This window comes from Lissotriton vulgaris, chromosome 2_1 (genome assembly GCF_964263255.1).
Source record: "Lissotriton vulgaris chromosome 2_1, aLisVul1.2, whole genome shotgun sequence".
Lineage (NCBI taxonomy): Eukaryota > Metazoa > Chordata > Amphibia > Caudata > Salamandridae > Lissotriton > Lissotriton vulgaris.
The window spans coordinates 2,111,242,426-2,111,314,514 of record NC_141687.1 but is presented as its reverse complement, the minus strand read 5'-3'; the positions used below and the strand labels follow the sequence as shown (position 1 = coordinate 2,111,314,514).

General features: G+C 43.8%; 1 protein-coding gene across 1 annotated transcript; it reads right to left on the bottom strand.

Annotated features, from left to right (window-relative positions):
* Positions 1-20,256: 20,256 nt before the first annotated feature.
* Positions 20,257-66,966, bottom strand: POLR2M (RNA polymerase II subunit M). The gene is made up of 4 exons (XM_086958379.1): positions 66,717-66,966; positions 50,302-50,970; positions 23,126-23,345; positions 20,257-21,318 (listed from the first exon to the last, which is right to left on the bottom strand). Exons 1-4 carry the CDS (start codon positions 66,830-66,832, stop codon positions 21,178-21,180), a joined length of 1,146 nt encoding a protein of 381 aa, XP_086814505.1. The 5' UTR covers positions 66,833-66,966; the 3' UTR covers positions 20,257-21,177.
* Positions 66,967-72,089: the final 5,123 nt, after the last annotated feature.

Here is a 72,089-nt window from a genome sequence, read left to right as displayed (position 1 = left end):
CCTAAAAGGGACAAGGGCATCAACAATCTTTTTTTTTTTTATTTGGGGGTGGAGGGGTAGGAGATGGCTGCAAGGGTTCGGAAGCCCATCACCACAATGAGAAAAAAAAAGTGAAGTATCCTGGGTTATTGACACCAGGAGAACTTACCATCTTTTTTAAAGTACTTCCCAAGCTGGAGCTTTTTTCTCTACAGCTGAGAGAGTAGCGCCCGCTCAGGGTTGGTACTATTGCTGCATTTTATGGGACCTAAAGATGTATGATAAAAATGCAAGAACCTATAAGGTTTTTTATGATGGCAATTTAGGGTCTCAAAATTGTGAAAAGAAAGATTCAGAGACTTATTTTTTTATATAAAAAAATACATTTCTCTGACAATTTATTTTCACATATTTCACCCATAAAATAGTAAAAAATATGTAAAAGGAAAGAATCACAGATGTGTTTTAATCAAATGTTGTTAAATATTGTTTAAATAAACAGTATTAATAAACATTGCACAGTGTGAAATGCATATTGAAATATACATTTGATTAAAATTATTGGTGAGTTTTGAAGCAAGATGGTAGATCTGATTTATAAATACTGGGGGGTAGGGTGGGCTTGGCCACGGACCTGGCCACAGACCAAGGTCAAATTCATGCAGCAACGGCCGAAAGCCATTCACTGGGGGTAACTTCCCGGGGAGTGCGGGGGTGGGGAGGGCAGGGGAGCAGGCCCTGCGGCCAAAGGCTGTGCGAGGCAGGGGGTTACAGTTAGGTGAAAATGTCAGTGAAAACAAAGATTTAAACAAATAAAATCAAGTGAAATGTAATAGTTCTAGTTATCTCAAGAGCTCAGCCCTATAGAAACTAGAACTCGCTCGCCCGCCAACCACTGCTAATTACCTATTATATCACTCATGATCTACAACATCACAGATAACAAAACTGCAACATCTGAAATTACAGCATTGATGAAAACAATGTGAATGGCGGGCACGAGTTATAGTTATTTAAATGAGATTCCCTGCATCCCTCACTGCCATTCAAACTAGCATCAAGAATGTGGTTAGAACAAGACCTTTATCCTCATAGGTTGTGGATTTAGTGCTACAATGTACCTACTTCAGAAATAAATGTCAGACTACCTGGCACACATTTACTCTTCAATATGTACATGGCCGATGGAAATGCACTGGATGAGGAGTTGCCAGAAAGTTTTTCAGAACTCTGAAAAGCTGGAAATTTGTAGAACTCATAAACCATTTAGTGGCAGTTGCCCACATCAGAATGAGCATCAACAAAGTGCGGATTTAGGGGTGTTTCCAAGATGGCACAGGTGAACATCGTCACGTCCATAGTTTATGAGACGTGGAAATAAGAGACTGCTCTTCAAAGATTCTATAACCTATAACTGGCAGTGGGTGAACTTTTTGTGAATATAGTAAAATTGCAAATCCAAGACAAGAGTAAAATATTTCTGTTCATTTAGGTTAACACTTTTTTAAAAGAATTTGCTCCATAAGAACAATAGTTACTTACCTGTAATCTGTGGTTCTCCAGTATTGGTGTCTTTCATAGATTCACATGCCTGAATCATTCCCCGTCGTCCGAGTGGGAGTCCCACGGTATATAAAAAAGCAATAATATGCCTGTAATAACCAAAAAACCTTGGTAATAACCAACCAGGAAGTAAAGTAGCCCTCCGCTACAAGAGCAAAATCTCCAACACTCAAGACTATCCTAGTCATTTTGTATAGACCAAACTGCAGCCAATCAGGCGACAGCACCCACCAGAATGTTCTCCCCAGAGGCTCAGGCTCTCAGATTTTCTCGCACAGGAGTGAAACTAACATAATTGCCTGACGGAGCCTCTTAGGGGAGGTGGGCGGCTGCATGTGAATCTATGAAAGACACCAATACTGGAGAACCACAGATTACAGGTAAGTAACTATTGTTCTTCTCCAGTATGGGGGTGTCTTTCATAGATTCAAATGCCTGAATCAGAGTAGATAGCAGTACAAGAAAAAACATTATGCTCGTAAGACGCTTACAGTATACAGCAGATATGCATGAACGGTAATACCAATAACATGTTAGAAGCGTCTAAACAAGAGCATATAGGAAGAGGGAGAACAGAGGCTCACCTTATTTGAAAATATTGCGTAGAACTGCTCTTTCCACTGAAGTATCTGCATCACTTGCTGAATCCACGCAGTAGTGTCTTGTAAAAGTGTGCCTGCTGCACCACGTTGCAGCTCTGCAGATTTGTAGCAGGGGCACACCAGCGAATAGAGCGGTGGAAGAGGACACCGCTCTTGTAGAATGCGCTCTTGGTACAGTCTGCAAGGGTCTTCCTGCCTGTTGATGACATAACCCAATTGCTGACGAAACCCATCTGGCTATAGTCTGCTTGGAAACCAAGCAGCCTTGGCGCAATCTTCCATATGCCACAAACAATTGGTCTGTCTTGCAAACAGTTGCCGTTCTTTGTAGATAGAACCTGAGACATATCCTGATGTCTAATGAGTGTAAAGCTCTTTCAGCCGGTGATTGTGGATTTGGAAAAAATGTCTTGAGGATCACTGGCTCATTTAAGTGAAAGTCCGATGGTACCTTGGGCATGTACCTAGGATTGGTACATAGCACCACAGAGTCTGATGTAAATTGTAAGAAAGGTGATTTTGAAGTGAATGCTTGGATGTCACTGACCCTTCTAGCTCATGTTAAAGCCAATAGCAAAGAGACCTTCCAAGTAAGGAACTTGAGATGAACCTTATGAATGGGTTCAAAGGGGTGACGCATGAGTTGAGCTAGCACCACGTTCAAATGCCACGATGGAGGTGGTTGTCTAATTGGAGGAAACATCCGAAATAATCCTTTAAAAAATTGCTGGATTATTCTTGAAGAAAACAGAGTTTTTGTTCCGTCCTGACGGAATCTGGAAATGGCTGCCAGGACTACCTTTAGGGTCGAATGTGCCAAACCCGATCTAGCCAAATGCAGGAAGAATGGCAACATTTGTTCTGGTCTAGCATGAATGGGATGCAGATTGGCAGCTTGACACCAGGCACAAAAACGCTTCCACTTGAGATTGTAGGTTTTAATCGTTGACGGTGCTCTGGCATTAGCGAGCACTTCCTGACAATCTTGAGAAATGTCTATGTTGGCAAACTCATTGTGCTGAGGAGCCAGGCTGATTATTTCAACGAAACTGGGTCCGGATGGTACACTTGGCCTTCTTGGATTGTCAGGAGATTCGGTATTCGAGGCAGCTGTATCGGTCTGCACTCCGAGAGGAGGAGCAGCTCGGAGAACCAATATTGTCGGGGCCACCTTGGAGCAATCAGGATTAGACGACATGGCTGTCTCCTCATCTTCCTGATGACCTTGGGAATTAGAGGAATCGGCGGAAAAGCGTACGCAAATATCCGACACCAGTTCATCGAAAGGGCATCCCCGCATGAGTTCTTGTGGGGAATCCAGCTTGCAAAGCGTGGGCATTTCCGGTTCTGATTCGTCGCAAACAAATCCAGGTCGGGATGACCCCATTCTTGGAATATGTGATCCAGGGTTGGTTGATGTAGCTCCCATTCGTGATTGCCTGCAGCAGACCTGCTGAGGGAATCCGCCAGTACATTGGCAACCCCTGGGACATGGACCGCCGACAGATTGATGTTGTGATCCAGGGCCCAAATCCAAATCTCCTGTGCCTGATGGGATAATCGATGATTCAGAAAAGGGGGTGGTGATGAACAGAGTGTCTGAATTAAGCAGACCACTCTTACCCAGTCCAAAGATCAGGGCTTGATCCATCACAGTTTTTGAGCTCACTGCACCATCCCAGCTCAGAACCTGGCTGCATGCAAATTAGTCTGTTCCTGTCCCAGTGCATGATGGGGACAGGGCAAACCAAACTACCAAGCCAATTCTTATACTGGGAAGGAAACAAGCTACCGGGGACCGTTTTCTGGCATTTCAGCCGTCGTCGGCCGGCTTGCTTGAATCCTGATGGTTCAATGAGCAAGGGACTCACATCTGAGTATACCCTTCCACGCTTATGGTGGACAAAATGATTCAGAAAAGGGGGTGGTGATGAACAGAGTGTCTGAATTAAGCAGACCACTCTTACCCAGTCCAAAGATCAGGGCTTGATCCATCACCATTTTTTAGCTCACTGCACCATCCCAGCTCAGAACCTGGCTACTTGCAAATTAGTCTGTTCCTGTCCCAGTGCATGATGGGAACAGGGCAAACCAAACTACCAAGCCAATTCTTATACTGGGAAGGAAACAAGCTACCGGGGACCGGTTTCTGGCATTTCAGCCGTCGTCAGCCCGGCTTGCTTGAATCCTGATGGTTCAATGAGCAAGGGACTCACATCTGAGTATACCCTTCCACGCTTATGGTGGACAAAATGATTCGGAAAAGGGGGTGGTGATGAACAGAGTGTCTGAATTAAGCAGACCACTCTTACCCAGTCCAAAGATCAGGGCTTGATCCATCACCATTTTTTAGCTCACTGCACCACCCCAGCTCAGAACCTGGCTACATGCAAATTAGTCTGTTCCTGTCCCAGTGCATGATGGGAACAGGGCAAACCAAACTACCAAGCCAATTCTTATACTGGGAAGGAAACAAGCTACCGGGGACCGGTTTCTGGCATTTCAGCCGTCGTCGGCCCGGCTTGCTTGAATCCTGATGGTTCAATGAGCAAGGGACTCACATCTGAGTATACCCTTCCACGCTTATGGTGGACAAAATGATTCAGAAAAGGGGGTGGTGATGAACAGAGTGACTGAATTAAGCAGACCACTCTTACCCAGTCCAAAGATCAGGGCTTGATCCATCACCATTTTTTAGCTCACTGCACCATCCCAGCTCAGAACCTGGCTACATGCAAATTAGTCTGTTCCTGTCCCAGTGCATGATGGGAACAGGGCAAACCAAACTACCAAGCCAATTCTTATACTGGGAAGGAAACAAGCTACCGGGGACCGGTTTCTGGCATTTCAGCCGTCGTCGGCCCGGCTTGCTTGAATCCTGATGGTTCAATGAGCAAGGGACTCACATCTGAGTATACCCTTCCACGCTTATGGTGGACAAAATGATTCAGAAAAGGGGGTGGTGATGAACAGAGTGTCTGAATTAAGCAGACCACTCTTACCCAGTCCAAAGATCAGGGCTTGATCCATCACCATTTTTTAGCTCACTGCACCATCCCAGCTCAGAATCTGGCTACATGCAAATTAGTCTGTTCCTGTCCCAGTGCATGATGGGAACAGGGCAAACCAAATTACCAAGCCAATTCTTATACTGGGAAGGAAACAAGCAACCGGGGACCAGTTTCTGGCATTTCAGCCGTCGTCCGCCCGGCTTGCTTGAATCCTGATGGTTCAATGAGCAAGGGACTCACATCTGAGTATACCCTTCCACGCTTATGGTGGACAAAATGATTCAGAAAAGGGGGTGGTGATGAACAGAGTGTCTGAATTAAGCAGACCACTCTTACCAAGTCCAAAGATCAGGGCTTGATCCATGGGATAATCGGGCCGACCTTGTGCCTTCCTGTTTGTTCAGGTAGTGCATGCTGGTTGTGTTGTCCGTTCGAATTAGAACCGTAGAGTCCTCTAATTTTGCTTGAAAGGATTTCAGGGCGAGAAAAATGGCTCGCAACTCTAAGAGGTTTATGTGCCATTTTCTTTGCTGTATGTCCCATTTGCCACTGATTGTCATTCCTTGAAGGTGGACGCCCCAGCCTTCCAGAGAAGCATCTGTGGTCACGATGAATCTGGGTACTTCTGTTAGGAATGCACATCCCGTCTGCAGGTTGCACTTCTGCATCAACCTTTAAAAGGAGTTCCTCATTCGAGGAGTTATGTTGACCACGTCCTCGAATGATCCTGTTTCCTGTATCCACTGAAGACTGAGTTCCTCCTGTAAGGGCCTCATTCTTAGGCGGCAGTTGGGGGTGAGAATACAGGATGAGATCATCCCCAGGAAAGACTTGAATTTGCGAACAGAAACGTACCTTCTTTTTAGCAATGCAGATGGCATCTTGTGAATCTTCAACTGCCTTTCTTTTGATATTAAGACCTGGGTGAGCTTTGTGTCCAGCGTCGCTCCCAAGAAAGATTTTCTCTGTGATGGAATTAGATGAGACTTTTCGAAATTTACTGTGAAACCTAGATTCTGAAGTAGCGACAGACATCTCTGAACGTGAGTTTTTGCTGTGAGGAAAGAACTGGCCTTGATAAGGCAGTTGTCCAAAAATGGATAAATCTTAATTCCTTCCAATCTCAAGTGAGCTGCCACCGGAGCTAGCATATTTGTAAAGACTCTGGGGACTGATCGTAGTCAAAGGTGAGGACTTTGAACTGAAAGTCCCTGCCAGCCACTCTGAACCGCAAGAACTTCCGGTGTCTGGGAAAAATTGGCACATGGAAGTATGCGTCCTGAAGGTCGAGTGTTGCCATGTGATCTCCTTCTGAAAGAAACTTGAGGATTTCTTGAAGCGTCAACATTCTAAAGACAATTTTTGAGGTATTTGTTGAGGGCACGCAGGTCGAGGATGGGATGCCATTCCCCCGACTTCTTGCGAATTAGGAAAAATCTAGAATAAAATCCTTTTCCTCTTTGATGTTGAGGTACCGTCTCGATTGCTCCTTTTCAATTCATAGAATATATTTGGGAAAATAGCTCCTTGAGATGAGCTGGTGGTGGTCCCCTTGGGAGGGGAATTTGGAGGGGTTTTGACGAATTCCAGAATGTGACCTCTGGATACCACATCCAGGACCCATCTGTCCGTGGTAATCTTGGACCAATTTGAGTAATGTAGGGATATTCTTCCTCCAATTTGCTTCAGGTTGGGTGAAAGTGGTGGCAGGATGTTTGTCTCACTTGCTTTTGTTGTTGTTGTCTCTTTCTCAATAAGAGGTTTTTCCTCTTGATTGAGAGTAGTTGTTCCTCCTTTGACCATACGTTTGTTGTCAGTATGGTTGGTATCTTTGGTTACTCTGTGAGTTGTTATAGGAACGTGTTATATCCCTTGTTTTAGTTTTCTTTAGTTTACTTGCCTTAATGTTAACCTTGTTTTATGTATTGTGTTTTCTTTTAAGAAGTACTGCTTTTAGGCCATCCTTACCTATGTCATCGTTGCTTAGTAATATTGGAATGTTGGGGCTCTTGCTGCTCAATTGAGACTGGAGTTTGACAGAGTGGCACTCTGGCAGTTTGAGAGCTGTACTTGTTCTTAAGAATAAATCTTCTTTAACCTACAAGACTGGATCTGTCTTCACTGGATGTAACATAAATTTGGCGACGAGGTGGTCAAGTCAGCCCTCTTTGGACCCACATCCAACTAAAGACTTTCAACTTTATCAAGATTTATCTACAACTGCCAGACTACAGTGTCCTCTCTCCAACTACTACTCTTCAAAATCTCTTCATTTGATCCAAATTAAAGAATCAACTAAGATAAATGAAATTGAAGACTCAACTAAGATAAGTCATTAAGATAAGTTATTTTCCACTTTCCATTGGGAGCTTAGCTGTATTTATGCATTTCTCTTCAAATCCCCTCTCATAACTCTTTTGATTTCGATGCAGGCTCAAAGATTTGTCTTTGAACTCTCGTTCAAATTTTGACTTATCCATCCTTTTTACTTTTATTTTATTTTCCAATTTCGTGCCCGCACGACTTTACCCTCATTTTAAAACTGCTATTTTATTTTTACTGTATGCCCTCCAAATAGATATCACTCATATTGTTCGATTTTGCTTAAGTGCTATGCTGATTTTACTTTCTTTGCTTACACTCCCTTTCAGACCTCAGAGCGACATTTGAAACTTTCCTTCAACGCTTACCGGCTCATTTCAGAACTCCCTGACGTCCTCCCTTGCCAGCGCTTTCAGAATCTTCTCAACGAAGCCATTCTCTCCACAGCCCTCCTTCGTCTTCACGCTTCCACATCATCACGCCACTACGTTCTTCACGTTAGTACGTTGCTTTTCACGTAACGTCACCGCCATCTTAACTGCTGCCTAGCAACCGCTGTCAACTTAACATCGCGCAACTTCTTCAAAGCGCAATTTGCTGTTTTTCACAGTTCCTCTGTGCATTCGCTGATGTGCACAGCTACGATTTTTTCAACATTTATCACAATTACCCTGCCTTCACGCTGACAGGCACAGCAACTCTATAGTGCATTCGCTGATGTGCACAGCTACAATATCGTTGAACATTACTTCACTGCCTTCACGCTGACAGGCACAGCAACTCTATTGTGCATTCGCTGTTGTGCACAGCTACACATTTCTTCACTGCCTTCACGCTGACAGGCACAGCTAAGTCAAACTTCACATTAATATTTTTATCTTTATTGCCCTTTGAATTTTACATTCCTCATTCTTTCTTATTCACATTTATTTCTTTTAGCTTACTCATATTTACTTGCTTTTAATTCTTGCCTTTTTATTTCTTCATTATGGCAATGCAAACTGCTATTCTTCCTGCTCCTTTTCTTCCAGAACCAGGTTGTCCCAAAATAAAATGTACTCAATGGTATAAGTCTTTCAACAGCTATATTATAGCTATTGATGGCATCAAGTTTCCTCCAGTGCGAAAAAATGCTATGCTGTATAATGCTTTAGGTGCAGAGGGTCAGAGGATTTTTGACCATCAACCCAAAATTATCCGCCCGCCCTCTGATGATTGGAATGAATACACAGAAGCAGTTCTCAGATTAGAAAAACATTTTATTGATGAACCAAACATTATTGTTGAAAGACACAAATTTTATACTCGGAAACAAAGGGAACATGAGAATATTGATACCTTTTTGGCCGAATTAAGAGTTTTAGCAGCTTCTTGTGAATTTGAAGGTCCTATAGACCAATATTTGAGAGATCAACTAGTTGTTAATTGTCATTCTAATGAAGTTCAAAAGAGAATCCTCTGTTGTAGAAATCCTTCACTCACTGAGACTTTAGAAATTGCAAGAGGTATTGAAAGATCAGTTTCAGCTTCTAAAGAACTTGGCAATAATAAACCTATTTCAGAAACAGTCAACAAGGTTTCTCAACAAACTTCACAATCTACTTCACAACGAGAAAAAGATAAAAATGTTAACAAAAGTGAATGGAAAAAGTCTGACAAATCTCTTCAATGTTTTAGATGTGGTTCAAAATCTCATCTTGCTAATTCTCCAACTTGTCCAGCTTTAAAGAAACAATGCACCAATTGTAAGAAAATTGGACATTTTACTTCAGTTTGTAAATTTACAGCTAAAACTATGTGTGTTGTAACTGAGAGTCCCACTGAAGTAAATGTAATAACTAGGGAGAAATCTGTAAACAAAATATTACTATCTGTGGACATGATTAGTTCACAACAAGATTCAGATAGTGGTGATCCGGTATGTGATGTTATAATAGGAAATGTTCCTGTCAACGTTACAGTTGATTCTGGATCTCCAGTTACCATTATTCCAGATGTATTTTTCTTTAAAGAATGGGCTGGGATTGATTTATTACCACCTGACATACATACAGTGGCTTTCAATGGTCATGACATTGAAATGATGGGATATTTTATTGATAATATCACATTTGAAGATAAAACTATTGACGCTAAGATTTATGTTTCTAACAAAGGTTATAAAATCCTAGGTTGGAAGGATCAGGGAAATTTAAAATGATAGAGACCAGGTACTGATAATCCCATTTCTTTGGATCGCTTTGAAAATGTTAATTCTGTTACTATTGATCCCTCTTCGTTAGATACCATTATTAATAAACATCAGGGTGTCTTTTCTAATAAGTTGGGTTCAGTCAAAGGTTTTGAACACAGAATAATACTAAAACCAAATGCCATTCCCGTAATTCATAAGGTTAGACATGTTCCTCTAAGTACTAGGGATATACTCAAAACCCATCTTGATCAATTATGCAGCGAAGGTGTGATTGAACAGATCAATTCGTCATTATGGATTTCGCCAATTGTCGTTGCTCTTAAAAAGAATTGTGACTAAATTTGGCTCTGCATTGATCTCAGGCCTTTAAATAAGAACATTCAGATTGACTGTTTTCCTTTGCCTCAAATTCAGGACATGCTTGCTCAACTTAAGGGTACAAAAGTTTTTTCTACGATAGATTTAAGAGCGGCATACCATCAAATTGAGCTGAATGATGAGTCTAGGGATCTCACCGCTTTTAATACTCCATTTGGTCCTTTTAGATTCTTAAGATTACCCTTTGGCCTAGCGTCAGCGGCTTCAGTCTTTCAAAAATTAATGTCCCAACTTTTTGGTAATGTTAAGGATGTATTGGCTTACCAAGATGACATATTAATCTCCACTAATACTGTTCAAGAACATCTTGCTAAGGTGGATCAAGTTTTAGGTATTTTGAACAAACATGGCATGACTGTAAATAAACAAAAGTGCACATTTCTACTTGATAAAGTGGAGTATTTAGGTCATGTTATTTCTCAAGAAGGCATTAGTCCTAAACAAGACCTGCTTAAGGCTATCCGAGAGTGTGCTCAACCATCTAATAAGGATCAATTGAGGTCATTTTTAGGGTTGAGTGAATTTTATTCAAGGTTTGTACAGAACTTTGCTCTGGTCAGTGAACCTTTAAGACTTTTAACTAGGAATAAAGTCAAATTTGTGTGGGACAATGATCAAAATTCAGCCTTTGAAAAATTAAAAGATTTGATTATTTCTGCTCCTGCACTTAAACCTTTAAATGAAGCCCTTACTTCTTACATTACTGTTGATGCCAGCAACACTGGTCTGGGTGCAATACTTAGTCAGTTAGATAATGGGAATGAAAATATTGTTGCTTTTGCTTCTAGACAGCTTTCTTCTTCAGAAAAAAACTACAGTACTATAGAAAAGGAGGCCCTAGCTTGTGTCTGGGGTGTCAAATACTTTTCTACTTATGTATGGGGCAGAGAGTTTGTACTTATTTCTGATCACAAACCTCTCATTTTCATTTGGAATGACAAAGGTTTAAGAAATGCAAGTCCTAGATTGCTTCGCCTATTCTCTAAATTATATGATTTCAATTTTGTAATGAGACATATTCCTGGAGGAAAAAACTTTAAGGCAGATTTTTTATCAAGATGTCCTTTAAATACCTCATAGGATGATTCCATTCTTGATGATAAGGAAGTGGTAATATGTTTGGTTGATGGCCTAAAGTTAACGGATGGGGTCATCTCTAAATCTGACTGGTTACGAGCTTCAGAATGTGATAATTCCCAAATTCTTTTGAAGAAATTGATATCTGATGGTTGGCCAAGAGAAAGTCAAATTGACAAGGACAATGATTCCTTTCTCTAAAATTAAGGATGAATTAAGTCTTGAAGAAAACCTTGTCATGAGAGGATCTTTACTTGTTCCCCCTATGTCTATTAGAGATAAATTGGTTGCTTTGGCTCACAAGGGGCATGTAGGAATTACTAGTACAAAGAAAAGACTAAGACTGCATTACTGGTGGCCGGGCATGGATGTTTCCGTTGAAACATTGTTGAACAACTGTGTTGAATGTTCTCATGCTGAAAAATCTTTACGCACAGTCAATTCTCCTTTGTCTCCAGTTAAGTTTCCTGAAAACCCCTGGGTGAAACTGGGCATAGATGTTTTGGGACCAATTGGTGGTTTAAACCAAGGTTTTAGGTTTATCTTAACTGTTGTGGATTATCACTCAAAATGGATGTCTTTCAAATTCATGAAGGATCCCAATACTGAAAATGTGATCCATTTTTTGACCAAACTATTTAGGTCAGAGGGAATCCCTGGTTTTCTTATTTCGGACAATGGTGTGCAATTTGTTTCACACAACATGAGGGATTTTTTAAACAATCTTGGAATAAAACATCTAACTACTGCTTTATACAGTCCACAAGGTAATGGTTTAGTGGAAAGGGTGAACCGCATTTTAAAAGATTCTGTCCAACTTGCCATTTCTTCTGGCCAAACTGTACAGGATGTTGTGAGTGATAGAGTGTGGTCATATAATAATACTCCACACTCCACTACGGGTATCACTCCATTTGCCATGTTGCGTGGGAGAGAATCTTTTAATGAATTGTCTCCTGAATGGGTGGTCAGCAAAACCAGGTGTGAAGGGAGTTCTCTCAATTTGGATATAGTTAGAGACAGGGTCGAAAATTCTCAAATTCAGTCCAAAATCAGATACGATGACAGTAAACATGTTAAGAATGAATGTTTTTCTGTTGGAGATAAAGTTAGAATAAGGAGACCATGTAAAATAAAAGGCTCTAGATTTTATCCTGAGACTACCATTGTCAAAGTTGGTAAACATTCAGTCATGGTTTCAGGTGGGAAATGGTGGAGCAACAGACGTGTTGCTAGAGTTGTCTGTGGCAAGTCTGGAGCTTCTTCTGATTCTGGTTTGTTATTGCACTCTGATGAGGGTTTTTATAATACAGTTTCAAATGTTCCTTTCTGTTCTTCTGGTGCTGCACTATCTGTAAATAATGACTTAACAGTTCCTGATGATATTTTGGATGGTCCTGAGCTTGTCTCGAATGACTCTTTTATTAGAGTCAGTTCCAGGCTGAGAGCTACTCCAAAGTATCTTGATGACTATGTGACTTAATTTTGGTTTTTTGTTTTTACAGGAGAGGAGGTGTTATATCCCTTGTTTTAGTTTTCTTTAGTTTACTTGCCTTAATGTTAATCTTGTTTTATGTATTGTGTTTTCTTTTAAAAAGTACTGCTTTCAGGCCATTCTTATCTATGTCATCGTTGCTTAGTAATATTGGAATGTTGGGGCTCTTGCTGCTCAATTGAGACTGGAGCTTGACAGAGTGGCACTCTGGCAGTTTGAGAGCTGTACTTGTTCTTAAGAATAAATCTTTAACCTACAAGACTGGATCTGTCTTCACTGGATGTAACAGAACGCTGCTGTGAGTAACCTCCTCTGCTAGAGAAATTGCCTCTTCCTCTTGCTCCACTAAAGGAAGATTTACGAAACTGAAGAGACCCCAGAGACCGTGCAGTCTCGGTATCCTCCTTTATGGCTTGTAAAGCCTCATCCACATGTTGTCCAAAAAGGAACTCCCCATCGTAAGCCATGTCCATTATCTTAGACTGGACTTCCAGGTGAAAGGATGTAGATTTCAACCATCCCTGTCTTCTCAAAACAGCTGCACCCGCTAGCTGTCTGAATCCTGTGGCAGCATCAATAATTTCTGATGAAACACATTCTCCCTCTTGCAAAATCTTCTTGGCTTCAGACCTATCCGGCTCTGAAAGCTTTTATATGTACGGTGATATGTCAGACCACATTTGTCTGTCATACCTCCCAAGTATTGCAAGGGAGTTCGCGACACGGACAGTAGCTGCTGCAATAGTGGAGACCTTTTTTCCTATTGTGTCGAGACGCCTTCCTTCCCTATCCGGGGGAGCAGTGACTTGTGTAGACGGATTTATGGCTCTCCTCTGAGCCGCCTGGGCGACCACAGAATCCGTTTTTGCTTGTCCAATAAGGCATGCTGGTGAACTGTTAGGCGCCCTATACTTTTTATCTACCCGAGGTAGAACTGCAGGTAGAGAATTTGGCATAGCCATTACCTTAAGGCCTTCGTTCCAGATAAAATCAATTATAGGAATGGACCAACTTTGTTTTTGCGATAAGTCTTTAAAATCATACAAAAAACACTCATCCTGCTTAGCTTCCATCGTGATGAGGAACCTCTTTGTTGCATCTTCCCATGATTTGATGGAAGGTTGCGATGTCCACCAGCGGAGATTCCGCCGTAGGTTGGCTAACTGGAGATGGAGTTTGTGCCGGATACTCATCCCACTCAGACGATACCGACTTGTCTACCTCGCCTTCTTCTCGTTCCTCCTCTTCCGAAGAGTCATCATCCTGCACCTGATGAGATGGCCCTGGTGAAGAGGCTACTGCAGGCCGTATCTCCGTAGTTTGTTGCGGAGAAGCTGGTCTTTGAGACCCTAGCGTTGCCGTAGATGTTCTTGGTACCGGCATAGAGAGGCGAGAATCACCTGATTCTGATGGTGGAAAACGACGATAATAATCGCTTAGCATATATTGAAGATTATGCAACAGGTCTAAAGGCATTTGCGTGGTAGGCGCAGACACAGGAGCCCGACCAGAGGGCTCAAGGAATTGGTGGTCCTCATCTTGTTCTTCATCCTGAAATTTGATTAGCAGCTCAGATGGGCTTCTGGCTGCACGGAAAGTATCATCCTCAAAAGATTCCTTTTCCTCGGAATCTAGCAATTTTTCTGGTAGTTTCAATGGAGACCTAGTTGTCAGAGATGATTGACGCTTTTCCAAGAGTGAAGCTGTGGTCGACGGTGAAGGCAGAAGTATTGGCTTGGATGATCAAACTTGCAGTTCAGTATAGGTTGACAGTGGGGGCGTTGACGGTACCACCGTCGACGGTGAAAAACCTGTATCTGATTGAGAAACCAGAATCTTCGTCGACGGTATGGCCGTCGACGGTAACATTGTCGTCGACGAGGATGTCGTCGACGGAGGTGTCTTTTTCTTCGACGACGATGACGTCGTCGACGGATGCGTCTACTTCGTCGACGGGAGTATCTTCTTCGTCGACGTGGATGTCGTCGACGGTACCTTCGTCGACGAGGTCGTCGGCGGTGTCTTCGATGACGAGATCGTCCGCGGTGTCTTCGTCGGCGAGGTTGTCGGCGGTAACTTAGTCGACGGGGATGTCGTCGACGGTAGGGCTAACTTCATCGACGGCAAGATGTTCGTCGACGATTGAGTTGACGACGTAGCACCCGTCGACGGTACCTTCAAGATTCTCGTCGACGGTGGGACGTCGACGGTAGATGGCACTATCTTCGACGACGAGATAGGTCGAACTTGGACGTTGACCAGCATTGACGTTGAGGAGGCTGTAAATGTAAATGTAAATGTAAAGCTCATTTATACCGCACTAACAATCGCTCCAAGGAGCATCTCGGCGCCAATGAAGGACAACCAGATGTAAAAGTTGCCTTACTGCTTAGAGAGACCAGGACCGGAGTCACACTAGTGCTCTGGCGGTTGAGTCTGGGAGATTGTAAATCCAGGTTTTCAGTTGTTTGCGGAAATCAGATTCCTTGTCCAGTGCTCTTAAAGGTGGGGGGAGGGCATTCCATGCTTTAGCACCCAATACCGCTAGGGATTTACCCCCACGGGTTTTAAGTCTGAACCCTGGAATGGTCAGAAGATTGGCATTTAAGGACCGTAGTGCTCGAGTTGGGCAGTATTTTACAAATTTTTTCCTTAGGTACAGAGGGCCTGAGTTGTGCACAGCACGAAAGGTGATTGTCAGTATTTTGTGCAGGACCCTTTTTGTTATAGGCAGCCAGTGTAGTACATTGAGGGCTTTTGTTGCTGAGGATTTTCTTGGCCATTTCAAAACCAGCCTTGCCGCCGCATGCTGTACCATCTGGAGTTTATAGGTGACCGCCTTATTAGTACCAGCATACAGGCTGTTGCAATAGTCAATGCGAGAAGTAACTAATGCAATCGTGACTGTTTTCCTTGCTTCGAGGGGCAGCAAGTCAAAGAACTTCCTCAGCAGTTTTATCACCCCAAAGCAAGTGCCTGCCACTTTTGACGCCTGATGTTTAAAAGATAAATCGGCGTCAAACTGTACTCCAAGGTTACGGGCCGAGGAGGTAGTATGGGGTGGTATCTCTGCCTTCTCGGGCCACCACAGTCTGGGGATAAATTCGTTTTTTGGGCCTATAGGCATGATCTCGGTCTTGCCTGTGTTGCATTTTAGGTGGTTTTTCCGCATCCACTCAAAGGTGGCCGTTAAGCAGCACTTAAGTTTTTCCTCCCAGACCTGGTTGTCTTTGTCCATGACCAGGATCAGTTGAGTATCGTCGGCATATGCTATTACATCTATGCCGTAGGACGATATCAGCTGTATCAGGGGTGCGGTATAGACATTGAATAATGTCGGACTCAGGCTGGAGCCTTGAGGTACTCCCGTTGACAGTGACTTCTCACTGGATCGGAATTCCCCCAAGGTCATCACTTGTCGCCTGTCACTAAGAAAGTTTTTTATCCACTCCAAGGCAATGCCTTTAATGCCAGATGTTATTAGCCGGTCAATTAAGATAGCATGCGAGACCGTGTCGAAGGCCGCCGACAGGTCTAATAAAATCAGGACGGCCTTCTTGCCTTGATCTAGAGCTGAGCGGATAGTTTCAGTAGTGAACAGGAGAGCCGATTCGGTGGAGTGTTGAGTCCTGAAGCCAGCTTGGTTGGGGTGCCATGCCTCATTCTCTTCCAAGAAGCGTGTCAGCTGTTTATTTACTGTCGACTCAGTGATTTTACACAGTGCCGGGAGTAATGAAATCGAACGTAGATTTGAGAGTGTGGTGGGGTCGGGAAGTTTTTTGTAGAGGTTTTACTGCTGCCAGTTTCCACTCTGGGGGGACGTAGGCAGTAGACAGTGAGTTGTTAACGATGGCATTTATGTCTGGGTTAACAATATCAGCAATAAGATGCAGGAGTCCTATAGGACATGGATCAAATGGTGATCCTGACTTGGTTGCCAGAATGGCACATTTTGTCTCCTCCAGGCTGATTGTACGAAAAGCTGTAAGCTGGGTGGCTTCCTGCCTTGTGTTTTCGTCCTCAAATCTTGGACCGAAAATAGGAGCCTCAAAGTCTTTCGTCAGACCCCTAACCTTTCCTTCAAAAAAGTCTGCGATAGAATCACAAAGCATTTGTGAGGGTGGGATGTCCTGCATTAAACATTTGGGTTTGCTAAAATCCTTCACGATTTTAAAAATCGCTTTCTGTTTGCTATTGGCTGTTACTATGGCTGACATGAAGTACTTTGTTTTAGCTTGTTTAATTTGAGCGCGATACGCTTTTTTGATCGTTTTATATTTGCTACGTTCTGTGCTGAGGTAGTTTTTCCACCAGCTACGTTCAGCCCGTCTTAGCTCCCCCTGTTTGTTTTTGAGCTCTAGATCGAACCAAGTGGCAGATCTCTTCTTTTTCCCAAGTTTAGACTTGCGTCTTCCCTGTCCGGTCATACTTTTTAGTTCAGTCATCCACTCCCTAAAAGTGTTTAGGTTTGGGGATCCTTCTAACTTAGGTCTACATTCTCTAGCTATTGAAGTTAATTCTGGATGTTTCATAGTAGCTTTCCAGTCATCTTGTCTGACCTGGTTGCTTTCGCTAATGTGCTTGTTGTTGGCATTAGTCTCCAGTGTGATCGCAAAAGGTATTAGTACATGATCTGTCCATATTTGGGGTTTCAGCTGGTCTGTTATTAATATATCTAAGTTGGTAGCAATGCAATCAATCGTGTGTCCCGCCTCGTGGGTGGCTAGGGTATCACATATTTCGAGACCCAGTACATCCATGGTTTCTCTGAAGGAGGCAGTGGATGCTTCAGTAGTAGACTCGAGATAGATGTTCATATCCCCCAGCATGGTAAAGTTAGAATATCTAAGAATCAATGGGCTTAGCGCGTCTCCAATACTTCCTAGAAAACCAGTACTTGTGCCGGGAGGGCGATAGATCAGTGCCCCGGAAAAGGAGAAGTTGTCATGGATTTTAAGACTAAAGCCCATCCTTTCCGCATCCTTTAACTCATGGAGTTCTGTCATTGAGCAACCAAAAGTATCTCTATGTATAATGGCCACTCCCCACCCCCCGTTGGTCATTACCTCTGTCAACCCTTTGGATGCCATACCCTAGAGGTAGGGCATGTACCAGATCCGGAGTGCACCAGGGTTTGAGCCAAGTCTCTGTAATGAAGAGACAATCTAGGTTGTCGTCAATTAAGAGGTCATGTATGTGCTGGGCATGTTTTGGCAGAGATCTAGCGTTGATTAAGCCAGCCTTTAGAGTATGGGTAGGGGCGGTAAGGGCGGATACCTGAGACCATGAGAATGTACTGTGGCATTTATGGCAACTCACCGGACCTGTCCAGTTCGAAGGGTCTAAGTTGTGCAGCTCACATTCATAGTCCGGTTTTATGGCTAGTAGTTCCTGCCTACTGTAATTTCTTTTAGTGGTCCCAGCAGAGTCCTTAGCCCTATGCCCGGCCCGTGCGCGGACGGGCGCAGACGGGCTGGACTCTGGCTTGACTCCGGCGCGTCAGCTGACCGCGTCCGCTGCGCGGAGTCATGGCTGTCTATTTTTATACCGGTGACTCTCGCCCCTAAGGAAGGATAGCCCTACCCAAGATGACCGCCGCAATAGTTCTGCCCTTGCCACCAGGTCGAACAGCCATGAAATCGGCTGGACCCTCTGGGGGAGGCAGCGCTATGCAGGAGGAGTGCAACCAATATTTAGAATGGTGAGTGATTTAAAATAATGTCTTCTACCCAAAATCGGCAGAGACACCACAGCGTCGCGCTAAATCCGCACGCTGGTGCAGGGGGGATAGGACACAAAGGGCAAGTGCAAACAATAAGAAAATTTTAAAAATTGCAGCAAGAGAAAAGAATGACCGCCCGGCTCAAGCCTCAGGCGAAAATAGCAGTGATCTTACGCTATAGTCCTTTTACTCTTTTTATACCGGTGACTCTCGCCCCTAAGGAAGGATAGCCCTACCCAAGATGGCCGCCGCAATAGTTCCACCCTTGCCACCAGGTCGAACAGCCCTGAAATCGGCTGGACCCTCTGGGGGAGGCAGCGCTATGCAGGAGGAGTGCAACCAATATTTAGAATGGTGAGTGATTTAAAATAATGTCTTCTAACTAAAATCGGCAGAGACACCACAGCGTCGCGCTAAATCCGCGCGCTGGTGCAGGGGGGATAGGACACAAAGGGCAAGTGCAAACAATAAGAACATTTTAAAAATTGCAGCAAGAGAAAAGAATGACCGCCCGGCTCAAGCCTCAGGCGAAAATAGCAGTGATGCTAGTAACTGTAGACATCACCATAGCTGGTTTTGGTGAGGAGAAAGTCACCGTAGATGTTGAAAAGGTGGCCACATGAGGAGATGACGACGGTGAAGCTGTATTTGACTCTGAAGTGGTCAAAGGAACAGCATGAGGGGAAATCTTTTGAGAAGCTGTTGTAGATTTCCCAGCTTTCCTTGAGGGCGTACAAGGATCAGTTTTTACAGGTGGAGAAACCTTCTTTGAAGTGGAAGGAACGCCAGAATCCTGGGAGGATTGGGCTCTCTTTAACACCTTCGCCCCAGGAGAAGCTACCTCAACCTCAGCTTTCCTCTTCCTAGAGGATACAGAAGACCCCGAGGCGATGCTCCCTACCTCAGAAACGGGGTTATCCTTGTCCTTTATCCTCTGGAGCCACAGGAGAAGACGATCCCCTCTGTCCCTGAGGATTTTCTGAGGAAAAGTTCTGCAGATTTTACATTCCTTTGCCTCATGATCAGGATACAAACAATATATACATTTTTTGTGAGGATCCTCCTTGAACAGCCTTAGCTTTCCACAGGAATCACAAGCCCTAAAAAGGGATTTTGAAGTAGACATCTTTAGAAGGTAAAAAACCAACCAAAGTAAGAAGAAACTGAGCAGAGCTCAGACAGACTCCCTTCACACGACGTGCGGTAGAAAATCTGAAAGCCTGAGCCTCTGAGGAGAACATTCTGGTGGGTGCTGTCGCCTGATTAGCTGTAGTTTGGTCTATACAAAATTACTAGGATAGTCATGAGTGTGGGAGCTTTTGCTCCTGCAGCTGAGGGCTACTTTACTTCCTGGTTGGTTATTACCAAGGTTTTTTGGTTATTACAGGCAATTATTGCTTTTTTATATACCGTGGGACTCCCACTCCGATGACGGGGAATGATTCAGGCATGTGAATCTATGAAAGACACCCCAATACTGGAGAATTATTATGAATGTCATTTGGTGATACAGTATAGCCCATGGTCTGCAATCAAACTACGCACAGGTGTTTCCAGGACTCTACTGTAAGCAGCCAGTGATTTTTCCATGGAGTGAATGTTTGTGTCGAGTTAAGAACCTCACTGGATCACTTACAAGTCACTGTAACCCACTTATTTGGTATATAGAGAACCACAAATCTATCAGATTTGCAGTGTGCTAAAGATGCACAGAAAATGTAAATGGATGCATGATTTAATACTTTGTATCACAGACCTTCATACGAATGCTATGCAATTTTTTTCTCATCTGCACAATATGATTTTTACTGAATTTGCATCCCAATTCTACATTCAATTATATGATTTTCGTTTGCACAGCAGATCAAACATTTTACATAGCTATTGTAAATTCTTCAAATAATAAATAGAATGAAAATATAAAGTTGTCTTTATTAAAATATGGAAGAAGAATTATCTTTAAGAGAAACAAGTTCAAACAAGTATAAAGTAGCATCTTTATAAACACAATTCATTTAAAGCTCCTAGGCATGGTTGAGGCAAGTGCTTAAAAGATAAGTTCCAACAGTACTCTTGAATAACTCAGGTCATTCCTGAATGTTAAGGATATTGATTCTGATATTATTAAATTTCTGTGGAATGGAATCGCTGCTTATCCTAATTAAATTCTATAACAATGGCATATGCAGCAATGTTAAAATGGGCACACATGATCAATAAAATTCTGCTATTGTCACATTAGCATTCTAATGAAAAGGAAGTGAATACTGACTGGGGTATAACGGTTTGTAAAGAGCACTTAGACAATCTGTTTTGCAAACAAAATTATTAAACTATTTACATCTGAAAAAAATAGAAAAAACCCTTTCCAAACAGACTGAAGGATAGCTGTATTGTGCTCTGCAAAGCTTGGAATTGTATTACACTTGGTTAAGATTTTGGACCACTGACAGTGGTGCGAACACCAAATTCAACGAGTCAAAACATCATAAGAACAAATGATCTACCTTCAGGCCATCCATGATTTCTTCAATGTGGTATAGGTTTAGTGTTTCTTCCTTTAAATGTCCTGGTTAAGTCTATGCATGTCTGCCCATGCATTTATGGTTTTATAAATACATTTTAAAGCAGCATTAGTTCAAAATGAAAAAGTACTCTGCATCAATAACTGCTCATTTCCACACAGATTTTCTAAACACCACAGGATTTGTGCTTCCAAGATCAGTTGTCTGTGACTATTCCAAAGCTGCAAGTCATCAAATCCATCTATTTTGATCATATAGGATCGGATATACAAACAAGACAAATGTTTATTAGCAATATCTTATACATGTTCAGGTTTCATCTTCAGAGTAATAGTCTTCATCACGAACTTCTCTGTATTTCATGGCGGACCCTTCATCAGGATTGAATTTAACCATTTTTATATTCAGTCTTTCAGCAAGCTTCTGTGCTGCCAATTTAGCGTGCATTTCCTAAACAAACAAACAAATCACAAAACATGTTATTCTATGCATAATTCACAAAGTAGTGCACTTGTGAAGTTTTCACCAAAGGGTAACAATGCAAGCAATGTTACTCTAGCACAGGGTCCTCCAAAGACAGTCCAGGACGGCCGGATCTATTCTGATTTTTTAGCGTATCCCCATTTAGATAAACATAGGTATCTTAAAATGTGGCATGGATTTGGCTGTCCAGGACTGACTTTGGAGAACTCTGCTCTAGCCTAGCACACTTGCTAATCCCCAATATCCACTCTCATACCTATGCTCACCAACTGAGCCCTTGAACCACAGTCTCATTTGAGTTAAGGCTCTTGTTCAGTATGCAAATGCGCTACATTTGAAACTGAGCTGTGAATATGTATAGTATAGTGTGGCGGATGTAGAATACCGAGTGCTGCACAAATGCTGCTCTCACATTTACCTTGTAACAACAGCAAGGACATACACAAATAGACTCACAAAGGAATGTGGAAATATTTATCTCCCACACTGAGTAGAAGGCATTTTTATTTTTTTGCAGTTGCTGGTGCAAGCAGACCTTGCTTTATGGACCACAATTGTGCATTTAATTCTGTAAGAATTTTAACATTAAAACCGTGCTGTGTTTTACATAATTGTGTTGAAAATCTGAAAATCTTTATACATGGACATATTCCTGAAATACAGCGTCTCTCATCATAAGTAAAGTACTGGAATTTTCAAGGTAAAACAAACTAGGATGCTTGCTACATATGGTCTAGTAGAACAGTGCTGAACTGAAAATTCGGATTTTTTTTCTCAAGGGTTTTGCATTTGTTATAACTGCAAACTTTACAATGTAGTCACTAGCAAGATGCTATATAATCTGGGAAAAACTTAGAAAAAGTTGGATGACTCAACATTCTTTCCTAATCACATGAAACCATAAAACAGGCTCCGATAACGAAGCAGAATACAACACAGTATTGGATGGTTATAGAGCTGCCCTACCAAAGATAATCCTACACTGCAAGACAGTAAATAAGGATATTCAATCACAACAGCAACAAAGTGGAAAATCCAGGAAACAGTAGTGCACATATGGCAAATAGCGGAATATCAAAGTTACAGTGAGACTAGTAAAGTGCATGTGAATAAATGAATGTGCATTATAAACCTGTTTTGGGTCCTGGTGAAGGCCCAGTTACTAGAAGGGCAGATGACAGCTGTAACAAATGTAGTGACGCTGGTGCACTCAATTACCTCTGAGAATTTAATTGTACTCAAGGTACATGTTCAGGCTAGGGGACTCTAGAACAAAACATTGTAAACAGGGCATCCTACTAGGCCACTGTAGCATTTTGTTTCACGGGGTCCTGTAGATCAAGAGCTCCCTTGCGTGAAGGGAAGTCGATCCAAAGATACCATCTCTCCTGGAAGTGGACTTAATGATGAAGGATACCACAGACCTTCTGTGGGTGAGAGTCATTTTTTCCAATGCTGTGAAAACTTGTGAATAGGGTAGGAAAGGGACAACAAAACGGTAATCAAGGTATGAGTTTTCAGTTCTCAAAATTAAGGGATGGGGTATTTTCTTTATTGTTTTCCATGTATCTTGGGAAGAGGGTCTGGCCTTCGAAAACTCCTATATCTCCCCTGCATTCATATGAATGTGCGTTATACCATAGTTATAGATTTCATTACACTGTTCACTAAACAGTAATAGGAATATTACTGAGAAAACAGCATGAGCTTTTATTTGGCAAAATGCCCTCTCTCTCTCACTTACGGTCAGAAATGGTAATATTTCCAACTCTACCTCATAAGTCTGTTTCTGGACCATCTGAAGCATAACAGACTCTTCAATAGGTAGTATCTGCGCAGGCATATAATTAAGAGGTGGAACACAGGCTGAAGTATAGTCGCTGTGATGTTGGTCTCTTATAGGTTTTGCTTCAGCAGACACTCTTGATTCAATTCTCCTTGGTGTGTGGCCGGGTGATGAACTGTGAGAAGACTCATTTGATCCAGAAAGCAATCTGAAAAGTAACATGTTTAAAGAATGACTTACAATAAATTATAGTAGAAAAACAATTTAAAGAAAGACAGCTCAAGGATATTTACTTGCATCACAAATCACAAAACATGTCTAATATATCTTCGGATAGACACGGGTATCAAATGTTTCAGTGCAGAAACGTATGCTTTCACAACAGTGAACTAAGATTTCCCAGTAGATCATCGGTATGTAATCAGAGACGTGCCAAAATTGAACAAACTTGAGTTTTTCCAACTTACTTTAAATTACCTCACCCTAAATGTACTAAACTAAAAGAATGCGCTGTGGTCAGCAAAGTAATTGCAGCCTCATGAAAGGCAACCTTTAAGCTGAGTTGAAGGTGGAAAAGACAGGTTCACATTTACAGAATGCAGATGATTCTGAGCATAAGTGTATGGTCTTTACAAATCAGGTGTTATAAGATAGCCTTACTGAAGTGATAAACTAGCTAGGAGTAAAATAGATTTGCATTACTTAGAACAGAAGTTTCCAACCTTTTCTGTGGTAAGAGCTACTTCTGGATATTGGAAACAATCCTGAGCTACCTTCTAATATAAGGGTGTTTTATAAGGGTACATAAAGTAAGAGAAATAAAGGTGAAAGAGAGGTTGAGAAAGAGAAGGAGAAAGGAGAAGCGAGAGCAAAAGAGAAAAGGGTAGAAATAAAGATGTGGCTAATCAAAACAAACAACAAGAAGAGAGTAAGTGAAAAAGACAGGAGAGTGGGCAGAATAACGAATACAAACAATAAGATTGAAAAAGAAAGGAAGAAAAAAGAAACTAAACTAAGGAGAAAGAAAAAGTAAAGGCTAAGATTAAAAAAGAAGCTAACAAAGAAACACAAAAGTGAAAGTAGAGGGGGAAAGATAAATAAATAGGTAAGAACCAGTCTCGAGCAAGTAAGAAACAAACGAGAAGGAAAAAGAAAAAGAGAACAAGTTGAGTAGACTCTCAGATTAGCGCTGTGGTATCATCCTGTTTCCTCAAGCTCCGCGTCATACGCAAGATTTCTCACTTCTTCTCCACTGCAGCTCTGAAAATTATCCTACTAGCTATGATTGTATCGCGCCTGGACTATGGCAACGCGCTATACGCCAGGGCTCCAGCACACAAGTTGCGACATCTTCAATTGATTCAGAATCAAGCCGCTCGTCTAATCTTTAAACTGCCCAAGCATCATCATGTGACTCCTCTGCTAAAATCCTTACACTGGCTTCCTCTATCGGAACGCTCTTTGTTCAAAACGGGATGCTTTATCTTCCAGGCGTTAGCAGGCAGCGGGCCATCATTTCTAGCTTCTAAAATCACAGCTTATGTTCCTAATAGGGACCTGCGGTCCTCCTCCAAGCTCCTCTTGTGTGTTCCCCGATTTAGGAGGAAAAAATCATGGCGGCATGAGGTTCTCTACCGTGGCCCCAGCCTTTTGGAATGCTCTTCCCTTTAGTATTAGGACAGCTGCTTCCTACTCGATCTTTCGCAGGGCTCTCAAGACCCAGCTCTTTTCACGTGTATTCTCTTAATAGGCGGCCCCCCTTCCTGCTTTTCCGGTAAGTCCATCCTCAGCGCCAAGAAACCGTTCGGTATACGAGCGCTTTATAAATGTTTCAACTTCAACAATAAGAAGGAAAGAGAGGAAGAAAAAGTAAGAAAGAAACAGTCAAATACAGGAAAGGAAGAAAGGTAGAAGATAGAAAAAATAGAAAGATCAGAAAAGAAAAAACAAAGAGTTAAAGAGTGAAAGAAAGAAAAACTGGAAAGGAGAAAAAGAATTGAAGAATACAAGAGGGGAAGAAAAAAGTAACAAAGAAACAGAAATGAGATTCAAGGGAGTTAAGTACGGGAAGGATCTCCGACCCACGGTACGCATAGTAGGCTGGACCGCGTACTCGCGGCTAACTTCACCACCTCCATTGCCTTGTCCGTCACTCACCAGGCTCGGTATCTATCGGATCATGCCCCGGTTACGTGTGTGGCGCAGTGGCCTGATCGAGCCGCGCGTCCGCGGACGTGGAGATTGCCGGCTGACCTGCTGCAGGATCAGGTGGCCAGGGAACATGTGGCGGAGTCACTGACAGGTTATCTGGAGCTCAATTGGGAGGGGGAGGACTTGCCTTACTCCACTAAGTAGGAAGCGTTAAAGGCAGTGGTGCGAGGCGCGTGTATGGGCCTCTCCTATGGGGTCCGGAAACAATTGTTGTCTGACTTGCGAGATGCGGAGCTGGTGCTCCAGCGAGCCCAGACTCGTGCGTATCCGGGAGCACTGGACCTTCGGGCTGCAAGCGAGGCCTTAGTATCGATCCATGACATACTCACACGGCTTGATAAATTCACGCTGGGTCAGTATAGGCAACATCTTCACCATGAGGGGGATAAGTCCGGCCGCTTATTGGCCTGGATTCTGAAGCGGGAGTTCGCGCCCGAAAGGATAGTAGCCCTACGAAACCCTACTGGAACTATGGTCCACTCTGAAATTGACGTTCTTGAGGTTCTTCGGGGCCATCTGCAGACTGTCTATAAAGCTGACCCATTACTCTCGGAGGATGGCAGCCAATCGTATCTCAATGATGTCCAACTCCAGACCCTGCCGGAAGCTGCGATGAAAGAACTGGACGCCCACCTGACGCTGGGTGAGATTACGGCAGCGATGGCTGCCCTCCCTCGCGCTAAGGCCCCTTGTGGTGATGGGTATCCGGTCGAGTTTTACCACACGTTCGGGGATGTCCTGGCCCCCCTCCTTTTGCAGGTCTACAATGAAGCCCTGCGTGTTGGCACTCTTCCGCCTACTATGAATCAAGAAGAGGTATGCATGATTTTGAAGCCTGGCGGTGACAACACTGATCCCGCGGCGTATCGTCCTATCACGCTGCTGAATACTAATGCGAAAATCCTTACTAAATTATTGTCCATGCGCCTCGCCCCACTCATGACTCGACTAATCCACCCTGACCAATGCGGCTTTATTCCGGGTCGTAACACGGCAATGAATTTACGTCGCCTGAATCACATACTGCATGAAGTGAAGGGGCGAGAGGGTCCTCACGTGTTGGTCTCGGTTGACTTGGCCAAGGCCTTTGATACAGTGCATTGGGGCTATCTGCTGCAGGTGCTTCAGAAAATAGGGTTTGGACCTCGATTTCGAGACAGGATCCGCGTGCTCTACAAGGAGCCCCGAGCCCGGGTGCGCCTGGGATCAGCCCGATCGGCGGAGTGGTCGCTTGGGAGGGGCACCCGACGGGGCTGCCCTCTCTCCCCTCTCCTATTTGCTCTTGCAATTGAGCCCCTCGCCGTTTCCGCCCGTACTGAACTACAGACTTGGGACCAACGCGGTCTCCCTTTATGCGGATGATGCGCTTTTCTATCTGACCTCCCCAGCTGAGGCCCCCCCCGCTTTGATGCGAGTCCTTGACAAATTTGGCGCTGCCTCTGGGTTGCGCATAAATGTCGCTAAATCTCTAGTTTTTCCACTGACCGACACTGTCCCGGACCCAGACATGGAGCTTCAACGATTGGGCCTCCGTTATGAACGAACGGCATTCCGATATTTGGGTATCCAGGTGGCCGCATCCACAGAGACTTTGATGACCTATAATATTGACAGGATACTCACGGCCCTCCGCAAATCTATTACCTTTTGGAACACACTCCCCCTCGCTCTCATGGGGCGTTTGGCAGTGACCAAAATGGTGATGCTCCCTAGGGTCCTACATGTTTTGCAGAACTCTCGGTGTCCGTTACCTCCCCGAGTGTTCCGCACATTGAACTCTCTCCTCACCTCCCTGCTTTGGGCGGGTGGGCGCAGTAGAGTCGCTTTGCGCACGGTGACGAGGAGTTGGGATGAAGGTGGCCTCAAGGCCCCGAGATTTGACCTCTACTACTACGCGGCGCAGCTTCTCCCGGCCGCCAGATGGTTTGCCGATGATGTTAATTGGGAACTGGCATTACTAGCTGGTACGGCGACTGATAGGGCCCTGCAGGAAGCCTTGATGCAAGGTTGCGGAACAGATGACACTTTGCCTTACGTGGTGCGTCACACTGCTAATGTTTGGCAGCGTTTTGTCGAAAAAGTGTTGTGTCGTGCACCGTTCCATAGGGAGCTCCCAATCTGGATAATGGCGCGGTAGTCCGGTTGGAGGAAAGCATGTCTTTTCGGGAGTGGCGATCTGGTGGATGAGAGACCCTAGCGGACCTCTACCCGAATGACACCTTTGTGTCCTTTGAAGGTGCCAGGGAGTCCTTTGGGCTGAGTGAGGGACAATACCTCCATTACGGTAGTCTCCAGGATGTGGCCAAGATCACATGGCCCCAGTTCCCGGAAGCGCCTTCGCTCACTAATACCCTCGACATCATCATGTCCTGTGGGAGGGGTAGACGCCTGATGCCACCAGCGCGGAGTTGTTTTCTTCTGATGATTCGGGGTCTGAATGTGGAGGGGAGAGTGGTGAAGGGGAGGGCCGTGGGACCGTGTAGGTGTCCTCTGTTGCCACGTTACAGTACCTTAATATGTATGTATGAATATAGCGGAGATTCTCATAGGTCTATGTAGTCTTAAATTGACTAGGCCCCGCTGGCCCTCACACGAATATCCTACTCTATTGGATCAGTACTAGCGATGCCATTCTAGGGTTAAAATTGTTGTTGTTCAACTGTTATGTGCTATATAGATATGACGTGCTAAAAAATGGCGAAGACATTGATACGTTTCCTATCCTTGGAGCGCAAATGCAGATTTCTCCTTTGTTAAACATGACCTGATCCTGCGCCGCCCAGCCTCCGGGATGTGGGCCATACATGGCTGTGTAGTGTTCTTGGAACTGCATACTCTTGCTGATTGTATGTCAATAGTGTTAATGTTGATATGCTTTGTGCCTCACTTTTTATGTGACTTCGCTACAATAAAAATATGTTTTAAAATAAAAAGTACGGGAAGCATGGAGAAAAGGAAGACAGCTAAAAATTGAAAGACAAAGAAGAATAAAGAAAGGAGAAAAAGAAGAGAAGGTGAGAAACAAGTTGAGAATGAAAGAATAAAGAAAAAGGAGAAAGTGGGGCGGAATAGAAAAATGGAGAAAAGAATGAAAGGAAAGTGAAGAAAAAAGAAGACACGAAACAGTGAAAAAAGAAAAAGAAACAACAAAATAATGAAAAGAACCAAGTAGCAAAAGATATTTCCTAAGCACCACAGTCAGTGTGGCACTGTGTTTCAAAGTGCTGTCATAGCATTTTAGACCCCTGCATATCGTCAAACCAGCTGGCATGTGATTATGTGTGAGCTACTCAGAGGCAGATACTGTTGGTGACCCCTGACCTAGAAAAAAGCAGAAAGGAGTGGTTTCCCTTTTTAGAAAAAATAAAGAAAAGAAAATAAACAAAAATCAAATATGCCACTTATTACTTAAGTTTGTGAGAAACTAAATTATATGTTGAAGAAGACCTAGTCTTGCAAGCAAGCTACATCTATAGCAAGGATCCAGCCACTCTGAAATACAGTGGCCGACGTGGTGTAGTGTGAAAACTTGGCCTAAGTCTTTACACGGATGTAGGACAATTCTGTTCAAATGTCCCGCACGCAAACTTACGAGAGTGAATGTACTAGCAGTTTCCATAACAGCACAGCTGCTGCTTAGTCAGTCCAGTAGCGTGATTGAACTAAATGAAGTTTCATGCATTCTTGTAGCATACACATTCTGTCACACTGCGTTACACTAAACAAAAATGACATAGTTCAACTTTTACACCTTGGCTTCAGGGCCGGACTGGAAACCAAAACCGGCCCTGGCAAAGTGCTCGGCCGGCCCCCCCACCTTGGGGAGCCGCCAAGCTCTTTGTCAGGGCCGGTTTTCGGCCGATTTTGGTACAGCTATGCTGCAAAAAAGGCCCTGTAACAAAATCGGCCCCCGGGGGCCCAAACCCGGCACCCACCCGTGCGGCACACCAGGGGATTGCCCGGTGCCCGTTACGGCCAGTCGGGCCCTGCTGGGCTTGTTTTTAAGCAAAAACATGATTTCATTCTATGGTGTGGTTGTCCTATCAAAGACCCTGATTATGATGAGACGGTCGGACCGCCAACAGCCCGTCGGTAGCGGTCCGACTGCCGCCAGCCCTTTGGTCCGACTGCCGTTTTAGGATACTGGCGGTCAGACCCACAGCTGTCACAGATCTGACAGTGTGGCTGGTGGAGGAGTATCCCATAATGGCAGCGGTGCCAAGGCAGCTACCGCCGTCGGGATTACGATATCCCTTCCCGACAGCCTTTTCATGACCAGAAAGGCGCCATGAAATGTTTGTCGGAAAGGGATCGGGGACATCATAGGTCAATGAAAAGTGTCCCATGGGGTACATGTAATACCCCGATTTACCTACGTGCATTGTGTGCAAGGACGTGCAGGAGGTGCTGTAACCCTATTTCATGGGCATTGCATGCCACCGTCGTGGTACCAGTGACTTTCTGACCGCCAGCCAGGCGGTCAGTGTCTGTGGCTGCTTTCACCTGTGATTGGTTTTGATTACAGCAAATAAAAGAGGCATCCGCTACTTTAGACGTCCATTTCTTTAAATCTCACAGAGTACTCTCAAAAAGGACGAAACTACTGCCGGAATTGACGTCATGAAGTCTGACTGGATGAACACACAACAAATATCTTAAAGCAGATTAATCGATTTTCAAGTACTGATAGCAGGAACTATTTGCATAGGAAACTGATTTAAAACTGCATAGGGATGACTTACTATCTTGGCTTCCACACATTATTCATGTGCATTTGTTTCTTCTTTTAGCCAAAAACTATCCCGTGTACGAGGATTTACTAACACACATAAAAGTATAGCAAATGCTGACCTGCTTTAGGTGCCGGGTAAAATGCTATTTGTGGCACAAGTCCTCTTTCTGTTTCAAACAAGAGTGTTGTGTAGTGCTCCAGGCTCTGTGAGTGTGATATTACTGTTCCAGGACGGCAGAAAGCGAGCTGCACTATGAATTCACGCAGGTCATTTCTGGCAGATGCGAGGCATGGCGAGAAGCAGTTGGATGCAAACTCGGCACCGATGGAGCCCTTATAAAGGTGACCAAGCATGGGTAGTAACAGGAGTGAAAAGGGGAGAAGAACACAAGTCCAGCCCTCTCGGCTCGAAGTCCTGTTGACAGCATTTTTGAAAATTTTGTGAAGATTCGTCAAACAGCGCCAAAAATATAGCAAGTTAAAAAAACAACGTTTTTCCTATGGAAATTAGTTCCTAAGTATGTGTATTTTTATATATACATATGCTAAAAAGAACAAGGTTACAGGGATGTTATAGTTAAGAATCCGATCTCGTACAAAACCAGTGAAATTCAGCAGTAATAGTTACCTGAGCTAACTACAACTTACGCCGTCGCAATGCACTACTTATGACCTCACATATTACATCACTAATAACATAGTCAGTGGCATCTCAAATGCCAAAACTGATGACATCAAGAGAGCGTAATTTTAAGAGTTTATGAGCATATATTCTAGCCTACTACAAAGGTTAAATTAGTATACTAGGTGCACCACTACTGAGTGATTCTACTTCTAACATATATTATGTGAGTGGCTGTGTGACTGCATGTATCCTTGTGAGTGGCTGTATGCGTGTATAAGTGGGTGTGTGAGTAGCTGTGTGAGTAGCTGTGTGGGTGTTTGAGTAGCTGTGTGGGTGTGTAAGTAGCTGTGTGGGTGAGTGAGATGCTGTGTGAGTTGTTCTATTGGTAAGTGAAGAGGTACGTCAGTGGCTGTAAGGCGAGTGAGTGGCGTGAGTGTCTCTATGGGTGGGTAACTGGGTGTGTAGTGACTCTATGGGGGAGGAAGTGGGTGGGTATATGTGCAAGTGGCTGTATGGGTGAGTGCTTGTATGTATGTTTGTATTGGTATGGAAGTGATTGTGTGGGTGTGTGAGCAAGTAGATGAGTGCTTGTATGGATGAGTTTAGATGATGTATGGGTGAATGAGTGGGTGTGTCAGTGACTGTATAGTTAAATAACTGGGTAGCTATATAGGAGAGTGCGGCTATGTGACTGGCTTGTAGAGTGAGTGACTGGTTGTATAAGTGGCTGTATGGGTGAGTGAATAGTTGTGTGAGTACCTCTATGGAAGAGACAGTGTGAGTACTGGTATGGGTCAGTGAATGGTATGTGAGTAGTTGTGCAGGTGTGTGAGTGGGCGTACGAGAGGTTGTATGGCATTATGAGGTGTTCTGTAGATGTCATCAGTGATATAATTTGCGATGTCATCAGTGATGTCACTGACCACATTATGAGTAATGTAATATGTGAGGTCATAAACAGTGCATTGCGGGGACGTAAGTAATAGTTAGCTGAGATAACTAGAACAGCTGAATTTCACTGGATTTGTACCAGTGAAACATGAGCCTAACTATAACGTCCCTGTAATCCTTGTTTTTTTTTCAGTTAACTTCTAAAGTTTTTTAAAATTACATTATCCAACTATAACGCCCCTGTAACCTTTGGTTTTTATGGTGAATTTCTATGATTTTGTAACTAGTAGTTGCGTTTGCAGAATGGTGGAGAAAAGGGGCAGACCTCTGAGCAGCTTTCCGAAATCCTGCTGCGTCAGATTTACTAGAGGTAACAGGAGGGTTTCTGGGCCCCAAGAACCATCAGCATCCAAGAGGACTTCATCCCCCAACAAGTCTTGAGCCAGTAGGCACCTTTGTAAAATGGTGGAGAAAGGAGACGTGGCCTCCGAACACCTCTCAGAAAGGAATGCAGGACGTTACAGCCTGGATGAGCAACAGCTGCCTAAAGCTCAACTCCAAGAAGACAGTAGTACTGGTCCTCTGAACCACCCCTTCAGCATGAGACAACACACGGTGGCCCACCGCCCTCGGCACCCCACCGACCCCCACGGACCATGCTAGAAACCTCAACATTCGACTCGACTCATCCCTCTCCATGAACAGACAGGTCAACCCCGTCTCCTGCAGCTGCTTCAACACCCTCAGCATCCTCCGTAAGATGTTCAATGGATCCCCCCTCTCTGAGTCAAGGAAGACAGTCACTCTTGCAATCCTCGCGTGCAGGCTGGACTATTGAAACAGACTCTACACCGGCATAAACAAGTCCCTACTCCGCAAACTCCAGATGATACAGAACACCGCCGCCAGACTTGTCCTCGGCATCCCTCAACGCAAGCACATCAGCCAACACCTACGGAAGCTCCACTGGCTCCCCATAGAGAAGAGAGTCACTTTCAAGATCCTTACCCACACCTACACAACACCGGACCCAAATACCTCAATGACAGAGTCAACCTCCATGTACCCAAAAGAACCTCCCATCAGTCGACCATATGCTCGCTGAAACCCCATGCATCCGCAGAGCCAAAGCAAGTAGAAGATCCTTCTCCTACATCGCGGCCAAGACGTGGTACGAGCTCACGACAGACATCAGACACGCCTCCTCTCTAAACACCTTCAGGAAGAGTCAAGACCTGGCTCTTCGGCTGAACAGCACTGCTGGCCCCCTCCCCCCCAGCGCCTTGATACCCTCATGGGTAAGTTGCACGCTTACAATTCCCCCGATTGATTGATTGGGACTTACTGGAAGTAACAGGAGGGCTTGTTGGCCCCAAAGGCCCCAAACACTTTAGAGACAAGGGGATTTCCTCCCCCAACCACCAGTGCGCGAGATGGCACGTCTGTAGAGAGGTGAAGAAGGGGAGTCGGGCTTGCAGCGAGTTGCCGGTCTTTTTTTATTTGGGGCCGTTTTTGCCCCTGGAACCCCATCCCCTGGGGCTTTGCCTCTTTGTTAATTTAAAAAATAAAATAAACAAGGGAAGGAGGGCCGCCCTCCCAGGCCAATTTAGGATCCGGGCCTGGAATCTGTTGTGGGTGCCCTGGTCCCACCCAGGGCACCCACATTGAAGTATTAGGGACTGTGGGGGGAGCCTCAAGGCACCTGCGATCCGTGCCGGCTCCCCACCTCCAGCAGGAGCCGGCATTGCATTGACAAAGAGCTGGTGAACATCAGCTTCCTCTCGGTCAAAGCGGAGCAGTTTGCTATGGCTTGGCAGGAGCAGTATATGCTAAATATAGGCGGGGGCGAGCAGGGCTCCCTTCCAAAAACGAATTCCAATTTTGTGGGGGAGCCTCACAGACCAGCGCTGCCCCGGGGACCACTACTTCTTCGGGCCAATTTCAATAATATGGGGGCGGGGGGTGCGGACCCACCTGCCCCAGGGACCTCTCTGGTGGAGACTGTTTTTTTTTTAAAGAAATGCAGAGAGGCCCTATCCTACCCCGCTGTCCCAGCGACCACCACCTCCCCGGGGCAAATTTGAACAAAGGAGAGGGGGCCGCAACGCCTTCTTCTAGAAGCCCTACATGGACCTGGGGACCGCCAGCTCTCAGGGCCGGCTCCAGCAATGTCCCCCCGTGCCCACTCCCAGGACATTGCAATTTGCTATGGCTTGCACCCACCAAGCCTTTGCAAACAAGTGCTCTGCTTTCAGTAAGCGAGAGCACAAAATGCTCTTGCTGACTCAAAGTCGAGCAAGTGTGTTTTTTGGAATCGTGGGACATGCACATTCAGCAGCTCCCTGTATCTCAAAGCAATGCCGGTTCCCGCAGGAGGTAGGTAGATGGCAGGGATCGCAGGTGCATTCAGGCTCCCCTGCGGTCCCCAACACAGTGGCCGGACCTCGGGGGAAGGGGTCTTCAGTGCAAATATCGGTCCTGCAGATTGGGGCAGCACAGCGCAATAGTGGCGTCCTTAGCAGTACTTATGGTAGAGCCTTCGTTACACGGGGTGCTATTAAATAATCATGCATGAGGATCTCAATTGCTGCAACCAGAGTGCCAGCATGCATCACAACGGGGTGCTCAATGCGCACATAGCCTGGTCTCAGCAGTCCCAATAAGCACCTATGTAGTGTCCCAAATCTGCGTGTTCACTCGTCTCTATGTCTGTGCCCTGTGTTGGTGTTAAGCTGCTCCACTACGCGGCCCAGGGTCTCCAATCTTCACTGCCGGTAACCAACTTCGGTTCTCTCCCCCTCGGCGTGCACTGCGCTATTCAGGGATCCACCACAGCATTAACAAGCGCCATAGAGCGGCTGTCAAGTCACGCAGCTCACCTTGCATTCCAGAAGTCCCGTTACACAGACCTCCGACATTCGCCAGCGGGCCTTCCAGACGGCAGGACGCCAGTGCTCACCGCTTTGGGGCCCCCACGTCAGATAACCAAACGATGAAGGAGTCGACAGGGGTGACAGCCAGGGGGAGCTTGGTAGTCGCAGCCGCTTCACGTCTCCAGAGCTCCGGCTCACTAGATCATGCAGGTGGAGGCCGCCATGTTGTCACGGACGGGGTGGCAGCTGCAGTTGCGATTTATCTCGTCCTGGGCCCTTTTTTGCTGCAAAACCGCCGCAGTATGATCACCCAGTGTCTGGACAGCAGGCGCCGTCGTGTTGATAGGCGGAATGGCTACAGGGTAATAGGATTAATGCAGGATTATTCCGGCAGAAGCGTGATATTATGCTGTCATCTTGCTGTGCGTCAAGCCACGCCCCCTCCGTGGCTCAACTACAGGTATAGCAGGAGGGTCTTGGCCTCGTTCCCAGGGTCCAGCCTCAGTTTGCTTTCAAAATGGCCACGGTTTCGGTTTGGCCTGTTTCGTGCTCCAAGCTCTGGTTTGGATCTCGGTACGCTGATTGGTGTGTTTATGTTGCACTCCGGGACAGCCGTGGCTTAGTTCCCAGCCGCTGTGGGCAGCCGGGGTTAGCTCCAATTCTATCTTTCCGTTAGGGGACCTCTCCGGTTCCCCACTTGTCTCCGAAGTCCCTAGCAGTGGGGCCCGGCCAGTTCACTGGATAATTCTGGCTGCTCCCACCAAGGATCAATCACCAGGAGGCATCCCAGAGCATCACTTGCACTGTCCTCTCCTTAACTCAGCGCTTGGGTTGCGGCCTGCTAACCTTCCAGTCGGTCCCCGGCCTAGCTCCCAGCGTGAAAGCCCGGCTATCCCCACATCACTCACCTTAGCAGGGCCGCTCACAGGCTCTATCTCCAGCTGCGGCACCTCCGATAACCGCTGCACAGACCTTTAACTTCCTGCACAGGCCACGGCTCACCGCTACTCCTTTCTGTCTTTGCCAGGCTCCCTACCGCTCAGGCCACTCGTTCCACGTCCTGAACCAGTCATCAATGTGCCAGCCCCTTACAGCAAAGAGCGCCGTTGTTTCTCTGTGGGGCGCACCACCTTGCTCACAGCAGTCACGATCACTGTCCCGGGCAGAGACCACGAAGCTCGGCCGCCCTGTCGCTTACCGGCTCTTCATCGGGGTCTGCTCCCAGGGCAGCTACGATGTAGATCCCGGGCCACGGAGGTCTATAGATCGCTCACAATTTCTGTTAGTTGCTCTTCTAATCAAGGGCCGCTTTTCACCATGATTTGGGTCCCAGATTTGCTTGTGGATGCTATTTATCGCACTTGGCGAGGGGAGCTCCGGACAAACGCTGTTACTCTGTCGCCATCTTGGCCTTGCCCCTCTAATGTTTTTTAAATGCTAATTTCTAACTACACCTACATAGGTAAGACGTGCAGAAAGAGGAAGAAAGGCACAGAAAGAGGCAAGTGAGGTGCAGAAAGAGGCATAAGAAGTAAGAGAACTGCGAAAGAGGAAGGTGCAGAAAGAGGAAGGAAGGTGCAGAAAGAGGAAGGAAGGTGCAGAAAGAGGAAGGAAGGTGCAGAAAGAGGAAGAAAGGTGCAGAAAGAGGAAGAAAGGTGCAGAAAGAGGAAGAAAGGTGCAGAAAGAGGAAGAAAGTTGCAGAAAGAAGAGAGTGGGGTGCAGAAAGAAGAGAGTGGGGTGCAGAAAGAAGAGAGTGGGGTGAAGAGAGTGGGGTGCAGAAAGAAGGTGCTGAAAGAAGCAAAAGAGTTGCAGAAAGAAGAGAGTGGGGTGCAGAAAGAAGAGAGTGAGGTGCAGAAAGAAGAGAGGGGTGCAGAAAGAAGAGAGTGAGGTGCAGAAAGAAGAGAGTGGGGTGCAGAAAGAAGAGAGTGGGGTGCAGAAAGAAGAGAGTGGGGTGCAGAAAGAAGAGAGTGGGGTGCAGAAAGAAGAGAGTGGAGTGCAGAAAGAAGACAGTGAGGTGCAGAAAGAAGACAGTGAGGTGCAGAAAGAAGACTGAGGTGCAGAAAGAAGCAAAAGAGTTGCAGAAAGAAAAGAGTGGGGTGCAGAAAGAAGAGAGTGGAGTGCAGAAAGAAGATAGTGGGGTGCAGAAAGAAGAGTGAGGTGCAGAAAGAAAAGAGTGAGGTGCAGAAAGAAGAGTGAGGTGCAGAAAGAAGGGAGTGAGGTGCAGAAAGAGGGGAAAAAGGTGCAGAAAGAGGCACGAGAGGTGCAGAAAGAGGCACGAGAGGTGCAGAAAGAGGAAAGAGGTGCAGGAAGAGGCAAGAGGTGCAGAAAGAGGCAAGAGGTGCAGAAAGAGGCAAGAGGTGCAGAAACAGGCAAGAGGTGCAGAAAGAGGCAAGAGGTGCAGAAAGAGGCAAGAGAGGCGCAGAAAAAAGCTATAGAAATGCAGAAAAAGCAAGAGAAGTGAGGAAAGAAGCAAGAGAAGTGAGGAAAGAAGCAAGAGGTGCAGAAAGATGCAAGAGAGGTGCAGAAAGATCAAGAGAGGTGCAGAAAGATCAAGAGAGGTGCAGAAAGATGCAAGAGGGGTGCGAAAGAGGCAAGAGAAGTGCGAAAGAGGCAAGAGAGGTACAAAAAAAGGAAGGACGGTACAGAAAGAGGAAGAAAGGTGCAGAAAAAAACAAGACAGGTGTAGAAAGTCAAGAGAGGTGCATAAAAAGGAAAAAAGGCACAGAAAGAAGAGAGGTGCAGAAAGAGTCAAGAGATGTGCAGAAAGAGGAAGAAAGATGCAGAAAGAGTTTGAAAGGTGCAGAAAGAGGCAAGAGATGTGCGTGATGAGGCAAGAGAGGTGCAAAAAGAGGCAAGAGAGGTGCAAAAAGAGGCAAGAGAGGTGCAAAAGGAGGAAAAAAGGTAGAGAAAGAAACAAGACAGGTGTAGAAAGAGGCAAGAGGTGCAGAAAGAGGCAAAAAGGCACAGAAAGAAGCAAGCGAGGTGCAGAAAGAGGCAAGAGAGATGCAGAAAGAAGCAATAGCTGTGCAGAAAGAGGAAGAAAGACGTAGAAAGAGGTTGAAAGGCGCAAAAAGAGGCAAGAGGTGTAAAATGAGGCAAGAGAGGTGTAAAATGAGGCAAGAGAGGTGCAGAAAGAGGCAAGAGGTACAGAAATAGGTAAAAGGTGCAGAAAGAGGCACGAGAGGTGCAGAAAGTGGCACAAGAGGTGCAGAAAGAGGCCTGAGAGGGGCAGAAAGAGGCACAAGAGGGGCAGAAAGGCACGAGAGGGGCAGAAAAGCACAAGGAAGGCGTAGAAAGAGGCAAATGAGGTGCAGAAAGAGGCATGAGAGGGGCAGGAAGAGGCACAAGGGGCACAAAGAGGCACGAGAGGGGCAGAAAGAGGCACGAGAGGGGCAGAAAGAGGCACGAGAGGGGCAGAAAGAGGCACGAGAGGGGCAGAAAGAGGCACGAGAGGGGCAGAAAGAGGCACGAGAGGGGCAGAAAGAGGCACGAGAGGGGCAGAAAGGCACAAGGAAGGTGTAGAAAGAGGCAAGAGAGGTGCAGAAAGGAAGAATGGTGCAGAAAGAGGCAAGAGGCGCAGAAAGAGGTAAGGGGCGCAGAAAGAGGAAAGGGGCGCAGAAAGAGGAAAGAGGCGCAGAAACCAGAGGTGCAAAAAGAGACTAGAGAGGTGCAGAAAGAGGCAAGAGAGGTGCATAAAGAGAAAGAGGCACAGAGAGAGGCAAGAGAGGTGCAGAAAGAGGAAGAAAAGCAGAGAAAGAGGAGAGGCGCAGAAACAAGAGAGGTGCAGAAAGAGGCAACGGAGGTACAAAAAGAGGAAGAAAGATGCAGAAAAAGGCACAACAGATACAAAAGAGGCAAGAGAGAAGCAGAAAGAGGCAAGAGAGGTGCAGAAAGAGGCAAGTGAGGTGCAGAAAGAGGCAAGTGAGGTGCAGAAAGAGGCAAGAGAGGTACAGAGTCCAGAGGACACTTTATAACCTGCATTAAAAAAATCCCTGGGTGGTCAAACTCACTACGAAATCCTGTTTGGGGTAAAGGTCAGCACAGTGGTGGCGGAATCACCATTTGACATCACTGAATGTTTAGCTGTTTTACAGGAACTGAACCACCTCCCGGACGAGAACAGCAACGTCCAAATAAAACGCATCGCCATTGGGGCAGTGAGGGAAGTCCCAGCAAGACCCGCCTGAGTCCCAAAGGAAGGGGAGCTGGTCGGAGAGAAAAGTGTGGACAAAAAAGATTTCCAGTCGTGGCTGTTGCATGTACAAGAACTGTGCTTCTTCTGCTCCTTGCCGGTTGCAAAGACAAAAGATTTGTCTCCATTGATCTGATCAAATCATACTATGTGGCCGATTCTCAACAGTAAGCCACATGGGCTCCTGAGTAGCTACCTGCTACCTGCCTCCTCTAGCTACTGTGCAGAAAGTTAAGACAGAAGCCTTAATACCTAATGAAGCATCCTCTCTCCAACCAGGGACAACAATAAAGAAAAATCAAAGTATGTCTTCTACCTGTTGCTACAACCACAGCAACTGTAAGTCAACTAGTACAGAAATACAGATTTCAATTCAGAAACCAGAAAAGAACATGGTCTACATCAATGTACCACAGATCGAGTCATCTCCCAATTCTACTAAACCTGCTGAGCTGCCTGGCTACTTCATCGACTTTGATAACTTCTCTTCCAGGTACGGCATCCATGCAAACATGCAGCCAATAAATGATACAAATGATTTAATAAGGTCATCAACACTAATTTATAAAAATAACACTTTTCTTTATATAACTTTAGGCGCCAAGATCATCAAAATCAGGTAAGCACTTTTAAAAATAGCAGGTTTGGAAAATACAGGTTTTTGATACTTTAAATCGTAATTGAAGTACTTTGCAGCAATGTTAACTTAGGAAGAAAGCATACGCTACATACGGTCAGTTCACGACCCTTGTCCGTGTCATAAGGCGAGTATGGGGCAAGGTCCCAGGCAACACCAACGGGTCCCCTCTGGGGGCACTGGGGCATCTAGGTGCAGAGGTTTGTTTTTCGGCGTTGGTAGTTTTGATACTTTAAATTGACATTACAGCACTTTGTGGTAATGTTAACCTCGGAGGAAAAACATGTATTGCAATCAGGCACTCAACTGTGACTTACGGGACTAATATTCTGTACTTGAGGTGAGTATGAGGCAAGGTCCAAGGCAGCACCAACAGTTTACTTTGGGCAGCATTGGGGTGGTCGGGTGTAAAGGTGCCTTACAGGTGCCTTTTTCAAGTCAATGGAGATCGGTCCGTTGGAAAAGAGGCTGCAGGCTCAGTCGGGGGGACCAGCTGAGCTGAACCAACAAGGGGGCTCAGGCCTCAAAATACCTCAGGACACCTTCAGCCTTCTCCACGGGCCTGGGGTGACAGGTGTAAAGGTGTCCTTAGGCATTTGTTTTTCATCCCTAGGCCTACTTCAGCTCGGGCTAGGCGGCTCAGGTGCAGGGGTGCTTTCTGGTGTCAGGTTTTCATGGTCTTGGAGCCTCACAGCTCAGTCTTTGGTACCTGCAAGATGCAGGAGAAAAGCTTTACTGTTCTACGGGCGTTACTGAGTCTTTGGAGAAGTGCTGACAGTCTTTCCAGGCGTTGGAGGATCAGCAGCTTGCAGGACGAGACAAATTTGGCTCAATTTTTGAGAATAGGCAAAGAGGCAGGCAGGGCTAGAGTGCCAAGTCAATCGCTTTTTCTGCAGTTCTTGCTTTTGCTGCTCTTCAGCCCGACTTCTTTTGGTCGGCAGGATCTGATTGACCTGGCGCCAGGGATCCCACAAAAACTGAATTGAGGGGTGTTAGGGGAATATAGGGTAGTAGCCAATTGGATACATCCCCCTGGTCACTACACACCCTCTATGACTACTTCCAGGATGAAGTGGGCATTACTCTGTACCAGAGATCCTAAATTTGCCATCACCTAGATGGTCACTTTTGAAAAGTCGTATCCACTTCAGGTAGCACAGCTCAGGGGTGGTATTGCCTGAGGGTGGACACGCCGGTCTTGCCTAGCTAATTGTCCTGCCTGTTCAGCTGCCAAAGGGCTCTGGACAAACGGGTTGGTTTCCTCTTTTGTGATAGAAGCCAGGTTTGAATACCAAATGCTTCTTTGAAGCTCTCTAGCCGTAGAATGCTAATTTGCAGGTCATCCTGTGGGCTGGGATGCAAGGCACTATTTGCCCTCTTTAATACCTCACGCCCTAGGTACCAGGAGTACTATTTACTAGAGAATTAAAGAGGGTGCTTAAGGTATCGCCAACTACACCGTTTTGGGAAAGAGATCTGGCACAAGAGGGACCTGGTTAGTAGGAAACCAGTGCACTCTTAGACGAAATCCCATAAAATACCATGCAAAAAGTGGGTGTTCATGTCAAAAAGGATACTTTCGTTTGTGTGGGGGGGGGGGGGGGGGGGTGTATATACCAAATGTTTTGATCTGGAAATTCATGCAAAATGTTGTTCTTGAAATTTATGCAAATGTTATGTCTTTGTAATTATTTTTGTTATGTTGTACTTCAGTTTTTCATGCAGAATGTTATTTTTTAAGGTGAAAGTTGTGTAGTAGCCGTCTTCTTGTAGAAAGTTAGGTGTGGAATGTTAAGGGTAGAACGAGGGACCATTGAGGGTGGAGGAGAGTCAGTTGGGTGGGTGTTAAGCTGCTCTTCAGAAGTGAGAAATAAACATGTAAACATACCTGCATGTGTGTATTCACTACCTGGTACGCTAAGAGAATACTTAAGATGTTTCAGAGAATGGCTGAAAAATAATACTTACAAAAATAGTCTGTAACCTCTACAACATCCAAAAAAAACAAGCATTGGAAATGCAATAGGTCTCGCACCATTAGAGTTAGTGTTTTTAGAATTGTTTATGGGTTTTTTTTGTAAATGTTTAGCATTTTTGTTTCCTGTAGCCAATGCTAAAGAATTACAAATAAAAAAAGCCATAAACATTTCTAAAAGCTCTAACTGAAATGGTCTGAGACCTATTGCACTGTGTGAGGGTGAGGGGTTGCGGGTGAGTGAGGGTGAGGGTGGGTGAGTGAGGGTGAGGGGTTGAGGGTGAGTGAGAGTGAGGGTGAGGGTGAGTGAGGGTGAGTGAGGGTGGGTGAGGGTGAGTGAGGGTGAGTGGTTGAGGTTGAGGGTGAGGTGTTGAGGGTGGGTGAGGGTGAGTGAGGTGTTGAGGGTGAGTGAGGGTGAGGGTGAGTTAGGGTGAGGGGTTGAGGGTGAGTGAGGGTGAGGGGGAGTAGTTGAGGCTGAGTGAGGGTGAGTGAGGGTGAGTGAGGGGTTGAGGGTGAAGGTTTGAGGGTGAGGGTGAGGGGTTGAGGGTGAGGGAGGGTGAGTGTGGGTGAGGGTGAGTGAGGGTGAGTGAGAGTGAGGGTGAGTGAGAGTGAGGAGTTGAGGGTGAGTGAGGGCGTGCGTCTGCGTACTTGTCTCTGTAGGTGTAGTGCTGCAGCCCCCGCATTCATATTGGGCAGCCCCGCAGGCACCCCTAGAGAGCCTTGCAGCCAGCTCAGACTGGATAGGTGTGCTGCATTGTATCAATCCATACCCTGCTCCCACCGCAGCCTCCCTGAAGAACCATGGCAGACCCTCGCGTTTCTTTCTTGTACTTTATTTTATTTAGAAAAAAAGCAGAACCTAGAGAATATAATACATCCACCTATAGGAAATATTTTCGAACTAAAACGGCCTGCTAATATAAAAATATGCATTTTATCAGATATATATCGTGTGATCTTTTCGTGAAACAAATGGAATGGCATATTTTGCATGTGCAGTTTCCCTTGCTGATATTGCGAAATATACCATGAATGACGATGCAGGCGATATATTTTATTAATTGTATATCGAAAGGACATATTTCCCCATACCTTGACTACAAGCAAAAGAGAGATTGCGCGTAGGAAAGAGGTGAGGAAGGCGGATCGCGCCCTGTTTTCCTGTAATTAAAGAAAACGCTCCTTTTAATAACCTTGGATGCCAGGCGGTCGTATTTCACGCGCCTCGGGCAGACGGGGGGGGGGGGTGGAAGAGCAAGCTTACAGTGTGTTTGAAGAAAGAGCAATGTGTGGGAGCAACAGGGAAGTTGTGGGACGCAAATTTAGAGACTGGGTTTGGAGGGATGACTGGGTCTTAGAGATTGACTTTTTTGGGATGGGTTTCTATTTAAATAAGTTGTCTAAGCTCCGAGTGTTAAAAGGAGAGTCTCCAATACATTTCTGGGACGAGTTGTGGAGAAATTGAAATGCCCTGGGATGTTGGAGCGGATTGGAAGAAGTCAGTAGGGGAGATGGATTTCGTGACCTGGTCAGTGAAATCTTTATCTGGCCTGGGGACTGTATGTCGGATGAGGGAGGCAGTTTTGGAAGTTGTAAGTGGCACTGACCTGTGAGTACTTCAAACGATGGAAAGGAGACGGTTTGAAGCTAAATGTGTGCTCGGACGCATTTCCATTTGACTACCTACCTCTTTTGTTGAGGGGATCACAGATACAGAGTTGCAGTGTAGACTTTGAGATTTCTGAGGACTTGCATTAGGCAATGAATGGAGAGTAAGGTTTCGATAACTGATATTTTCTCCTCAAGCGAAAGGATCGGAGACACGGCGGGTAAAATAAACAAAAAAGAAGCCGGAGGGAAGAGAGGGGAGGGGGGAGGAGAAATGCGACACGGCGGGAAGGGGAGGGGGCGGAGCGGGTCAAATAAACAAACAAGCCGGAGGGAAGAGAGGGGAGGGGGGAGGAGAAATGCGACACGGCGGGAAGGGGAGGGGGCGGAGCGGGTAAACAAAGACGGACGTGCACGCGCTTTTAAGCTCAATGCGCATGCGCATTGAGCTTAAAAGTCACGGGCACTGCAAGGAATCGCCACGATTCCTTGCAGTGTGGATAAAGAGTAGATAAGTCGCAATACTCTCGCCTTGCTCGATGCGCATGCGCATCGACAGGCGAGACCTAAAAAAGGAGTTTAAAGGCAGATCATTCAATGCCGCGAGAAGGTGGGGGTGTGGCGTGTTGACCAATTATCATATATCCAGTGGAAAAATGTTAACAGTATACTTTTGTATAGATTGCTACTTAAATCATATCTAGTCTGATGCAGAATAGTTATGTTTTCTTCAGACACAGAAAAAAATCCATGCTGGACTGTTAATTAGCCCATGTTCTGCGTACCAATTCCTCTTCCCCTGAAGCTAGATGCTATTGGGAACGCACTGGCAAAGCGAATTAGACAGTATAACATTGCTGTAGATTTGTACGTGAGGATCTGTAAACATTTTCACTCAGAGATAGAGAAGACTGTAGACCAGCATTAATAGATTTGAACTTTCGGTGGCCGATGTGTAGAATTCTGCAAGGGTACTGAGCCAAATGTATAATCACTGTAATGCAATGGGGGCTGGACCTGAAAGTGAGTTCCCTTCATATGGTTGGGCCTTGTTTCTACCGGGGAAGACACTGCAGCACTTGACAGGGAAAGGCAGTTATCTTGGATTTGGGATCTACATTCTGGGTTCTAATCCTGTAGCTGAACCGCAGATACAACATGGTGATAAGAGGTCATCATGAGTAAATCTCTTGAACGGCCAGACCAAAGTGAAAGAACTGTTGAAAATAAAGTATAACTGCCCAATTCAGGGTCCTTCTCAGGGTCGTTTTCTATTAACTGAAATGCATGTGACAGAATCAAATGGGATTTCTTCCATGTGAAGGAAAATTCCAGATTGCAAAGAGCATTGCAAACTAGACAAAGGTTCTCCAGAGAATGTGCTTTAAAAAGTCACCTAAATAAGGGAATAGATCAATTTTCTGAAGATGTACAAGAGTATTTGTGAACACTCACATGAGCAGAGTAAAGCCAAAACAACGATGGCAAAACTCCAGAAAATGTCACGAGTTTCCCTGACTGGAATACGGATGTGCACATCTTTGGGCTCCACAGATGTCATCTAATACCCTAACTGTATGCCCTCGTCTCAAAAGCCCTGTGAAAAGATTTAAAAAAGAAAGGTATTCAGATAGTGGGACTACAAACTAGACAGATGCCCTTGGTTTTAGAGATCAATGCAGAATCTGGTGTAAACATTCCAAACATGTTGGTGCTCTGGAAAGGCCAAAATCACTTTAGTATCCTGGAGCTCTGGCAATTGCCTCTGAAATCTTGTGTGGTGTGAGCAGACAGAATGAAGATAAATGCATAGCCTCTTTTAATGATGTGGGTTCCCAAATAATCTGAACAAAACACCATTAACGAAGGACAACAGTCTTCCGCCTACTGGCGATGTGAGCTTTAGGGCTTTTAGAGGACACATGCCCACCCAGTACCTAACCTATAAAAAAAAAAGCTTTCAATGAAGATGCCACATTTATTGCCTGTTGCCTGTTGTTTTGGACTGTTGGCTGAGCTTAAAAGACTGCTAGGAAGCATGCCTGTGTCTATCATATTTAGTGACTTCACAGTGCCAACAAATCTTTTGCACTTTCCTAGCACCTCATAGGTATAAATAGAAAATAAAGTATTGGGAATAAAGGGCAAATGCAGGACTCTGCCCCAACTATCCCAGTGAAGGAAAATATACTCAACCCGGAATGTCTCCAAATGTAAACAGACCCATTCACGGCAAGCATTAGAGTCCATATTAACCCCTTCGGCATCAGATCATTTTTGAAGACTTGTCTAGAAAGCATACATTCCAGGGAAATTATAGCTTTCGTGCTAGTTGCCAGCAAGCACAATGCCCACCTGCCCCCATAAAACTCTGAAGGCATTAGTTTTCAAAAGTATGCAGGCTGCAAACAGCCATAACTCGAGTAGCATTTATCCGAGAAAGGGAGAAGAATTGCCAGGATTTTTTTGCCTTTGGTCAAAACCAACAATTGTAAAGGAGATGGACCCTACTCTTTCCTTAAGGCAGCCGTGACTACAGCTCACTAAGTAACCAGAATGCTCTTGGCAACAAAAGGCAGAATTTAGGGCCCAACCTGTGATCTTGGCACCTGGAGCAGGACGCTCACAGTGGTGTTCCCAGCACGGTTTCTCATTAATGGACGTCCTCAAGGTGGCCAACAGAGGATTAACACTGACCGAAAGCCCCTTAGCTTGGGACTCGCTTCTAGACCTCTATCCCCTGGAAGCTACCCCCTTTGTGGACTCCCTCCCACACTTTGGTTTAGTTTTGACTTCTTTTTTGTATCTCACCAATTTGCCCATTTGATCTTGACATTTTACAATTTACCGCTTTCCTTACCCTGACATTGGAGAACAAGTGATTATGGCCGATGCCCTGTGGAGTTGCATAGACAGCTATAGAGGAGATCTGCACTGGTTCACCCCCTTGGCAGTCACCTACCCAGCCCGACATTGGGCAATGTTCTCCCTGTCTCCACGCTGTGTCCCCTTCCCCGCCCCTGCCCACAATAAACTCCCATAACTGGCTCTTCTTTCTTAGGCTTTACTATGCTTTTTGTAACATATGTAATTTGTAATCGTGTAACCCACAGATCCTCATGTAAAGCGCTCGGATACCTCTGGGTCTAGCCAGCGCTATATAAAACTCGTCAAATAAATAAGAGACCATTCGAAGTCAATCCTGCACCGCCCATATTGTTTTCGAAACTTGACATGAAACCTGAAGAAACGGAATTAGGAGGAAATGACTGGTGCACCTATTGTATTGGATGCCACAAAATCAAAGCAGGTGCACCTGTTTAACCTCAGACTCCAAAGAATGCTAGTCTACTTTTTGCTTTTTTGGTCAAGAACAGGGTCCTTCCCCTTCTTCATGTGTGGAGAATCAACTCTGAAAGAAGAAGTTATTGCAAAAGAATACAGAACTGGAATTTTGTTGATATCATTGTGCAATCGGTCAAAACAGTGCAATGTTTTAACACATCTAGGCTGTCCTTTGCAAGGATACCATCATAATCCTGCTGTAATTCTTTCTGTTCAGATAAAGAGGAGTATAAGCCATTTCTATTGTAAAAGTGGAGGTGGTAAAAAGGAAACTGTAGTAGCTTTAGGATATCTTAAATGTAAAAAGTCATGGAACATGCATGTTCATTAGAAAGGGAGGAGGGCCCTGACAAACTAGAGTGAGGAGTAGGACAGTTCCTTCTGTTCTAAGGATAACAGAAACCAGTCTCAACATGCAGCAACCAAATGGTCAAGAATACAGAGGAGGCCTCTTGGTTTCTCTCCCTATCACATTAAAGAGGAGCTCTGGAGGGACTGGAAAGTGGCAAATGTAGTCAAAGTCCTCCAGAGAATATGGTATCGCCTGTGAAACATAATGCAATACAGGCAGGAAAACAAGCCACATTGCTGGAAATACTTCAGATCTAGAAAAAGAGTGTAGACTAAAGACAGAAGGAATTCCACTTCTATCCTTGGTTTCCCACTTTCTATGCCTTAAACCTATTTCCTTCATAAGCAGAAGAATCACTCTACTCACAACAGTACGGATGTAGCTACAAAAGCCTTATGTTCTGCTCCATAAACAGCTTATTCAAGAAATAGTGTAGGATACGTTTGTTTTAGGTATTTTCAATGCTAACGGCTTGGCCTCAGGAAATCATAGTACTAATATACTAGGAACAGAACCCCGGAAAGGGTCAAACTTACTAGCATTAGGATTTTGGTCAAAGGCAAGTGTGTCCAAAGCTTCTTTGGTGGAATACTGAATCAGGAATCAGGTTTGAAAAAGTTGTACGATACCACAGCACACCAATTTTTGCAATTTAGGGCCTTATTTGGATCTTGGCGAGCAGGTTATTCCACCACAACGGTGATAGAAATCCCCCCCAACTAAATATAAACCCCATAGGATATAATGGTATTTATATTTCGGCGGACGGTATATCAGTCACCATGGTGATGGAGTAACCTGTCAACCAATTCTCCAGTATCAAACGGCATTGCTGACTTGGTAACCACGCCAAGGACTGTTTAGTTCAGTCCTTGGCATGGTTACCAAGTCGACATGGGATAGTAGCTTCTGTCCTGCTCTGGATTTGAGGTCTCCTTTGACATCACTTATTGGCTATCTATACACAGTACAAATCTTCTCAGTGACCTCACCTTTCAGGATATATGTAGAAACGTACTGGATTCTGGTACCACAGATGCAAAAAGCAGGCTTTTGTGGGCCAACTACAGAGAACGGCATGATGCAAGCGAAGGCATGCTTGAAGCCAGTTGTGAATGGAATGTACGATGGAGAGAGGCATGATCTTTGAAAGACAGTCCAATCCAAATACAAAATATAGTGAGAACGAGCTGTACCACGCAAGGGAAAAACAAAACACAAGTTAAGCACCAGAGAAGCCAATATTTTTTTCTGCACAATAGACAAGGAAATCAAAACAGATACTTAGAGACGCACAAGAGGCAGAGCTAATACACATGGATGAAACACATGCAAGAGCTCCAACATTCTTTTAATTGAACTAAATATATATCAACAAGCTATTTCTAGTCTTATTGGAATGAGGGAGAACAGTTGAACAGAGTCCACAGTAATTTTTACTTCTTTTGACTTCACTGCCTTTCTTTACTGTTTTGATGAAAGCACCAAGTTACGGCAGAAAAGGCCCCTGCATGGCACTGAGGAACATGTGCCTCTGCCTCGAGTTCACCACATCAGGGTCTCGTAGGTTTTTGACATTTCACCTCTTAGGTTTTTGACATTTTAACTAAGCACACATGACAATCATGCTGTGCTCTAGGGGATTCCTGTGACATGGAATGAGACATAGAGCAAGGGTCTACTGGGTCACACCATGGGCAAATATGGTTTGATGAGTATCATTCCAGTCAGCTCAATCGAATGCTGAGAATTAACAGTGGTAGAAGAAGCTAATTATAGTAACAAGACAAGCCTTTTTCTCCATCACCTGCCAGAAAGAGTCACCTACCGGCTTCTCATTTTCGACTTCCTGAATTCAAATGGTACTAACATGGAGTTTGGAGGGAGTCCCAGACAGCAACGTAAATTGCAGGGGCTCCTTGAAGGACAGTTCTGAGGTATTTTGTAGTGGATCAGATTCTAGGGCGTGGAGAAGAGGAGACAGAGGATCCATTTGACGTTTAGGGAAATTCCCCCACCCCTTTCTGCCACTCTTTCCTAGAAGGGCTACCTACTCCCAATCACAGGTTAAAAGGTAGTTAGATGGAACAACCTCTTTCTCTTTTGCGCTCTTCTTATGAGATTTCCCCGATAGGAGACTCTACTCCTCCCCACCTTCCTGCTGACACCCAAAGTTAAGGATTATGACTGAACTGTCTGCGTAAGCAAATGACTGAATAAGCAAAAGGCAGAACTGCCCAAAACCAGTCACAGAGCTGAACTATTGGAATATACAAACTCTGCTTGTAAACTTAGTACAACGATGGGCCACAAACTTGTAACCAGTCTACCAAGAGGTTTCTACCAGAAAACATCAAGCTCAACCAGTGCGCCCTGAAAAACTCCTCTTCTGAGCTCTAGAGTTTGGGTACTTCTCTTGCCAGGTACAGGAACAGAAACGTAGGCATTTCTACAGATTGCTAGAAGAAGGCAGCCGTAGGGCATGCCTTGAAGAAAGGAGCTGAATACCGCCTAGCAGAACTTAATGAAGAAACTGATTTTACAACGCTTGGCTTTCATATAGCCACTTGGCTGATATAATGTGGATTATAAACATTTTTCAGCAGGAAAAACATGAAAACAATATTTGTGGGAGGAGTGGTCACTGGACTCTAATGACAGACAATGGCTATTTGTAACCCAACTAAATGGTACTAATTTATTGAGGTATGAAAGATTAACGGCTAAATGGACTCACTGATAATCAAGTCTGTAACCTCAGAGGGAATGAAACACGGATCCCTGTAAAGCATGTGTTAATGCATTAAGCAGCTAAACCTGGTAGTTCCTATAATGCAGAGAAAGAGGCCACCCACACCAACTCAATCCAAAAATGTATATATCCAAAAATTTGGTATGTCTCAGGACACAAGGCAATATATAAATTCTACTGATGACCCAAAAATGTCTTCAACTGCTCATTCTTGTACCACTCCCCTAAAATCAGTGCTCAGCAAACTCCTTACACATTCTGTAAAAAGCAAATCACTCATGCAATTACTGTTACAGGAGTAGGTCCTCATTGTGCATGCCTACTCTATTATCTTCTCTTTAATCCCAATCTACTTGCATTAATGATGCTATTAACACATTTCTTCTGATAAGCTTTATATCATCCAAATATTGCAGGTGCTCCCCTTTAGGCACACATACTCCAGTCCTTTGGTGATCAAAGTCATCCGATGAATTGTTCCATTATATCCTGAATGCATATGGGTTGCCCACCAAATGGAAGCTGGGATCGCCATAGAAAATCAAAGTGCAGACCATGAGAACCACTGTGAAGGACAGTTACTCAAACACCCGTGATATGCAGCACACACACAAAAAAATGAAGATGCTCATTGAGGGGACCATAGAGCATTACTATTTCAGGTACACTATGAACACACTGAACAAAAAATAGTTTTCCACAGGGAGAGCAAACATCACTGCCATACATGATCAATAATTTTCTGACCTGGAAGACCATGTTTCTTGAAGGAATGGATCTTGTGTGTGGCACAATGGCCTGGTATTGGGGGAAAGAGCACATTTGATTCCAAATAAGTCACATTAACAAACCACAAACTAGGTCTGAATTTAAAAGCATTTAGTTGCACATGAGGTTTCATCAGTATTCCCAAATTAAACATGAACAAGATTTCCAACCTCAAAACAATGTTGAGTTTTCATAGTACTTACTTATTTGGTTTAAATTTTGGTCTCGCTGTTAATGGGTTTTCTGCTCGGTTTTCCAGAACTTCAAGGTAATGAAGTTTCTTTTGTGGACCAGTTAGAAAAGGCACAGCTGTCTTTAATTTCACTTTTTTATGTTGTCCTATTGTAGTTTCACTGTCACCAAGTTTATCATCGATAGTAACTTGCTGGATAGCACTTATCAGCATGTCCGTGTTAATTTCCTCACGTTCCTTCTGGGGATCATTTGTATTGCTGTTCACATCAGTTATTGAGGAGGCACTGCTATCAGACTTGCTCGATTCTTTTAGATTGTTTATGTCAAAAATGTTTTCTGTATCTTCTTTTTGGCTTACAGCAATCTTTGTCTTATTACACGCAATTATAGAATCTTTTTCTTTTTGAACTTCTGTCACACTAGGCTGGTTTTCGCTGCAATTGTCAATTGAAGTTAAGGCAGTTGGCACATGTATAGTTTGCATTTGGGGCTCTGGAGTAATAGTGCTTGATTTGCTCTTGCTTACATTGTTAAGGTTCTCCTGAAAATCAATTTTAAAAGCAGATAGCAGTTCGGTTGTTTTTTTCAGCTCTTCTTGCTCAACGATGACAATTCTCAGGGTTTCAGCAAAGTCCGAAATCTTTTTACCTTTATCTGGAAGTTTAGAAATGAATGCCCTAAATGAAAAGGAAATAGAGACATGTCAACAAAGAACACATCCGTTCAGATTAGTAGAAAAATAAATACCTTAATCTAAGTCAGCTGTGTTTTGAGAGAAGACTCATCATGCTAAGATGGACTACCACAGCTGTCTAGAAAATCGAATGCAATGCCATTTTTTCAAAATAAAAATTACTCTTCATATAGCAGAAATCAAATCATTGTGTCATGGCACTTGACAGGTGTCAGAATCAACTGCACTCATTTGGGTGGAAATTATGTAAGACTGTAAAAGAGAAGCCCAGAGGGCAGTGGTTAAAATGAGGGTGGAGGTATTGAGCTGTTACTTTGAGAACTGAAATCCCTTGATTTGGTAGCTTGAGGCTCGAAGAAGCACTGAGGACCAGGGCAGGAGACTATGAGAGGGCATTAAAGTAGTCACAAAAGAGCAGGCGATCCAAACTTAGGGGTAAATGGAAGGGTATTTGTGTGTGTACAGAGAGAGGTTTGTGGACAATGTTAACTGCCTGTGTGTGAGGGGAGTAATGTTATTTACACAATGTGCAATCGGCCAGATGGATCAGAACACTGACGTACTAGGGGTGAAGGAGTTACTGGTGCTGTTCGTTTACATATGAACATTACGAAACAGCCAGGCCATGGTAAATGTCCAAGTAGGCAGAGTGACTGGACATGTAGGTTTGATCCGATGAAAGGTATAAGCTCAGTATATATGTGATCTAATGGCTAAGTTGCCATCATTGAGAACAAACAAGCAAGACTGTTCCTAAAGTAGAAACCATATACGTGGTGAGAGGAGACTTCGATGTAGATGTATATCAAAGCCAAAAGATCCCCCAGAAACCTCGAATATTTACCATCCAATGCTATGATTAGGCAGAATCAGCAATGCTGGATGAGTGGCCCGAAAGAATCAATGTCTGATTCCATATCGATACAATACTGATGCTGAACAAATGGAAGACAATCAAATAACTCCATAGCTCTTAACCCTTTCGATGCTGATGACGAGCTCAGCTCGTCATCACCCACGGGTGTCGTGTGCTGATGACGAGCTGAGCTCGTCATGGTGCCACTAAAATGGCATTTTCCAGCACAGGGGGGGGGGAAACGCCCAGCAGCCATGTGGTTAACTATGTGACTAGGATGGCTTTCACTCAGACCTATTACACATGATGGACCTAGACGTTCAACTAGTTTGATGTGCCCATAAATCCCGCCCTGCAGACTGAAAAGACAGAACTGCCTGGAAGTCACCTTGGGAACATGGGGTCAGTTGACAGCTACGTAGATAAACAGCCGTGACTGTGCACACAACAAATGATTTAAAATAACAGAGATAGCAACGGGGCCTTCTCCGTCTACATAGTACAAACTAAGCCCGATGTCTCTGTCGGCTGCCTCTTACCGAAACTTAAAAAGCATTTCTTAGTTCCTTTCAGTCACCCAGTCCAATAGCGTGCTGCAATAATGAGTTTATGCATGGTCGCCAGATTCTCAAATGTATTAACTACCTCTAATAGAGCAAGGGGTCATCCCTGTTAAGGTTTCATATTGGTAGGGACGGTAGATGGAAGGTAAATGTATGTGGCCCTGCAAATGGATGGTCAAACTAATGACATCACATAGAAAGGGAAAGCAGGGTATATGAGACCAAATCTGTCAATCTAATAGTGTCATAGGTTCCATACAAGAGCATACCGGTGTAGGGTTGCGAGATGCCTGCAATTCACTTTAGATCAATAAGCGACCAGAATGACACGCATGGTATGGCGTTTGAGGAAAGAACATGTGCTGGGAATACACAGAATTGCAATAAAAACTGTAAATAGGTTTTTGTTTAACCTATGCACCTAAAACTAAATAAAAGATTTAAACCATAAAAACAGTAAATAGGTGTTAGAAAAATCTATTACCAGGGTGCTATGCGTAGTCAGTTTGCATGACTATGCAACAGACAATCCACAAGCAAGTTTTGAAAAAAAAATTCTAGTTGTGCACCACTTACCGGAGGCTTGACATTAAGTGCTTACGGCCCACAGAGAAAACATGAAGTGGCATCAAATGGCAATCATTTTCTTTAAAGTTCTAAGATGTGGATGCCAATTGGTGAGCCGTAAATAAAAAACAAATTAAATGCAAAAGATCTTTTGGAAAAAGGCCCAGGTAGAAAATTGCCCAGTAGAAAATTGCAGCCCTCTGAAAAAATATATGTATAAATATATTACGCAGTGGCAGACACCCCTGTTTAGTTATAGTTATGTCAGAGTTTTCTTAGAAAGACCATTTTTTGTTTTGCTAATACCTTTAGTGCAGTTTAACAAATCTTCTCAATACTATCCAAATAAAAGTTCACCCACCTTTGCTCCTTCCTAGAATGTTTCAGGGGGATCCATCAAGCTGCACAACACGTTTTTCCAATGCAATTTCCCAGAGGAATTTTGGGAAGTGACACAGAAAAAATGCCTCAACAGAATTACACCAAATCTGGCAAAAAGCTAGATATTTACTTACAAAACATGCTTTTTGCAATTTGGTTAAAATCTGTTTTTGCCATTTTTGGAAATAGTGATATCTGAACGGTTGGTTCTGCTGAACTCCAGTGGTACTGCAAATTCTATAAATAGAGTGGCTTGATTAACCGGGAGGGCTTTTCCTCCCATTAGCCCATTCAGTCCTGCAGGACTGAACAATGTGATTGGCTTGCTGCAACTCAAGCAGAGGTGTTGCTGCCACTATTATAGGACCCAGAGACTAAGTCCAGGTGTTGTGAAACTACAGTACAAATAAGATATAAGCAGGCATGGTAGTGGTACCCCGTCCCCCTATGGGTATTGGGAGAGTGGGCTAGAGGGGACCAGACAGCTTCATAACAAAATGCAAAAATAAGTCTCGCCCCATGTGTCCTGTGACACACAGCCCGGACTCCAGCGGGATCACAGTAGGGGTCCATGCGAGAATACTGGGGGGTGGGGTGCCACTGGAAAGAAATATGAATCCAACCGCCTATAGGACTTTTCGCAGACCAACCCTCTTCAAACACTAATTTCATGTTAGCTGGCTGAACCAAATCTTTGCACGGTCTTCGCCCTGTGTCAAACCCTTTACGGACAGCCAACCCTTAGTGGGCAACCAATTGTATCCATTTGGTATGCCCCTGCTGCACACGGTCTTTGACATGTGCACAGCCTCTTAAGGACAGCCAATGCCCTCCAGTCTCTCAAACCCCCTCTGGGGTTGTCGAACACTTAGTACGCATCACATCCACTCTGTACCAAAACCTTCACAGATGGACAACCAAACGCACATGGGAGGGCAACCATCTGCTGCGCATGGTCTTTGTCCTGTGTATAATCCCTCATGAACAGCGTATTCACTCCAAACATCCAAATCCCCTTAGGTGGTCACATAGTGGACAACCTGTCACAAGTAGGTTTTACCATTCACAAGACCCAGACCACTTAAATGGCAATTATTTGTGTTTTGGAATTTTAATTGAGGTCTACATAGGAAGTGCAAAATCCAAATGTACACATACATTTACACAGTCCTAGTTACAACAACATTACAAAAGGAACGATATTAAAAAGTGCTGACGTGCAAAATGCAATTAGGACATATAAAACCATGTGATCTGAATTTGAGAAAAAAAAAATCACATATACACTTAAAAAGTGCAAAAGGTGCCATTTAAGTGGTCTGGGTCTTGTGAATGGTAAAACCTACTTGTGACAGGTTGTCCACTATGCAAACATAATTGCAACTAATAGGGACAAAACAAGGGATTAATACACAGAAACATTTAAAAAAGTGAAAAAAATATTTGCGCAAACCATCTCATGGGGATGTGGGGGGAGGGCAAAAAAACACTGATGAGCTTCAACTGCTGACAGTATATTCTATTTTTAAAAGACCGGTCTTACATAGTGTTGAAGTGCATAGTGCAAATAAGGACACACAAATGACACATGTTTTAAATCTTGTATATGGGTAGTGCAAAGTTCATGAAGTCTCTCTTCCTTGGGTACGCCTTCCCAAATTCCTGTGATCGCACGGCACAGAGGGGGTAAATTTGGCCGTAAAAGCAAACCAAGCCTTTTTTCCGTGGATGCGCCTTCAAAAATTCCAGTGATCACACAGCACAGAGGGAGTAAATTTGGCCTTGAAAGCAAAACAAGTCTGCATACTCCATGAGGAAGATTCCAGTAAGGTAAGGCTGAGGCTTCTTCCATATACAACTTTCCTGATCAACCATATTTCTTATCTGCTGTAGGCAAAGCAAAAGATTCCTTTTCATCCTTAAGGATTTCTTCAAAAAGCTTATTAAAAGAGATTTTGGCAGTGGAAGATTCCCAATTTGAACAACCTCAAATATTTCATTAGCTTTGATAAAGAAATTTTAAAAAATTCACTTTTCTTTATGTGGCAGTCAAACATTTCGTGCCTCAATGCAGCTCTAATTGACCCCTTTTCACTTATAAGCCGGCAGTTCCCCCACCTCAATACTACTGCAAGAGTGGAAGATAGCCTAAACTCAAGTCGAAGAGCATAGAGAAGAACCAGAGAATTAAAATAACAAATGTGCCGCCAAATACGCCTCACCACTATGTTGAAAAATGGCCAATGCTTCATGTCTATCACTTCACAGGCTTAACAATGTTGGTGAAATGTTTGCCGAGTAAACCAACAGGAAATGAGCAAAGTGTCTTTTTCTGCAGCTTTTGTACAATCAGTTAATAGTCTAAAATACAACTACTGAGTAACCATACAAATAGTCAAGATATACATAGTTACCATATACTTGACACAGTATTACTCATTATTATACTTTTGGAGCCGGCCAATGGGCAGAAAAAGAACTTAAATTGTTATTGTTTTGTACATTTTCTTCAATTTTCATTGTATTTTAGAATAATTTGTGATGTCGATTGGAATAGGGCATTTAAATTATGCAGGATGAGATGCTTTTTTCGGTAAAAAGAAGTAGGAGCCTCGACTGCAAGATGGTCGTCGCCATTGTAATACCATCTAGTTCATCTTTCATGTTCATGAAGTGATTTGCGTAGACAAACTGAAGGGGAAACATCCAACGCTTGTCAATGATGTCAGACACCATTTAAGCATTACCTCAGATCCTATAAAAGCAACTAAGATCAAATCTATTTGTTTCTGTTGATTCTTCGCAGAACAGAGCACTGCGCCAGAGGTTTTGCCGCCCCTCATGCGGGTAAGTGAATAATCGACCCCTGCACTAATGCTATAGAAGTTTAGTAGGCGACCACTACATGACAGTTTAAGTAGCAACTTCAGGATATCAACTGTGTCGTTGTCTTTAAAAGCGCAATATAATCATAGAGTTTAAGAACTAGATGCCATTATACAACTCCCATTTCTATTTAAGGCAGAATGAGGGGGATATCTCCACACGGTCCCATAGACAGCGGGTTGTTGCGATAACCTAACCACACGTTTCCTAATATGGCAATTTGATTGTGAGCCTTATGTGGGTCCGTGCATTGTTCAATCAGCAGGGTATAAAGATACACTCTTCGGGACAGACACCCACATTGCATCTCATGTGAGAACGTACAGAATGGAATAGGGAGATACTGAATACCTCAATACCCCTAAAATAGTAACTTCTTCACGCAGTGATACCCCGAAAGTATATATATATATACATATGTATATATACACAATTTAAATAACATCTGAAACATTGATATTACCTACTACAGGGGAAATGCATCACATAGGTTACTTCATACATGCTTATATCTATTGTTCCAGATAAAACGTGTGGGAGATAAATATGATATAAATGTCAGAGGACTCCATCTAGAATCCCTTCCAGATGTAGTTGCAAAATCCTTAAGTAAGTATAAACAAACTAGATTGATAACAATGGTAATCAGGAACGCCATTGGGTGGCTTTTGTTGAAGACTGTTCTTCATTTATCATTTATCCCTTTATAGCACCGTAGACCAGCTATCAGATATATGAAGATAACTGTTCACACTTTTTTCCAATTTCTAAGATGCTGGAGTACCATTATTTAAATATATTGTGAGTATTACAACCCAATCCCACAATTATATTATAAGACTAGCACGCTAAAATAAACTTTTTCTCAAATTAAAACTTTAGCACAGACTTTAGAGTAATCTTTTTTTTTTTTTTTAAATATTGTCCAAATTCATTTTTACAGATTGAGTAACCCTTAGGAGTCATCAATCAGATCAATAATTGGTTCTTGATACTCAACAGTTATTTACAATCAGGTACATAATAGGACAATACCTCCATAGATTATTCAAATAATCAGCTATTTTGAACAATAAAATAATGTATAGAGATAATTCATTCATGTTTTCCTTAGGTTACATATCATTATAGAATTGAATGAACCCATGTGACGCTTCACAGTATCTAATGAACATTGTCTTCAGCTGTCACAGTTTGTAGACCATTGCTTTGCTTTAGGACTACAGGTACATTATAGGATAATGACACTAATTTATCCTTTATTCAGGGCTCGAAAAATAAAAAATAAATGGTACTAGTCCTGCAGGACTAGTACCGTAAAAAAATGTCCTTGACCTAACTGCAACCTACTTGACCTCCGTCTCTGAAAGCGAAGCAAATGTGACAAGATAACAAGATTTAAAGGCATCTTTATTGCTCTAACTTTGTGAGCAATACAAAGTCCTTTAAATCTTGTTATCTTGTCACATTTGCTCAGTTTTCACAGACAGAGGACAAAAGTTGGTTTGTTTTCCTACTCGCCAGAAAGGGCGAGTAGGACCTAAAAACGGCTCGACCTTGTTAAATTTAGCTTGACTATGCGAGCGGTCGAGTGGAATTTTCGAGCCCTGCTTTATTCACCAACTATCTCATTAACACACAGGTTATAAATAATGATGAATAATTTAATAAGATTGAAGACAATAATAGTTTGGTCTATGGACAACAAAACAGTAAGGATTACAAATGCAGTGATTTCCTGTTTCTCTTTTCTTTATTTCCATCGACCTTAGGCTTGGTCGTGAGCATGAATAATTAACTATCAAAGTAATAAAACTATTTCTCTTCACGGGTGATTCAGCTGTATCTGGGTTTATTCTATTTAAGGAACTTTAAATTCCCATTTTAATTCTCCTTTTTCTGAACAGTCTATATAACCTGGATTTCGTTTTTTCACATAATGAGTGCGTGTTTCTATACTTGTGTGTAGCGATTTAGAGAAACAGCTGCTCTCGTGTTAACATGGGCATAGACATTAAATATAGTGAAGCACTTAGTGTTAGCAATTGTATCAATATCTGATTTTCAGGCATAGAGTGCTGTTACATTTGTCTTATTATGTTTATTGTGCGCTTCATTGTAGAAATCGTTGACGGTTTCGCTGACGAAGGCACAAAACACCGAAACACTTGTCATGTTCTAATCGACCGCCAGCCTTTGAAATTATTTGCCAACATAGGAACTTCCTCTCCTAGTTTTGAATTCGAATTTTTGTATAGCACTGTAATGTATTGTCTGGGATATATATATATATATATATATATATATATATATATATATATATATATATATATATATATATATATATATATATTTGTGTATGTGTTATGCACATATGTGGTGGTGAATTGTAAATAATGAATTATATGTATGTAAAAATAATCACTGAAAATATCAAAACAGCAAAAAAATAAGAAACAATTAAATAATTACAAATATATACAGTGAATAGCCATGGGAAAAATATATAATTTTGTACCAAAAGGAACTGAATAGAATCATATGTACATATTTATCCAACATGCACTGTTATTACACAGAATTAGGGATGTTGTTTTTGTGGAGATTAAATAATATAGATCTTGTATTTAGCGTGGTTCTTTACCCCAATTACACAGAATTCTGTGCCAGGTTTGTGTTTTTAAATTACTGTTTGTATATTTATTTTAATGCATGTTTGTATGTACAGGTGTAATGCGTACCGCATCTTATCTAATGTTACATTTGGGTTTTATGCGTGCTTTTCTGGTCTATACTGGCCGAAAAAAAGAGCTGTTGACTTGACAAAGAATTAACATTCGGTACACCTCAAAGTAATGCTGATTTGCCCAACAACAGAATGATGGCATTATTGTGAAAACATGTACATTTTGAACAGCAAGATTCCACTTGAGCAGGGAATCAATATGCAAGTATTGAATAGCAGACAACGGCTTAAGATATGGCGGTAATCAAATATTCCACACATGCTGCACAAATCGTTTAATGATCGTTACAGCAGATTCTCTGACTACTATGATGTGAACAACAATATCTGAACATTATGGTGGACCACTACAAAAAATTATTGCATGATTGCCTTGTCACTCTCCTTAATTCTGCTCCAAGGAGTTCTGCATATTTCACAGAATTTGTATATATTATTGTTTGGATCAACTGGGACTCTCTATTGACAAATGAGTCAATTGTCTAAAGACAAAAAATTGAAAATGTATAAAACCTAAAAGAATATGGATAAATATTATGAATTTTGAAGAATGGGGGAACTACAATTCCCACAATGCCTCAGAATATACATATTGGCTACTGCTATGATTGCATGAGTCTTCGAGACGTCACATGTTTTTATGTCAAATTATTGTGAACAAGGCACATTTGAGCTGAAATGCACTGGTGTTGCTTTTCTGTACTAAAGAGTTTTGCTATAAACCGTTGGAATATGTTGGGTGCTCATAAGAGCAATGAATTGACAAGCTGCACCTAAATTGCCGTAATTCCATAGTTTCATAGGGATATCAATAACAAGCAACAGCTGACACCAACATGATTCAACCTGCATGGTCTTCATCATGGTGAATGTTTACAAGCCCTATCTTTGTTTCAATAGTGCTCCAATATCACAGTAAAACAATAGACCAAGCAAAGTGCACAACAAGAACAAAAGTAAGCACTTAATGACAAAAATCATTTTGCTTCTTAATTAGAAATCATAGATTACTAGTCCTGAATTAATATTTTTTTTTTAAACTAGAAGTTTCGTTTACTGTATATAATTAGATAAAATTAGAAGATGAATGCCACTAAAAAAAGACTTGAGGGGAAAGGGGAAAGCAGCCGAGTTACTTAAAGAAACAGTATATAAATCTTAATAGGTAGGATAGTCATCAAAAAAGTGTGAGTAGTCTGCTGCAACAGAAATCACAATGGTTGGAGAAACTGTTGAAAAGACAACTCAATAAGTGCTGCAGGGGACCTATTTACGGAGGTACAGTTAAGTAAGTCAAATCCCAAGAGGACTACATTTACACTATTCCTATGCATGCACATCCTAATCAGTGCATGCATGAGGAGTGGGCTAAAAATACTCCAACTGAATACTGGAAATTATATTTAAACATGCAATGGATAGACCGTGAAGTTATTCTACAAGAGATGACAAACTATTGTAGAAATAAGCAACATATGATGAACAAACATCCAGTGAAAGCTTCAAATTATCCATGATAAAGTGATAAAACATGAATGGGAGATTAAAAGAAAAAAACAATGGAAATATACTAAAGAAAAAATAAATTAGGCTACAGGTCGTATTTTTGAGAAGTATTTTACAATTAGGAACAAGTAACCAGAAATAAACTTGCTCCAGAAAAGTAGGGTGGCACTGTAGACATTAATCAACCAGAAACCAAACCATGACGAACATTAAAATATAATTTAAATGCTGCAATAGTTTTGAGACTTTCCTTTGGTTTATATTCAAACAAAGACTTCCTATTCCTACTATCTACATTAATGTAAGTTGAGAAAATTCATAAAATGCTGGAGAAAAAAACAACCCAAGAATCAGATTTTCAATTGCAAAAGTGGGGTATATTGGAGACCGGTGATTGTGATGTACTGAAAAATTTAGATTAACTCTATACATCAGGTGCCATGTAATGCTACTAATAATTTTGAAGAAAGAATGGCGCAATACCTTTGGAAAAAACTTCGAGGTAAACTAAGGACCCGATGTCTGCTTGGTAAGGAGTTATCCCTATTGAAAGACATTATCCTGGGTGGAAAATTATATGTGCTGCTCATGAATATGTGGAACCGATTTGATGTAGACCCACCAATCAACTGACTTAAAGTAATGCCACAGCAGTACAAGGATGATACTTTGCCCAACCAAGGGAAAAAGTACTAACTAAAATAAATAATTAAAAAAGCGAACAAATTAAACCAACTGCCTTAGACATAGCGTTTCATAATAAGCAGACTAGAAATATTGCCTTGGACACAACATTTCCGAGCGTACCAGTCACACCCATAGCTCAAAACCATAATAAATTGAGACCTGCAGTTTTGAGCATAAACCTTTCTCACAAGGAAACCATCAGACAAACAGTATTAAAATTAGAAAGGTATATGCAAAATCACAGTTTGCTAAGCAAATACACACTCTCCTAAAATGGCCTAACCAGAATTCTTAAATAGTAACTCCTCTATATCTGCAGTTTTTCATATGGAGTCACCTACAACAATAGAAGTGCCTACTACAGTAAATTGTGATAATCTATGTATCAAAATACCTATATGTAGGCTTTTAGGATTGTTATTACAGTAATGTAATAACAATCCAGCTTTACAGGCCTATTGACTTTAACATATGCTTTTCACAGTAAATAGATTAGGCCTATTGCAGGGGTGTGGAATTTAATTAAATGTCTACTAGTCCATGGGAAATGTTGCTTCAAAAATCTACTTGTCCTGTAAAAAAATCCTCTTGTCCCCTTTGAACCATGTAATGTGGCGACAAATTATTTCTGACATCTCATTATATAAGAGATCTGAAATAGCCTCTCTGATTATGGCAGGGCTCATACCATAGGATAGTAGGGTTTGAGTACTAGCAATTCCCTTATGTTGCTACGTTTCTGCAGATGTACATACTGGGGCTGAGGGTTATGGTAAGCAACAGTTCCAGGGTTAGAATGCCTTAAGTCTGTGCAAACTTACTAACTTACATGTTTTAAGGGTGTGCACCATCTCATCTATAATCTCTTCCCCTACTGAGAAAGGTTGGAAATGTACTCCTGACAATGGTAGACATAAAACATCTTCCAGGGTTGGAAAAGAAGTGGTTGGAGGGAAAGTGAACTTGCAAACACTCAGATCTTCTCATGAGCAAATTCACCTGCATATTTGCTCATGCTAAAATGCAGTTCACAAATATCTTCCAGGAGTACTATTTCTTGGCCTGCTACTGTAAAGTATTTTGAATTCACGAAAGCCGTATTTCTGCACTTAATGCAAGGACATGGGTGCACTTTTGAGACTTTATTTAATAATTGGGCCCATAATTAGGTCTGGCGTTCACCATGGCCTTTAGTATTTATTAAAATTATGTCTCTCTCTCTCTCTCTCTATCGGCTAGCTTCACTGTGAGTGACTGCATTCTGTTCTTTCACAAGGAGCACATCGACAAACAGTTGTTTTGTTCAGTGCCAGGAACTACTGTGGCAAGGTGTGCTTTTTGATGCCAAACAGTGTTTGCTTTTGCCAATGTTTGTTGTAATGGTGAGGGCCCAGCAGCTTCCATACCAATAAGGTTTTACAAAAACCATGCCAGAACAAGTCATGCATTGACAAAACCAAAAGGCTGATCAACAATTTCAGACATATTGGATTTACCAATGCTTGTTTATTTCTATTTTCGCCATAATCTTATTAAAACTGGTTACAATGATTTTCCATTATGAACATTTTTGGGGAATACTAGCATACATCAACACATTTACTAAATGATACTGCAATGAAATGGTACCTACAATTTTACAGTAGTTTAGCTAAATGTTTTTGCATTTTTATGTGAACATTTTATTTTGGGAGCAAATAATCACCAATCTTGCTTTCAACCATCTGCAAATGTTTGCATCTAATCAGGTAACATTCTGGGAGCATTATACATAGCCTCATATTGCTAAACATTGAAAACGTGTGTACACATTTTTATACTGGAACCTCAGTAGTGCAATCTGAGCTTACATTCACTTAGAGCGCTCACCCTAATAATAAAGGGTTTGCATTAATGAACCATAAATACAAATTTGAACAGCATTAACACAGGGACACAAATATTACCTAAACTACAGACAATGCTCGTCCCTGATCCAATATGTGGGACTGTAAATTGGCAGCCAAAGGGTTTGGGCTGTAGGGGGTTGGCCCTACATGTCCCAAGGACAAAGTACACATGAAAACTTGTAGCCCTTGAACCCAAACAATATGTCCCGGGCGTCGGGCTATAGGAATTCCATATCCCTGCTATTGCCTTTGTCATAAAATGTCATAATAAGTAGATTATGCATAAAGCTATTTTCATTGGCGTGCTACCATAACGAACTCAGTCCCGCTGTTTCGAGTACAGACATTGCCATAAGCCAAAATTTACACTACAAGCAGTCTTTATGGGGAAGCACACAAATTCGGACCAATCAAATCCTATACTCACTGTAACAACATTTGTGAAGCATAAACGTCTCTCTCAGAAGTACTCTGAAAGCTCATTTTTGTGGAGCACCTATGGTCAGTCAACAATTTCACTGTTAAGCCAGTCAATAAAATTCATGTAGATTAGTGTTTCAATGGGCAGCTCGGATTGCACTCTTCCAAACACAAAAATGCACTCCGATGTATAAAGTTAATGATGTAAGGGGATGGGATTGCATTAAATCCCTCATGTCTGCCATTGGGATGGAAAAGTCCTCTGCATTGTAAAGACATGTACCCCTGTCCTGAGTGCCCGACTGTATAATTATCTGGATTCCTAAAGCGGCTTTTTTCTGCCATAGGCAAACACGGATCATGCGTGTGTGCAATGCCATAGGCCTGTCTCATGGATTGCGTGTTGTTGGACTTGGAGAAGCACCTAAAGCGCTGCCCTCAATGGTAGAAGGCTACTGCCTTCACCAGAGTTAAACAGCACAAGCACGGTGGTAGCAGCATACAGTGTGATTATCAATAGTAGTAACCTAGTCCTTTTTCCCTTGAGTCAATGCAGGCTCACTCGCATTTTTAAAGGTTCTGCAGCGGTGTGTAAAGCTCAACCTTGGACTACATCAGGTTGATGTAGAAGTGTGTGCCTAGTGAAAACATGTGCGAAGTGCATGTGAGTTCACAAGACATACACTACACAGACGATGCAGTAAGTAACAGTGTGCACATGGTAAATGTGTGTGCATTGGCAGTGTGGGTTTAAAGTGACACTCGTGCAATACAGAGAGACAGTAGTATTGAACAGTGTGTGCAACTGAGTGCATGTGCTGCATGTAGAAATGCTGCTGATATCATGGTACATGGGCACACCAATAGTAGACAGTAGAGTGTGCTGTGGATGTATGCTGAAGGAGAAGTGCATGTATGCTGAAGGAGAAATGCATGTAATGGAATACCGCAAAGAGGACCTTGGATTCCGATTAGGGAAGCCCTGGTGAAAACAAGAGTAGAAGAATCTCCACTGACAGAATTGTACATTGCTGCATTCCTGTGAGCTGGGCGAAATAAGTACTGGGTGAGGTGGAGCATTTCAAAGAGCTCTTTCATTCAGTGACAGTTCACAAGGCAAGGGCCTGGAGACATCTCAGGAAGAGGGAGATGAGGCTGATAAGGGAATCATAAAGGATAGGGCTAAGGGTCCAGATTTGAAATGGGATACATAGATCACTGTAGCTGACATCCAGGTTTGAACTTTGGCCACTCCCATAAATTATGTTGTGGGTGAATCAGCTTTGGAATCCTACATGGTGTGACAGAAATCTTTCAGAAGGAAGGATGAAGGGAAGCAATGGCATATGAAAGAAGCAGAACCCCAACATAAAACTTAAAAAGGCCAGACCCTAAATAACATTATGTCTGGAAAAGAACTATTAGTAGGGGAGTCCGGAAACCCATACTTTGTCATCTGCCAAGCAGCCAGCTGGGCTGCATGAGGAGGAGAAGCTCTGCAAGACGTCTGCCTGTGATCAGGACTAGGGACCAAGCCTGCTAGTCTCCCTGCTTGGTGAGGGAACATTGCCCAGGGAAACAAAGAGCACCTTCCCTGGAGTCCCAGTACCTGCCTGCTCGCCAAGACAGGTTTGCCCATGAGACAGAGGAGAGTGTTGGAGGAAGCATGATCCACAGGGCAGCCCAGACGTGTGGTGCTCCTGTGCAAAGAAATGTGCTGCACCGATCGGGCCATGGCCGTGTGCTGTGTTGTCAAGTTCAGTGACCCCGTATGCCAGGAGGGGCCACCGCACACCCAGAACATGGCTGCATCGATCGGGCCATTGCCTGTGTGCAGTATTGTGAAGGATGGCGACCCGTATGCCAAGAGTTGTCGTTGGGCACTTAGAAATGGTATTGTATTAATTGGACCATCGCCCTTGTGTGGGAAGTTGCTGTAACCCCAGGTGCGATGTAAGACTCTGGAGAAGACAACCACAAACCAGGTTGACCGGACAGTGAGGTTCACTGAAGTGACGCTATTTGCCTTGAGGCGCCACTCGAAGCTCTGAGGCCAGAGGTCTGGGTCACTGCCCGGTAAACTAAATTGCTGCTACAACTAAGACAAGGGAGCAACTCCGATTCTCTGGACGGTGGTAAGCGCGGCTCGGGAGAGAAAGCCCATGCCTGCCAGGAGTGCAGCCCAACTTTGTCGATCTGGGCCAGGACAGCACTGCACATCTGCCAGGGTATGTACTGCCAGAGCAGGTAAGCTAAGAACTGGGCCTACCAGGCCCCAGGGGATATATCGCCTTTAGCTTTTGCAAACCTTTTTGAACTGTATGCGACTACATATTGACTAAATCCAAGAGAAACAGCAGTCGTGCCGGGCGCAGCTATGCTCCAACTGTCAAAACATTGAACACTCAACCCCCTAGAACCTTACCATGTCATGATTATAGAATACACAGCCTCAACCTAGCTAAGACTGCATAAGTACATTACACATGTACTACTGGCTACCTCCATGCGGGCAGGGCCAAAGCACCTCTGTAGTACTCATAAACCTCTTTTTTAGGTTTACATTCCATCTGGCGACAGATATCATGGCAAACAAAAAATTATTTGGGCAGGGTGTTTATGATGGCCACGAGATCTCTGAAGCGGCCTCAATAATGTTTAATTCACAGTCTCAACAAAGTTCAGAACTGAAACATTTTCAATATTTATTTGCGGTAACTCGTTTATCTTAAATATCTAACAACTAATGACAATGGTCCTTGTAGATATATGCCAGTTGCTGTGTTATTTATCTGAATACAATCACGGAATGCTTAGAGAGGGAAAACAATACAGGTTAGGTGGGACACTATGGGAATTAGAGAAATGTAGTTTACGTGTTTAAGTAACGGTCTTAATTTCATTGGCCGCTACCCTTTTAGTAAGCCCCCATTTTTCCATCTCACTCAAAGTCATGGATGTGCGATTGTACAAACATAACAATGGTGCTAAACAGAGACACATCCTAGCCAAACTTACGATTTATAAATAATGCACACATTGAATTGTGTACCAGGACTGTTTGACTCCAAGGTGATCAGCGGCCACAAAACGTGCTTGATAATGATTTGAAAGCCGTACAGTTAGGTAGATGAAGGGTAACACGTATTCTTAAGAGGAGGGTTATGGGCGAAAGAAAGCAAAGGTAAGTCTCATACAAACACGCAAAATGTTTCTCGTCAAACATGCCTGTTTCCCATGAGACTTTCTTGTCGCTTCAACATCTCCCGCAACTCCTCGCAGCTCTTCCCTCGCAGCCCGCGATCCCTCTGGCTTTTCGCCATGAGGCTTACTTCGCCGGGCATATATCGCCGGCTATTTCCCTCGCTCAAAGATGACCAACCACCTTTCCACTGAATACCCGGACTGTCAGCGACTCCGACTTATGAGCAACTATTCGTCCCAAATTGCATGTGAACGAAATTGTATTGCTTCCGGGTCGTGTAAAAGCCAGTTCGATGGCGGAACCCATTCTGGTGTGGGAGGGACTCGTCATATGTAAGTGGGCCATGGATTGGAGCAGGCCAGCACCATACGCTTAAAAACATCCGGAGTGCTCATTGGCTGAGAATTCCCCACGTGCTTCTACTGTGTACATACAATAGTACTGTTCGAGGCGCGCTTTCAACTGTGATTGGTGTGTCTGAAAGGTTAGAGTGGTCTGGAGGGGAGGGAGAATACTCCGGCTGCTGATGCTACGAACGATATGGGATAGGGGAGAAAAGTGTGTCGGTACAGCCAGGGCTTGAATTCGATGAAAAAAATATACTCCGGAAACCCATTATTTGGGGGGTCAAAGTGTGGCAGAGAACATTGGGTGGGATCTATGCAGCACACAGTGTAACATGTAGATCACGGATCTCTGTGTTTTTTTTTTTTTAGATAAGTAAGTGGGCCACCACCACCTCCTCCCAGGCCTTCAAATGGGACCTCAAAGTTCTCCTCCTCCAAAGACACCTCCAAAAGTAATTTACGTCCTCTCTATTATCTGAAGGAAGACCTCCCATTACTGAAAATTCTACTCTCCATGACTATGGAAGTGCCTTCCTAGTGTGTTCTTGTGGTTGGAGTGTTTGCCATTTATTGCAGTATTATCCTTGTACTTGTGTTTATACTCTTTTGTACCATGCACACACCACTTTTCCCCTGTAACACACGGTTTGCTACCTCTCACATTTTGTTTGCCTTTGATACTGCACACGTGCCACCATTGCCTACGTAACGTTTGTTCCTGTGCCTGAGTGTCTAGCATATATTGCAGTATTATACCTCTAATTGTACTTTGTTTTCTCTTGTAACCTGCACACTTGTCACTTTGTCCTCCTGTGCACTTTTTGCTACCCCATGTATTTTGTTTGCTCACAATTGTCACTTTACCTTATGTAACTTAACGTCTGCTTTTGTAATCTGTTCACGTGTAATTTTCTCCTCATGTATCAGTGTTCCTATTGTGAAGCGCTCTGACGCCTTCGGGTAAAGTAGCGCTATATAAAAATGCATAAATAAATAAGGGTCTCAAGGCGGGGGGTGGGGGGTGGGGAGCAGCTCCGGATCAGTCGAAGAGCCAGGTCTTGAGGTCCTACCTGAACGTGTGCAGGGACAGTGAGCGTCTGATTTTCACAGGGAGCTCGTTCCAGGTCTTGGCTGCGATGTAGTAGACGGATCTCCTGCCTGTTCTGTTTCTGCGGATGCGGGGAACCTCAGCCAGGCGAGGTCGGCAGAGCGGAGGTTCCTCTTGAGTACGTGGAAGGATACTCTCTCGTTGAGATATTTGGGTCCGAGGTTGTAGAGGGATTTGTAGGCATGGGTGAGGAGTTTGAAGGTGACCCTCTTATCGACTGGGAGCCAGAGGAGGTCTTGTAGGTGTTGGGTCATGTGTTATGACACAATGCCCTGAGAACGAGTCTAGCCACGGCGTTCTGGATGGTCTGGAGTCTGTGCAGAAAAGTTCTGTTGATTCCGGCGTATAGGGCGTTTCCATAGTCCAGTCTGCTGGTTATGAGCGTGTCTGTGGCGGTCCTTCTGCCTGTGGCGGTCCTTCTGCAATCGAGGGGATCCAGTAGAAGGTCTTGCGGAGGATGTACAGGCAGTTGAAAATGGTGGCAGCGATGGCGTTGATCTGGCGGGTCATGGAAAGGGAGGAGTCGAGGATGATGCCAAGGTTTTGTGCATGGTCTGTAGGGGTGGGTGGATACCCGGGAGCGTAGGGCCACCAGGTGTTGTGCCAGGCGGAGGTGCAGGGTCAAAGGATGAGAACCTCGGTCTTCTCTGTGTTGAGTTTCAAACTGCTGTCTTTCATCCAGGCTGCCACGTTCTTCATTCCTTCCTGGAAACAGAGTCTTGTGTCTTTGGGATTCCTCGTGAGTGAGAGGACTAGCTGGGTGTCGTCGGCGTAGGCTACAATGCTGACCCTATGCTGACTGACGATGGCGGTGAGGGGGGCCATGTAGATGTTCAAGAGCATGGGGCTGAGCGATGTTCCTTGGGGTACCCTGCAATTGATGTCAGTGGGTTCGGATAGGAAGGGAAGGAGTCTGATCCTCAGGGTTCTGCCGGATAGAAAGGATTGGATCCAGTCGAGGGTAGCTCCTTGTATCCCCGCGTCGTGAAGTCTGGCTGCAAGTGTGTGGTGTGAGCCGGTGTAAAAGGCTGCGGAGAGGTCTAGGAGGATGAGGGCTGCAGTGTGTCCTTGGTCGAGTAGCATGCAGATGTTGTCAGTGACGGCGAGGAGGGCGGTCTCGGCGCTGTGGTTGCTGCAGAATCCAGACTGTGAGGTGTCTAGGATGGAGTTCTCTTCGATGAAGGTTGTCTGCTGGGCATTTACGAGTCTCTCAGTGACCTTGGCTGCAAAGGGGAGGAGAGAGATGGGCCGGTAGTTTTTCAAGTCTGTTAGGTCGGCCGTTGGTTTCTTGAGGAGGGGTGTAACCTCTGCTCGCTTCCAGTGGTCTGGGCAGATGCCGGATCTGAAGGAGGCGTTGATGGTCTGTCCTAGCTCGGGTGCAATGGCGGCAGCGTCCCTCTGGTATATGTGCGGTAGGCAGGGGTACATTGGGGCTCCTGAGTGGGTTTTCTTCATGGTCGAGGTGATGTGCTCGACGGTGGCTGGGTCCCAGGTCATGATGGCTGGCTTATCGGCGGCAGTGGGTAGATGGGGTTGTGGTGTCTGGCGTTGGTTCCCTGAAGTTATCGTAGAGGACCTTGATCTTCAGATGGAAGTAGGCACTCAGCTTGTCGCAGAGTTCCTGGGAAGGTGTGACGTCTGTGGCTTTCCTGGGGGGTTTGTCGAACTGCTGTATGACATTGAACAGTTCCTTGGCTTTGGTTGAGTTGGTATGGACTTCGTCTCGTTTGAAGGTCCGTTTGGTGTCTCTTACGCGCTGGGGGTATTCCTTCAGGGCACTCCTGTGGTTATTTCATGCTTCTGTGGTTCTCTGGTTTCGCCAGGTTTTCTCTTGGTATCTGCAGGAGCGCCTCGCTTCTTGTAGTTCTGTGGTGAACCAGGGGGCCTTCAGCGGTCATTGTTTGGCATGGTGGCGGAGGGGGTGCGAGCTTGTCAGCGCAGCTGGAGATCCAGGGGTGAAATTCTTTGGCTGCCGAGTTGGTGTCGGTCGTGGCTCTGGTGCTGACCTTTTACCTATTTTGGTGCCGAATAAATGTTGTGTGACTTTCTTCGAACATTTTATGCATGAGGATTGTTAATATACCAGCAGGATTACCATCGCCTGCATAATAACTATGTACAAAAGTCACCACTATCGTCATCTGTGGCCGACATACCCACAGTACCATGACACATTTAAGTAGGACCCCTGAGGGTAGCTGAGCAAATTAGAGGTGAAGCTTCCATGCTGAAACAAGAGTCTTAAGTCCTGCCCGCAGACACTTCAGCACGCAGGTGTCTGACATCCCTTGACCAAGACAAGGTCCTTCGTTCTCTCCCATTAGGTAATGGTTTTGGCTCTTTCCTACATGCATGCTAGGTACATCTAGTCAGGTTTTGCTTCTAAGGAATACTTATAATTACTGCCATGTATCTCTTTGCCTGCATATATTCATTGTTCTAGCACTATGGTAGAATTCTACCTTTTATTTACTCTGTTGGTGCTTATAACAGTATATATCTGTTTCTGTTTAAGGGTTGTTGCATCACACATATTTTATATTAGAATGACGCTGGTTCAATAAATGCTTATTGAAAACATACCCACCAGTTTGTCTGGGTATGCCTCTGAGACCCAGTGAGAACGAGTAACTAAGCGAAAAGCATTGCACTGTTTCCATGATCCCTGAGGGGTCAGGGCTGTCATGTTGGATAGTTGCCAGACACTGTTCGCTCCTTGGTAAGGTTGTGGGGCTTATAGTGGCATTGTGAGCTAGCTAGTCTACAAACTAACATATTATTTGGAGGTGTCTAGAATCAGTCTGGATACCAATCCCTTGGTTTATGTTGTCTAAAGGCACAAATCCTATATAGATTTGTAGGAACTACACAACAACCTGAAAATTGGGAGACCAAGCTTGGGTCTCTCGGTCCTTTCCGGTGCCCAGCCCAAGAACCCCCCTCCACTCCCTCCATCCCCTTCATTCATTCTTCTTCTCTTTACTCTTCCCTTTCTCCTAACATCTCTCCCAATCCCTTGGAAGCATGCCTCCTCATTGCTTTGTCCATTCCTCACCACCCTTCACCTGGTAACCATACAAGAGGTCAAACAAACGTGCTGTAATGTGTATTATTTGAATTCATTCGTGCATTTATGATACATTGTTTAGTGAAAATTATACTTTTGTGTCAAACCTCTTAATAAGCAAATGCAAAACAAAAAAAAGTAAAGGGATATATTTTGGGAAAGAGCCTCAAACTTCAATTTGCACCCAATATGAAGAATATTCTTACAAACTAATGAGCTAGTACTTTACACCTGCCAGATTAAATACCATGGTGTTTCCTTCATGGCCTAATGGCCCGATCAGCTCCAAAATTCAGGGTTATTTGACAAGGGAAAGCACAGATAATGGCTGGCCTACAAACACCACTAGATAAAGATCCATTCACTATGCTGCTAGGCAGTAATGGTAGACCATGAAATTATCCATTGCTCTGTTTTGGAATATCTGGTGGGCTAAGTGTTGTATCCTTACCTTTTGTACTTAACTTATTTATCTTCTGCTGGTGTCTGCAGCCTTGTTCATGTCCATGTTCTGATTCTGGACCTATGCTGATTTTTATACTGTTGCTACAAATTTAGTAGGACTGTGTATTAGATCATCAAACATCCTAATATAGAGACTGAGTCTACTCATATCATTAGTAAATTTTGGTCCGGCTAGCTCACAGTACCACATTTAAACTCCTAAACCTTCAGAGTTGTAGATGTCTGTAACCTTGAACATGACAACTCTGATTTCCAAGTAATTTGTGGAAACAGATCTAACCCTTTCGTTTGTCACCTTTGAATGCCCAAAGTTGTTACAAAAAAATATATAGTGCATTTTCATATATTTATTAAAAAAATCTAACCCTTGTAAATGAAACATGAACTGCAATTATTAGACAGAAGAAAC

Coding starts and splice junctions, on each gene's coding strand:
- POLR2M (XM_086958379.1), bottom strand. CDS start 66,832: ATGCCCGGCGAAGTAAGCCTCATGGCGAAAAGCCAGAGGGATCGCGGG. Junction 23,346..50,301: donor CCAAAATTTAAACCAAATAA/GTAAGTACTATG, acceptor GTTACTTTTCAG/ATTGCTTTCTGGATCAAATG. Junction 21,319..23,125: donor TCCAGAAACAGACTTATGAG/GTAGAGTTGGAA, acceptor TTGTTTGTTTAG/GAAATGCACGCTAAATTGGC.